Source organism: Stomoxys calcitrans, chromosome 3 (assembly GCF_963082655.1).
Source record: "Stomoxys calcitrans chromosome 3, idStoCalc2.1, whole genome shotgun sequence".
Taxonomy (NCBI): Eukaryota; Metazoa; Arthropoda; class Insecta; order Diptera; family Muscidae; genus Stomoxys; species Stomoxys calcitrans.
The window spans coordinates 69,529,037-69,601,125 of NC_081554.1; the positions used below are offsets into that span (position 1 = coordinate 69,529,037).

The following is a 72,089-nucleotide window of genomic DNA, read 5'->3' on the forward strand; positions in this document are numbered from 1 at the left end:
TATGTAATGTCTGAATTGTTGGCAAATTTTTATTCTCGTATTGATACATCAAGCCAAACATAGTTGTAGAGAACCATATCTTCTACCCACTCCCTACAATTCCCTAAGAGCTGAATAGTCTATTAATTCTTTCAGACCTTATTAAACCTAAAAACATTTATACTTAATTGTCAACTAAAGGAGTTAAAACTAGCTGTTGAGATACCTTAGAAAGTATTTATGTTCTTTATAACGATATGCCTGTCCGTCCGTCCGTTTCCCCGTCCGCCTTCCGTTATACAGCTTAAATCTTCAAAAACAAAGATTCTGGACTGAAATCTGGCTCATATTCACCTTTTTCATCTTTTCCCGGACAGGTCAATATTTCGCAACATGTTTGGATACAAAGGATAGCTGATACGAAGTGTTGCCAAGTTCACACAAGTCATCTGTCAACTTGGATCTGTAAAACTAGCAATGGCGACTATATGATATTTGTTTTATGGACAACTCATTATATTGTTTACAAGCAACCAATGGCATTTGCTTCTAAGTTTATCTAACAGGAAAGTTAATCGTGATGGAGTTCAAGTGAATATTACAAAGTGAACAAAGTGATTTTGTATGCAAATGCAAATTTTGCCCATGAACATTCCACTAAGGAACAGGGGCAAACTTCTCACATATCAATGAGTGCAGTCCGATTCAAGTTTTAAGCTCAATGGTGGAAACTTTGGAGGAAACTTTGGAGAGAGTCATAGGTAAATTGCAAATTTGCAAATTTTGCCCATGAAAATTCGACTAAGGAACAGGGGCAAAACTCTCACATATCAATGAGTGCAGTCCGATTCAAGTTTTAAGGTCAATGGTAAGGGGCCTCCTTTTTTTATAGCTGAGTTCGGACGGCGTGCCGCAGTGCGACACCTCTTTGGAGAGAAGTTTTACATGGCAAAGTACCTCACAAATGTTGCCAGCATTAAGAGGGGAAAACCACCGCTGAAAATTTTTTCTGATGGTCCGCCAGAATTCGAAGCCAGGCGTCCAGCGTCATAGCCGTACATGCTAACCTCTGCGATACGGTGGCTTCATTAAATTTTACAATGATACTGGTAGCGTTGCCAATCACCATAGTGCGCAGTGTGAAGTCCCAGACCAATAATAGTAAGAATCAACATTTCGAAATGCCAATCTGGTAGAGAATATTCCAATTAGTTTTAATATGAAATGTCATATCAAAGTTTGGCACAAAATATCAGAAGGCCAATGTAACACAATCGGGGTAATGTAAATTGATTAAAGTTGCCGTTAAGTGGAGCGGACGTGTTTTCATTACGCTTTTCAAAGAAAAATATCCGTATCACGGAAAAGGTACTACTATTACGAAAAAGTTTTAAAGCCTTATTGGAGACCCAACAGCTGCGGTGGTGGTGTCAGGCCGCAGCATGTTGTCCTCGCTTCCTATAGGTGTGGGTGCCTTGGCACCTGTAGTCGATAGTCATGCTTCAAGCGCACAACTAATCGTCAGACTAATTAATGAGGGAGACGGATAAACCAGAGGGATCCACAGTTCCTCCCCAGCCTTTGAGCAAAGTTGCTGTTTCAAACTCAGATAATCGATGGACGAGGACAGCGGGATGACGGCAGACACGAAGACACAGAAGTATGTATCGGCAGCGCAATCGGGCGAAAGTGCAGAATGTTCGAAGGGATAGAACTGATATTCCAACCACTTCTACGGAAGCTAGAAAGAGAATCAGATCTCCCGAAAAGCATAACACTGCTAAAACACTAAAACAGAAAAGAGCTCCCCGCTTTCAATTGCTCTGGGAAGACCCAGCAATGGAGACAGCAAACAGTGTCCTGTGGAGGTAGACAAAGTCAAAATAGGAGGGAAGGAAGCGCGCACGGTCTCTGAGTCTTCATGGAGGACTGTGACTTTCAAAAGGAGGCCACAGCCATCACGAAAGGGGAAGATGGTCGTTGAGAATGGTAAGGAGCTGATCTCTTCGCCAGAGTGGCAAGGAAGCACAACAGAGATGAGCTGACTTATGCAGTCATCAATATCGACAATGCATCCGGTAGGATTCCACCAGATCATCGATCCCAAATGGAGGATCTGGTTAACGAGCGGATTTTCGAACATGTGCGGAACTCTGTAGAGAGTCCACCCATACAAATGATGAGCTGCGAGTATAGAGGGAACATCTTTACGCTTCGTTTAGAGTCGGCGGAATGTATTGATACCGTCAAACAGCTCGTCAGAGGTCTCCACGCTCCCTGGGAGGGCGCAAAGCTTCGACCTGGTGAGAAAGATGGCCATCCCCCAGCTCACAATGCTGACGGTCTTCATCAAGGGACGGGGCAGTAAATTTGCGACGGAACGCATATTGGGATTCTTGGGCAAGCAAAACCAAGGATTGGGAGGTCTTCCACAGGGAAGAAAACGTGGAAGGAACTCTCCTTGTGGTTGGCATTGATCAAACCTCCGTGACAAGTTTGGCTTAGACTAAAGGCATGGCGCACTACAGGAGCAAGGCTGTCTTTTTCAAGATTGGAAAGACTAGGATAGGCAAAAATCCTCATATTAAGACACCTGCAGTGGCAGATGACTCAATACTGTCCAACAAACAGGTGGCTGACGACAAGACAAACACCGTCTATCTCAATATTGGGAAGACTAGGATAACCAAAGATCCTAATACAGGCAGTGCAGTTGCGAAAGACCCAACACAGCCTAACAAACAGGGACCCGACGACGAACCCATCACCGATTTCAAGATTCGGAAGACTAGGATCCTAACCCTAATATTGAAACATCAGGCAGCGCAGTGACAGGTGTCTCAATGCAGGTGTCTGCCTAGAGCAGACAAGGAGACCAATATTTGCTCCCAAGAAGCCAAATAATGATTTGGAAGACTACGTTAGGCAAAGATTCTGGTATTGAAACATCAGGCAGTACAGGGACGGAAAACTCAATACACCCTAACGATCAGGAACCCGACGATGGTTCCTCTTCGTTAGGAACGCAGCGATAGACGATTACCGACTTTATAAAGATTCGGAAAACTAGGATAGGCAAAGAACCTAATACGAAACATTAGGCAGAGCAGTGACAGGAAAGTCAATGTAGCCTAATGAGCAAGGAGCGCGCGATGAGATCATCACCCATTCCCAAGAAGCGCATTTAAAGATAAACTCCCACCGGAGCGAGACAGCAACACACGCTCTAATGGAGAAAATCAGCAAGGGCAAGATTCATATTGCCTTAATCCAGGAGCCATGGACGACCCGTAACGAAGTTTCTGGACTTAACCATATCAGCTACCAATTATTCTATGCTAACACTGGTACTCGGCCGAAGACCTGGGTTATTTGTCATAAACATTTTAATTATATATTTTCCCCAGAGTTGTCAACGTCGGTTGCAACAGTGGTGAGACAGCGAGACGGTGCAGCATACCTGGCATCACTTCATCTGCCTTTCGTGTCTCCGATACTGCCACCAACGTCGGACATGCAACCGGCTGGTGAGGAAAGCAAAATATACAGGAAACGAGGTTGTTATAGGGTGCGCTGCGAACTCTCACCACATTTCGTGGGGTAGTACCAACACTAATAAGCGGGGTCGAGCCCTGGCAGAGTTCTTGTACACTAACGACCTAATAACACTTAATATTGGTAACACCGCTACCTTTGATAATAGGATTAGGGAGGAGGTATTACATGTGACGATATGTTCGGAAAATCTAATCGGATGAGGTTCAGGATTGGAGGGTGTCTATGCAACACTCTTTCTCTGACCATCGCTAATTAGGTTTAGACTCGCACGGCCGGCGCCGAATCCGATAAGCTTCCGGAATAAGTTGAAAACCAACTGGACAAAATTCGGAAGACTACTCACAAGAAGATTTGGGCAACATAATTTAGATTGTCCAAGCGTAGAGGATATTGACGACAATGTCAACAGAATTACTACTACACTGGTGGGGTATTTCGAAGATAGTTGTCCTTTTCGGGAAAGGCAATCAGCCCAAGAAAAATACTGGATAACTGGTCCGCAGACTTTCTAACAGAGCTCGTCTTAACAAAGCGGACGTATATTGGGATGAGTATTACACGGCTCTTGGAATACAATAAGATTACCAGAACGGCAAAACGTACCTCCTGAAATCTTTACTGCGAACAGGTCAATAGCGTTAACGACGCCGCCAAGATAAAAAATTGTCTCTCTAAAACCCATGTCCAAACTGAAACTTTAGTAGACACGGAGATAACGGAAGACAAGTTATCAAGAAAACCAATTTTCAACAGGATACAACGGGACTCATGGAGAAACCGAAATCTTAGAATAATGATATTTATCGAAGAATTTATGCTGAAGGATCCTGGAGGAGCTTCAAACCATTTAAGTCACCCGAATATGATGGAATATTTCCGGCGTTACTACAAAAGGAGGCCGTCTATTGGCCCCACCTGGCCAATATTTTCACAGCGTGTCTAGGAATTGAATATACTTTGAAAGCCTGGCAGGAGGCAAGGGTGGTGTTTATACCCAAGCCCGGCAAGGAAAGTTAGGCGACACCAAAGGCCTACAGGTCTATAAGCCTTTCGTCCTTTCTACTCAAAACCATGGAACGTATTTTGGACACCATGATAAAGAGTAGGACATCCAGCGAACTGCTCAAATATAAGTAGTATGCCTATGTCAAGGGAAAGTCGGTGGAGGTCTTTAATTGTTCCGCGAGCGGAATTTGACACTTAAGTTTTTTCATACCAAAATACGTTTTTTATCTGCACTTGTGGTCTTATTATACTAATTTCATCATTCTGTTTGTATATATATATTCTTGATCGTTGTAACATTTTAAGTCGAACTAGGCATGTCCGTCCGTCTGTCGTCAACTGTGCGAAGTATGGTCCAAATCGTTCCATAACATGGTACAACCTGGCTCCCGATTTTGCTTCTTGAGCCCCGAATCGGACTATAACTTGATATAGCTACTCCTCCTTCTCCGACTTCAGACCGGCACACTGACCCAATACCCGGTCCTTAGAGGCTGGATAAACCATATGCTAAGGAACAGTTGGATAAATTGTGTGTCCCATGGCATAAATATAAGGGAAAAAGTTGCACAGGGCACTCCACACGGGGGCATTTTATCGCCACTCCTATAGGTGACCTCCATAAATGACCTATTGCGGATGCTGACTGAGGAGGAATTTAAACTAGTTTGCTACGCAGACGATGGTATAATACTTCTAAGAGGTAAGGATCCAAACGAGCTATGCAGAAGGGCCGAAAGGGTCTTGCATATGGCATATGACTGGATTAGACCCAGAGAAGATTGAAATATACCTGTTTACGAGGAAGATGAAGGTGGGCCAATTAAACGCACCACGTTTGCTCAATAAGAAGATTTCGGTATCTTACAAGGTCAAATAGTTAGGTGTGATCTTGGACAGGAAACTGAATTGGAAGTGTCACATTCAGGAGCGTACTGAGAAGTTTCAAAGATGTTAGACGCGCCGTAGGCTCGAAATGGGGTCTGAATACGAGGATGGTCCACTGGCTCTACAGGAGCGTGATTAGACTAATACTTATTTACGCCTCAGTAGTTTGGTGGTCTGATTTGGAGAAAAAGTGCAACATAAGGACCAAACAACAGGTTAGAGAACATGTTGTCTTGGCATAGGCGGTGCGATGAGGACCACGTCCACTAGGGCTCTGGAGACTATTCTAGATATCCGACCCATTGACATACAGATTAAGTGTGAGGCAGGCACTGCAGCTACAGACGATTTGGCGGTGAAGGACAAAGGACTGCCGTCAATAAACCCGAAGCCTTTTGGGTCGACGTAGTCCCGAGTTAAGGGAGTGGGCGACTAATGCGCATGAAACCCTGTGGAACAGCGAAACAGCCAGTTGGACGGCGAAAATCCTATGGGGGGATACAGATCGTGAGAAGACGAGGCTATTTCTAAGAGTAAGTAAGAAGGAGGTCAGTAAAGCGCTCGGCATTACAACGAAATACATCGGACTACGAGTTCGATTATGTAAAATCAGTGCGGCAAGTGATAGCATTTGTAGGGCATGCGGGGAAGATGATCAGACGTTAGAGCATTTCTTTTGTAATTTCCCGGGTTTCGCCTCTAACAGATATCGGCACTTAGGTGGAGACACAATATCAGACATGAACCAACTTAGGGAAGTGGTATTGAAAACAATTAAGGATTTTGTAAATACCGCTGAATTCCCAATTTGGACTTTCTTTTTCGAGGTTACTTTTTATACCCTCCACTATAAGGTGGGGGGTATACTAATTTCGTCATTCTGTTTGTAACTACTCGAAATATTCATCTGAGACCCCATAAAGTATATATATTCTTCATCGTCGCGACATTTTATGTCGATCTAGCCATGTCCGTCCGTCTGGCCATGTCCGTGTCGAAAGCACGCTAACTTCCGAAGGAGTAAAGCTAGCCGCTTGAAATTTTGCACAAATACTTCTTATTAGTGTAGGTCGGTTGGGATTGTAAATGGGCCATATCGGTCCATGTTTTGATATAGCTGCCATATAAACCGGTCTTGGGTCTTGACTTCTTGAGCCTCTAGCGTGCGCAATTCTTATCCGATCAGAATGAAATTTTGCACGACGTGTTTTGTTATGATATCCAACAACTGTGCAAAGTATGGATCAAATCGGTCCATAACCTGATATAGCTGGCATATAAACCGGTCTTGGGTCTTGACTTCTTGAGCCTCTAGAGAGAATTGCGCAATCTATCCGATTGAAATGAAATTTTGCACGACGTGTTTTGTTATTATATCCAACAACTGTGCCAAGTATGGTTCAAATCGGTCCATAACCTGATATAGCTGCCATATAAACCGATCTTGGGTCTTGACTTCTTGAGCCTCTAGAGTGCGCAATTCTTATCCGGTCAGAATGAAATTTTGCACGACGTGTTTTCTTATGATATCCAACAACTGTGCCAAGTATGGATCAAATCGGTCCATAACCTGATATAGCTGCCATATAAACCGATCTTTGGTCTTGACTTCTTGAGCCTCTAGAGTGCGCAATTCTTATCCGATTGAAATGAAATTTTGCACGACGTGTTTTGTTATTATATCCAACAACTGTGCCAAGTATGGTTCAAATCGGTCCATAACCTGATATAGCTGCCATATAAACCTTGGGTCTTGACTTCTTGAGCCTCTAGAGGGCGCAATTCTTATCCGATTGGAATGAAATTTCGCACGACGTGTTTTGTTATGATACCCAACAACTGTGCCAAGTATGGTTTAAATCGGTCCATAAGCTGATATAGCTCCCATATAACCCGATCTGGGGTCTTGACTTCTTGAGCCTCTAGAGGGCACAATTCTTATCCGATTTGAATGAATTTTTGCACGAAGTATTTCGTTATGATATCCAATAACTGGTTCAAATCGGTCCATAACCTGATATAGCTTTCATATAAACAGATCTGGGGATTTGACTTCTTGAGCTTCTAGAGGGCGCAATTCCTATCCGATTTGGCTGAAATTTTGCATGACGTATTTTATTTTTACTTTCAACAACTGTGTCAAATAAGGTTAAAATCGGTTCATAACCTTATATAGCTGCCATATAAACCGATCTGGGATCTTGACTTCTTGACCCCTAGATATATATATAATTTAATTGTGGTACGAACTGGACCATATCTTGATATCGTTTTAATAGCAGAGCAACTCTTTTCTTATATCCTTTTTTGCCTAAGAAAAGAAATCGACAAATGCGATCCATGGTGGAGGGTATATAAGATTCGGCCAGGCCGAACTTAGCACGCTTTTACTTTTTTGTATTTAGAGCGCACAACAAGCCGATAACTGGCTTAGGTGAATCTCCACAGTGGCATGGGGCGGATCAACCAAACCTAACCTACCTTGATTGCAAAAAGCGACAGACAGACAGCACAAGGGTTACCTTGCACATTTTTAGGGACATTGGCTTCACTACCTCGAATTCAGCACTACTTACTTTCTTCGTTATTGAACACAAAATGTTAAAAAGAGAATGGCCTTTAATTGGATGTATGACACGGGCAAATAGCTTTAGCCATTTCAGAGATATGGGTCGCTGAAGTCCCCAAAGTCGCCAAATACCCAAAAAATTAAGAATTTAAAAATTTTGAGGCCCCAGCAACATGTGTTAACATCTTCCAATTGTGCTTAAACAAAACAAAAAATCGACCTGGACTTTCCTTTGAGATAAAACCAGACTTATTTGACCTATATAGGGACTATATCTACTATTAGTCCTACATGAGTAGTTTTTGAGCCATAGCTATGTCTTTTTATGGTTTGCAGTTTCTTTTGCCATTTCCTTTTTTTTATTACTTTGCACTTTTATGAAAGAAAAATCAAATTACATTCTGTTAAAAACTCTTACCTGTTGCATCTACTTTCGTGCTGCAGACATTTAAGGTCTCACATGACGCCTAATCGTCTTAAGAGTTTAAAACAAATACACACTTCGACTCCCACATTTTTATAAGATAGCAAATAAACAATGACTGCTACCAGCTAATGAAAATAATAGATTCGAAGAAATACATACATCTACAACATGGAAGTAAAATTGCACACACAAACACACACACACACATGTTCAATAACAGAAAGACGTATCGGAAGTTGTTGATTTCCACTTATTTCCAATAGTCCTTTAGAAATTAACACACAAGAAACAACAAACAAGTGGAATCCTTTTTACGACAATTACAAAATGTGAATTTCTTAAAAAGATAAACATTGCAACCTGTACGGAAAAGGTTGAGGATTAAAAATCATGTGACAATTGAATGAAATTTGAGTTATAGACAAATGTTTTCATTTGTTGTAATTTTTGTTTTTTTTTTTTTTTTTTGGCAAAAACTACTTCCGTTCTATAGACTTAAGTTAAAAATAGTTTTTAGCATTACAATTTATGGGCATGAATAGGAAAATTCCCTGAAAACAACTACAAGACACATTTGTTCTGTATTTCACATTAGGTATTTGACAGGTAGAAACTGTAATATTGTATTTGAATATTTTTATAACCACCACTATAGGATGGGGTATACTAATCTAGTCATTCCCTTGTAGGTTAGGGTTAAGTGGCAGTCTCACCATCAGCCATCAGACTCATTTAGACGTTTTCGTCCATTGTGATACAACGAAAGCAGAAGAAGAAAGATGCGTTCTAGTTCCTACCGTTGAACCAATTAGTTCATGCGCTAAATCAGACAGGTTCTCAAAAAAATTAGAACCCCAATAACTGTTCACATCCGCTAAATATGACAGGTTCTCACAGAAATGATAACCTAAAGTGGTACTCTTTCTGACTGCTAGTCCGGGACACACACGCAGTAGGTGTTCTGTAGTCTCTTCTTCTTCGATGTCGTCACAGCTTCCTCAAAAGTCGTTGCTTTAGACAGTGACCTGTCATGATGGACACAATGACTGCGACGTCTGTTCTAGCCAATGACAGCAAAGCAGAAGATCTCTTGGGCCACATAGTTTTGGAATGCTCACAGCCCCCTTTTTTGTGACCATCTATCATTCCTTGTCCTTCGGGCCTGATCCTGAAAACTTAACTTACATGTCGCTAGAGGCATACCCACAGATTCCAGTATCCCTGCAATGAGTAGGATAGTTCCTAGTCTCGCAAGCTCGTTCGCTTTACAATTTCCTATATCGCTGTGATATCTCTGTGGGCCGGCACCCAGAACAAGTGAAATTTGAACCGTTCAGCCATCTCGTTGAGAGATCTGCGACAGTCGAAGGTGATTGTTTAGAAATATGTTCTTTTGTGATTTAATGACTGCTGGGCTGTTTGAGAAGATACATATGCCAATCGTCGTTATGACATTATATTATATCTTAGCCATTCCACCTCTTCTTTGATTGCAAGGATCTCCGCATGATACACAGCGGACTGGTAACAATCTCGATATGACCAGTTCAAGTTTTTCAGAGTACACCCCAAGCCCACATAGTTGTCTTGTTGGAATTCTTTGTTAATTTTGTTTTTAGATATCGTAGTTACAATCAGTTGTACCAGGAATAGTAGTAAAGTTCTTTTTTTATCAAAGAGCGGATCAGGCAGGGTGTAATCCACACTGCCTGGAACATCAGATATTGTATCAAGAAGAACGCAGTATCCAAAGACGCCAAATGACCAAAGAGAGAGAGTCTCACACCAGTGGTCGCACCAATTTGTCTCGCCGCAATAATCAGAAGTATTGGGTGTAGCTTTAAATTGAGTGCATCAGATGATGTCGTCCTCAGTGCGGCTGTGATGACGAAACAAGCCATCCTTTGAATCCGGTTAAGTATTGAGCAGTGGGTGGACTTTTGAAGTGCCGTCCACCAGACCGCAACACCATATAGTATAATAGTTCTGACAACTGCAGTATATATACCCAATGCATGAGACGCGGTCTAAGCCCCCAGCTTTTGCCGGTGGCTCTCTTGCAGGTGTATGGGGCAAGACTTGCCTCTTACAAAATGTTGGTGTTGAAGTTCAATTTCCTGTCCAGCAGAACACCCAGGTATTTTCCGCTTTCTGTAAATGGAACATTCTCTCCACCCAAGGAGACAGGTGCCAGTGTAGGCAACTCATACCTCCTGCTGAAAAGAACTACTTCTGTCTTGCATGGATTTATGCCTAGACTACTTTCGGTAGCCCACTTCTCTGTGGCAAGTAGAGCTTCTAAGTATATCTCTAAGAGTGCTGGGAAAGTTAAGGCAAAATGTCTTGTCGCACTAGAAATACATTGGTCAGGCAACGGAGATTGCGATTTCGAACCAGATCAAAGCTTCATCATCAGTCCACTAAGCCCCAAAAAGATTACATGCTTCACCATTCTCACTAATTATTGAGCTGTGAAAAAGTAGAATCATGCCTCTTTAAAACGAACATTGGATAATTTCAGGGTATCTTCTTCGAGCGTAATTAGAAATGTTCTTTTTGGTAAAGATATTGATTTCTTTTCGAACAGCAAAATTAAATAATCAAAATTAAATAATCAATAATGGAGGGTTCCCAAGTTTGGACTCGGACGAACTAGGTACCGTTTTAGTTATTTCTTTTAGTTTTTGTGCCGACGATCACTACCTCCATATACAAATGTGGCTACAACAACAACTCCTATCACAGTTCTCAGTGACGTCTTCTTAAAGGTTCGAGAGTTTCGAAAATCCCAAAGGCCCCTCTACTATGTTCAGTAGCTCGACAAATAGCATATATACAGTGACTGGCTCGGTCGCCAAAGAATAACACCGGCATGTTTGTCCAACTCTCATTTCCCGGAATACCACCGTGTCCGGGAATCCAAGTCAGCGCTTAGCCTAGATTTTATGCAGGAATTCTTAACATTTTGGCAAGCATCGCCGCTGAGTTCAGTTCTGTATCCGCCTCGCTTCCTTTTGGGTTAGCGGGTACATCTATGGTATCCAGAATGGAACTGAGGCCGTATCGGTTCTCCTTCGTCATACCGAATTCCTTTAGCCTTAGCGTCAACTTGACGGCACACTTTCGAAAATGGACCTTTTTAGACCGCATATTAAGGTTCGCTTCCAAAACTGCCAAAGGTGTGGATCTCAACTTTAAGACGTTCTCGAACTCCCTAGTACAAATCCTTCTACAGCCTTCCGCCATACCAGTGCCCCATATGTCAGCACTGGTCTCATGACATGCTACTCGCCTCTGACGATGATCGATGATATCGATCATGGGTCAGTCAACGGAAGTAGTAACTGCAGCCTTTGAAAGGAATCGAAAGGAAAGAGAGTCAATGAAAATGAGTCTAGCAGTAAACGGAGATAAAACGAAAAGGATGGTATTAACTCCCAAAACGACTTGTATAAACGAGTATATAAAGGAAATGGAGAAAGTTGGAAACCACAACTTTGAGATGGTTAGAAACTATCTACCTCGGCATCGCCGTAACCGAAACGAATGACAAGTTTTGAAATAATGCTGGGAAACAGACGCTACCTTCGATTAAGTAGACAGTGTCTGTACAAGACACTGATACTACCCGTGGTTCCGAAGCATGGATTCTTGTAATAGCAGACGAGACAGTGCTTGGAGTGTTTGAAAGTAAGATTCTTCGTAAAATTTTTGGACCAGTTTGCATTGATGGATGGTGTCGACGGTAATGAGCTGTATGACGACGATAGCATAGTTAAACGCATTAAAATACAACGGTTGGGTTGGCTAGGTCAAAATGTCAAAATTAATGAAGAAACTTCAGCGAAGAAGTCTTTTGAAGGCGATCACGATGGTCCCCGCAAAACGGGTGGAAAGATCAAGTGGTGAGAGACACCTCGAAACTAGGTGTCAAGAGATTAAAGAGGGAGCGCAGATGATCGAGGACAAATGTTTTGTCATAGCCAAATAAACGTAAAACGGTCTCATAACGATGGTGTGAATCCAGTAAATCGTCTTAGGGTTACTAGTTAGGGTTACTGTTAGGTTAGGGTTACTGTTCACTAACAAAAATTCTGCTACTGAAGTAGAATGTGCACAGTGGCTTTAGGCTTTTTTCATCCGTATTAATCTTTTGAAGGCCACCGTAGCGCAGAGGTTAGCATGTCCGCCTATGACCCTGAACGTCTGGGTTCAAATTCTGGCGAGACTATCAGAAAAAATTTCAGCGGTGGTTTTTCCCCTCCTAATGCTGGCACCATTTGTGAGGTACAAAAATTTCGCTGCAAAGAGGTGTCGCACTGCGGCACGCCATATTCGATTCGGCTATAAAAAGAAGGTCCCTAATCATTGAGCTTAAAGCTTGAATCGGACTGCACTCATTGATATGTGAGAAGTTTGCCCCTGTTCCTAAATGGAGTGTTCATGGGCAAACTTTGCAATTTGCAATTAACTTTGCGGGCCAGTTTATAATCGAGGACTAGGACTAGATAGTTCGCTTCTTATGTCAACAGCGGAGTGATCCCGTCCAGATACGGGAGCCTAAACTATATGATCTTGTCCTCCGTTATATATGATCAATTGCTCGTAGCCATATCCACATTATGTTCATGGAGCTTTACTGATGTGGCTCATCGTCGGCAGATAATTGCATCGAATTGCGCATTAGGTATAGATAATATACCTCCTACGACAACCGTCCGTAGAGGGGAGTCCTAAATCCGGCATCCTAGACCCATTCCTCGAAGTCCATCTCAACAGCCTCATCCGTGACTTTGCCATGCTCTCCCTGATCGTCCATAGAAACATGTCGCGCATCGGCAACAAGATGATAACTTGAAATATACATTGACACAGGAAAGTCTACATACGTTTTTCAAAACGAAATTTTTATAGGAAACTTTTTTTTCTGACAAAAGTTTGTTGTTGCTAAAATTGGTTACCATGGTTCCCAGTGCTATAATTAGTTAAAAATTTCAGGGTAAAATTTAAACCTAACTATGTTACTCTCAGTTTAGGTAACTGCTTCTTATGAAAAGGTATGTAGAGATATTTGCGCCACTGTATGTTGGAAGCCTTCATGGCATCCCAGTAAAAACAATTCTTAAAATTGAAAGCACTCACACATCTGTCTGCATACTGTAAGCTCAACCATGAAGCGAGATTTTTTCTGTTGGCAATTGTGCAAAAAAATTGTAGTGCTGAAACTAGTGCAGTTTTGGTGCTCTCGAGTAAGTGAGTACTTGCACTCCTGTATGGAAGCATTGTTGACGAAATTATTGATTTGTTATCACAAGGCAGACCATCTAACGATTTTAAATGAGCATGGGAGTGGTTCATAAAAATAAAAAAATTAAAAAAAGTGGTGATTTCCTACTCTCCATTTTGTGCTTCTACAAGCGCTGAATTGCATACCTAGTGCAAGCGCATTAAAGTAGGATATCGCCTTACAGTTGCACCAGTGAATTGAGTGCATCAGCCTACAAAGCTGCTGAAAAGTCAGCAAGTGTTTTGCTGTGATCCACATACAAATAGTGGCCGATGATAAAAAGTAGTTTTTATGTCTAAATAAACAAACTTACAAAATTTTAATATTCCAAGGACTATTGCCTAAACAACATTTCCACTATTTTACTATGAATGTGTTCGTAATATTGTTATGACATTTCCGGTATGACAGTTCGATCATTATCCTTTTATAGTTTACAGATTACCGCCACTCAGTTAAGAACTGCTGACATATCTCTTCTAATGGCTAGCCGCACCTTCATTAAAAATTCTAATTAATTTCTAAACAAAGATGTGTCTATGTTGTTGGTCTCTAATCCCTTAAACCAGGAACCCCTCGAGTTAATTACCAAATTTTAAACACGCCTGTGCACTGTACCTGTTTGAGAGCATTTCGTCAGTTATCGATGTTTAATGTCCATCCGACAATGGCAAATGCCGCCGAACGACCGAGCGACACCTTATGTAGGGAATTTGTGATCACTTTTAGTTGTCCATTCCTGCTGCCTGTCGTGCTAGTTTGGATGATGATGATAATGGTGGTGGTGGTGGTGGTGTTGCTTGTGATGGTGGTGGCGACGCTCAACTCGGGTGTAGTCGCTTTGGGTGTTATGGTCGTGTCTCTGCAACGGCCTAAACAACAGGAGCGCGGGGTCATTAGACATGGCTCGAGACAAAGGTGAAAATGTAAGAAACAAATACGTCAAAACATGTACTTAGACACATGTCGCTGGCAACACCCCACAAAAAGTGGGAGAGAAAGATCGAACGAACAGCCAACAAACGAGAGAAAACATTCAACAACAGTAGAAAGAAGTCTTGGTCGAATAGACGAAACGAGGCGCAAGCATAAAAGCGTCAACCAAGTCACCAGTGATGGCCAACAAACAGTTACTTAATATGCGAACCCAAGCACCCTCATTCAGTTGGCTGCTTAGTTGTTGCTGTATGCTGATGGAGAGTTCTTGTTGTTGGAGTTGGTGGTGGTGGTGGTGGTAGGGTGTCCGCTTGTTGGCCGTTGTTAAGACAGGCACGAATTTGTGATAAGACATGGTAGCCTAGGCACGATCCTTGACGACATCACTCACCACCCCAACTACCACTTTGGTTTTAAGCTTTGGAAAACGAGGGTAGTCTGTTGAGTTAAGTAAAGAAGTTGAAATGTTAAAGCTGTGGAAAAGTACTGAATTTGCCAAGAAAGGATCAAGGCTTAAGAAGTATACATAGTGAAGAGGAAAAAGTTTTGAATCAATTCTTAAAGGTGGCCTGTACAATACAGCCATAGAGGCCATAAGCACCCATTGCATGGATTGAACAGCAGGTGGATTTTTGAAGCGCCGTCCACCAGACCACAATACTAGATATCATTATACGTCTGACAACTGCAGGCAAATCCCCAACTATTGGGAATAGCCTTCTTTCAGGTACAATATATTGGATGATATGCCTTTTTAATTAATTTTTCCTATTTGTGGCATTTTCTTATTTCAGACCCGGGAAAACAAACTATTTTTTTTTATTTAAATTTTCAAGTCGAATTTTTCCTATTTGTGGCATTTTCTCATCCCCGGCCGACACGGGATAACTATGAGTACCACACAGGCTGGAACTTTGAGCTCCGACTTGTGGGGTCCATCGTTACCATGGAAAGCTTTGCTGAAAACTACCGGAAGCGTCCACAGGCTGCGGATGGTGGAAAGCTCCGTTTTTATGCGGAGTAGCTGGAAATGCGGCCACGGGCAGTCAGCGATTTTCGAGAGGAGAGTCTCAGTGAGGAATCAGGTGGCACTGGCTCTTAATTAAATACTGAGTGCCAATGATCCTCGAGATGACAAGGCGAGTTATTGGCGCTTTCAAATAACCAATGGCCAACATCAGCTTCTGGTCCCAGGTAAGGGGCGGCTGGAGGCTAGCGTCCGATTCTGAAGCAAGCGACTCGCCACAACGAGGGATACGTGTGCAATCCCACAAAACCCATGCCGTTGGGGCGCTGGGCCAGTAACCCGCCCCCGGTAAACTATGAGAAACAAAGGAATAGTAAAAACGGACCCCCCCAACGTTGACGACCCACGCAAACGAAAAAAGGACCATGATTTGCGGATCTGCACCTGGAATGTCCGCAGTCTTTATAGAGAAGGTGCAGTATACGAGCTGGCGAATGTATTAGAGATTAGAGTACAAGGTAGATATTACCACCTTACAGGAAGTGCGATGGACTGGGAATGGCGTCACTACAACACCAAACGGTGACGAACTATACTATAGCTGCTATAACACGAGGCATAAACTCGGCTGTGGATTTGTGGTTAGTCGGAGACTGAAACACCTTGTCTCCAGCTTTACTAAGGTGCATGAAAGGTTAGCCACAATTCGCATAGAAGCCAAATTCTTCAACAGCAGACTTATTTGTGCCCATGCCCCAACGGAAGATAAGGACGAGCATAACAAGGATATTTCACACGAGCGCCTAGAGAATAATTATGACCGCTGCCCCGCCCATGATATTAAAATCGTTCTAGGAGAAATCGTTCAGTCGGAAAGTTTAGCCTCCACGAGATAACGTCCAGTAATGGGTTGAGGCCGCGGCAAAAAACATGGTAGTCAGTAGCACCAGATTTCAACATAAAAATATTCACAAAGCCACATGGCTGTCACCCGATCAAAACGCCAGGAACCAAATTGATCACGTAGTGATAGATGGATGGCATTCATCCATTGTGTTCGATGTGGAGCGAATATAGATTCGGATCATTACACTGTTGCTGAAAAGATTCGCACCCGTTTAAGGATGGCGAGGAAAGGACGACCTGACACTACACGGAAGCTGGGCATTGAAAAGCTGCAAACACAACAGATGGCAGCGGCATAATCCACTCGACTAAGCCAACTGCTTGATGAAATCACTCCTTGTTCAGATGATATAATTGCGCAGTGGCAGACTATTGTCCACTCCATGGAAAATGCCGTGAAATTCGGACTTGGGTACAAGAAGATTCTTCCAAGAAACCCATGGTACGACCAAGAGTGTAGAGATGCTACTGAAGCCAAGAATGCGGCATAAAGAGCAACCCTGCAATCAGTAGCAACGCGCCAGATGAAGGAGAGGTATCGGGAGAAAAGGAGAGAGGAGAAACGTCTATTCCGCAAAAAGAAAAAGGCAATGGAAAGATGTGAGTGTGAGCGAATTGAGGTGTAAAGGAGTCAGAATGAAGTCCGGAAATTCGACCAAAGAATTAAACATCAAACCGATGGCTTTGGTGTGGGCACATCCTCCTGCAGAGACAAAGAAGGAAATATGGTAACTGCCACAGCGTGCTGAGGATATGGATTACTTTGGTGCAGTCACATCCTCCTGCAGAGACAAAAAGGAAATCTGGTAACTGACACAGATAGCATGCTGAGGATATGGAAAGAACATTTTACTTAACTGCTTGTGCCCGGCGTTGGCGACGAAGAGGATACCGCAGAACCAATCCCTGATGATGGTATAGAATGTTTACCACCAGTCAGAATGAGGTCCAAGTAGCAGTGACCCGACTGAAGAACAACAAGGCAGCAGGAGCCGACGGGTTACCTGCTGTACTATTTAAAACCAAAGGCGACACGCTAGTAAGGCGTATGCATCAGCTTACCTGCGCAATTTGGCTAGAAGTAGGCATATCCGATGATTGGAACCTCAGCATACTATGTCCCGTACATAAGCAAGGAGATAAGACGGAATGTGACAACTACAGAGGAATAAGTCTCCTCCCCATCGCATACAAGATACTCTCGAGCGTACTGTGTGAAAGATTAAAACCTAAAGTTAAAGAAATAATTGGGCCCTATCAATGCGGCATGCAGACCTGGTAAATCCACCCTGGATCAGATATTCACACTGCGCAAAATCCCGTAAAAGACCCGAGAAGGACAAATCAACACCAACCATCTCTGTGTTCTCTACAAAGCAGTTTTCGATACCCCTTTACGTTCAAAGGTATTTCAAGCCATGTCTGAGTTTGGTATCCCTGCAAAATTAATAAGAATCTGCAGGATGACACTTGCTGATACGCGTTCCCCAGTAAAAACAGGAAATAATCTTTTCAACCCATTCAATACCAAACGAGGTTTCAGACAAGGAGACATCCTAATATCCTACTGGAGAAGATTATACGAGATGCAGATATGAATAGATATGGCACACTAATCACAAGAGAACACATGCTACTCGCCAATGCCGACGATATCGACATCATACATCGGTTGTTGTAACAGTTTATTGTGTTCTATCTTTCGTCTGCTTCATTCAGTGTCAAAACCCAGGAACTCTGCGACTAAGATGGGGTGCGTCCACAGGGATCTGGGTCTGAGTCGAGCGGGTCTGGCCGGGCAGTTAAACAGGTGACGTGTATCGTGCGGTTCCTGGTTACAATCGGGACATACATGTTGCACGTCGGTATCAATCCTTGCTCTGTAGGAGTTAAGGCGGCTGCATCTGCCGGAACGTAATTGAGCCAGAACTACTCTGGTTTGCCGGGGGAGGTCGATTTCTTCAGGTGCAATGGGTGGCGGTCGTTCTCCAAGGACTACATTGACCCGATAGCGGTTTACCGCATGTGCTACCGTGTCTGCTTGAATGTTGTTTAGACCTGCTTGATATGCCGCTTGATCTAGAGGTTCTCTCTTGTAGCGCTGAACCTCACGCTCTAGATCATGTATATCTACCTAGGCACCGCCATAACCGAAACGAATGACACCAGTTTTGAGATAAAGCAAAGAATAATACTGTCAAACAGATGCTACTTTGGACTACGTAAGCAGTTTAGAAACAAGGCAACCTCTCGACAGACGAAGATTACACTCTACATGACTCTGATACTACCCGTGTTGTTATATGGTTCCGAGGCATGGGTACTTGTGAATACAGCTCAGGCAGTGAGAGAAAAATTCTTCGTAAAATATATGGACCAGTTTGGGTTAATGGAGAATATAAGCGACGCATGACCCACGAGCTGTGTGACGACATTAGCATAGTTACATGCATCAAAATACAACGGGTGTGTTGGCTAGGTGATATTATCAGAATGGATGAAGAATCTCCAGCAAAGAAGTCTTTTGAAGGCAAACATGGTGGTACACGCAAACAGGGAAGACCAAATGCCCGATGGAAAGATCAAGTGGTGGGAGACACCTCGCAACTTGGTGTCAGAGATTTTAGAATAAGTGCAGAAGATCAAGTTTGTCCCTGTCCCTTAGTGGAGTGTTCATGGACAAAATTCGCATTTGCATTTGCAGAAGATCAAAGCACTTGGAACGCTATCCTACGTTCGGCTAGTGAAACTAGTGTTCTGTCATAGCCAGTTAAAGTAAAGGCCACCGTAGCGCAGAGGTTAGCATGTCCGCCTGGGTTCGAATCCTGGCGAGAAAAAATTTTCAACGGTGGTTTTCCCTCCTAATGCTAGCAACATTTGTGAGTTACTTTGCCATGTAAAACTTCTCTACAAAGAGGTGTCGAACTGCGGCACGCCGTTCGGACTTGGCTATAAAAAGGAGGCCTCTCATCATAGAGCTTAAAACATGAATCGGACTGCACTCATTGATATATGAGAAGTGTGCCCCGTTCCTCATTGGAATGTTCATGGGCAAAATTTGTAGTTGCAAGGTATTTTCTCATCTCTCATTTCTTTATGGAAAGTCATTCCTCAAAGAAACGGAGGAACGCAATTTCGAGTTTCTTGGTTATGTTACGTCAAACTCTCAAACCACTCACTCTGCACCAACCTCGTACAGCACCAAGCAACGTCAACATCAGTTACACCAACAGCAATCATTTGATCGTGCGCTTCCAGACAATTAGAAAAAAAGTTAGTGGCGCACGGAAATGGTAGTGGACTTAAACATCAAATAGCACAGCACCATCATCAGGGGGCCGGGCACATAAAAAAAAACCTAAGCCTAAGAAGAGGTGACAAACTCCCTGCCGAAAAGTCAAACTTTACCACAAAAAGAGAAAAAGGAAATTACAAAAAATAAATAACAAAAAAAACACACACCGGCAGGCGTCAGACTTGTGTGCACAGTCCGCAACTATTTGACGCTTCAGTAATTTTGTATGTAAAGTTATGCCAAGCTGTTGGCCATCATCCCCCTCTTGCCATTGCACTGGCCACATTCCATCATTTGTAACCCTTAATATGCATAATTTTGGAATAATTATTGAAGAGACAGCAACAGAAAACAGTAGAGACAAAAATAGCTATGCACCCAACTCGTGCCAGGCACCAGACATAGAATTTCCATTTGAATATGTGGGCTGAAGTTTTCCACTTTGCGTTCCATATCCTGTATCGTATTTGTGTCTCCTGGCCATAGGGGCAGGTTACTGACTCTTCGCCCCCTTAGTCAGGTTGTTTTCGGCAAAAAGGTCAAGAAAAGTGGCATGTGCTGCAAATAGTTTGTGGTGGTTCATGGTCAATGGAGAGGAACAAGTGGCTTTGCTGTGCTTCCCATTGAAAATGTACCTGTGGGGTGGCAGTTGCTTTCCTAATTGTGCTGGTGCACACATGGCTTTTTTAGTTGGAAAAGGATGAGCATTTTCAATTTAAAATATTTTTGAAAGTTGGAGTATAATTTGTTATTTTGTTAACAATTTATGCAAGGTGTATGCACGGGTGCGTGTTTGCCAAGGACAATGCAGACAGGATACAAGTCACGGTACAGCTATTAGGACGGGTGTTTGAAACTAATGTCGTTAATTCTTGCAGAGTGTCATGTGGTGGAATTTTTCAGTGTTTTTTTGGTTTTATTGCTATAGCAACGAACTATTCTTTTTTTAATTTTAATAATATGTTTTAATTTTTAAGAAATTGAACAGTTCATTAAAAAATTTGTATTTTATAAAACTTTAAAAGAGATTACTTCGACGTCAACAACATAAGTATGTGTGTATATTAGACCGTCCCACACTGTAAAGGAGAAATTTGCAAATAGAGAAACGTATACTCTCCATTTTTTTCATTTTGATTCCAATAAGCAAAATGCAAAATACAGGGTGCGCCTGAGAAACTTACTTTGAGATCTTGAAAATGGCATCGGGTAAATAGTGACCCCAATGCGCAAACACTGAGTAAGTCGTTTTTCGTTTAAATTCATGTTCACTCTTTGCTGCATATCAATCCGTATGTCGGCAATGGCGTCGAGAATATTGTTCTTGAGGTGCGCTATAGTCCGTGATCGATCGACATAAACCGCACGGACTCTGATCAGAAGAGCGTGTCGACCATTGGATATCGCCTCTGAGTGAGATGAGGAACTTGATGAAATGTTGCTACAGCAATTACATTGGGTATCATGCAGTGTGTGGTGTGGTTCCATCTTTCTGAAACCACACGTTTTTATACCCTCCACCATAAGATGGGGGGTATACTAATTTCGTCATTCTGATTGTAACTACTCGAAATATTCGTCTGAGACCCCATAAAGTATATATATTCTTGATCGTCGTGAAATTTTATGTCGATCTAGCCATGTCCGTCCGTCTGGCCATGTCCGTGTCGAAAGCACGCTAACTTCCGAAGGAGTAAAGCTAGCCGCTTGAAATTTTGCACAAATACTTCTTATTAGTGTAGGTCGGTTGGTATTGTAAATGGGCCATATCGGTCCATGTTTTGATATAGCTGCCATATAAACCGATCTTGGGTCTTGACTTTGTTATGATATCCAACAACTGTGCCAAGTATGGTTCAAATCGGTCCATAACCTGATATAGCTCCCATATAAACCGATCTTGGGTCTTGACTTCTTGAGCCTCTAGAGGGCGCAATTCCTATCCGATTTGGCTGAAGTTTTGCATGACGTATTTTACTTTTACTTTCAACAACTGTGCCAAATAAGGTTCAAATCGGTGCATAACCTGATATAGCTGCCATATAAACCGATCTGGGATCTTGACTTCTTGAGCCTCTAGAGGTCGCAATTATTATTCGATTTGCCTGAAATTTTGTACGACGGATTCTCTCATGACCATTAACATACGTGTTTATTATGGTCTGAATCGGTCTATAGCCCGATACAGCTCCCATATAAATCGATCTCTCTATTTTACTTCTTGAGCCCACAAAGAGCGCAATTCTTATTCGAATTGGCTGACATTTTACATAGGTATCCAACATAAATATAATTTAATTGTGGTCCAAACCGGACCATATCTTGATATCGCTCTAATAGCAGAGCAAATCTTTTCGTATATCCTTTTTTTTTTGCCTAAGAAGAGATGCCGAGAAAAGAACTCGACAAATGCGATCCATGGCGGAGGGTATATAAGATTCGGCCCGGCCGAACTTAGCACGCTTTTACTTGTTCAAGTTCATTTCCTTGAGTCTTGGAAGAAAAAATTCCCCGACCATGTTCTAGTAACGAGCTGCATTCACGGAAACTGCGTCCGATTCCTTAAAAATACAAACAATAAGGAGCGATTCCGAAGTTCTGAAATCGTCACTCTCTTAAGCTAGTCCAAATCGATTAAATTGTGCGATTTTCGAAGGATGGAAGACTACTATAAAATTTATCAATACCTATACTTCAATACCTTACATATAGAAGGTTAGTAAATTTTCTTCTTAAATATTTTCAATAAATATATACATACATAATTTTTATACCCACCACCATAGGAAGGGGTATACTAATCTAGTCCTTCCGTTTATAACACCTCGAAATATTCATTTACGATCCCATAGAGTGTAAATATTTTGGTTCACCGCGACATAACGATAGCGGTCGTACGAGTAAAGCTAGTCGTCGTTGTAGGTCGTTGGGGATTGCAAATGGGCCATATCGGTTCAAATTTGGATATAGCCCATATATAAACCGATCCCCGGAGTTGACTTTTTTTTTTATTCGGTTTGGCTGAAATTTGGAATAAAGACTTAAGTTACGACTTCCAACAACCATGCCAAGTATGATCTCAAACGGTTTATAAACAGATATAGGCCCCATATAAACCGATCCCCAAAATAGACTTTTTGAGCCCTTAGAAGCCTCAATTTTCATTCGATTTGGATGAATTTGGAAACAAATACTTGAGTTATGACTTCCAACATCCATGCCAGGTCTGATTTAAATCGGTCTATGAATAGATATAGTCCCCATATAAACTGATGCCCGGATTTGACTTTGTCAGCCCTTAGAAGCCTACATTTTCATCAGATTTGACTGACTTACTTAGAAGCCTAAATTTTCATCCAACGCTAAGAAGGAGAAGAGATAGACCCATTGACAAGTATACCAATCGACCCACAATCACTTTCTGTGAGTCCATGTTATCTTGTAATCAAAGTGCAGGTCGTATTTGTTATCCAATCATCACGAAATTTTTGGCCCAAGGATGGACGCTATTGATTTTGGTAAAAATCGGTTTATATTTATATATAGCTACCATGTATATGTATAGCCTGATTTGCACTTAAATGGCCGTAGAAGCTACAATTTTCAACCGATCTGCACAAAATTTAGCACAGATTGTTGTTACTGATTTTAATAGATCTGCAAAATTTTCATCAAAATCGGTTCAGATTAAGATATAGCTCACATACATATGTATCGCCCGATTTTTACTTAAATGGCCGTAGAAGCTACAATTTTCAACCAATCTGCACAAAATTTAGCACAGATTCTGTTGCTGATCTTTATACATCTACAAGATTTCATCAAAATCGGTTCAGATATGGGTAGAGCTCCCATATATATGCATCGGCCGATTTGCACTTAAATGACCGTAGTAACTCCAATTTTCAACCAATCTGCACAAAATTTGGGGTGTAATTTTCTGCAACTGAAGATAACATATCTGCAAGATTTCATCAAAATCGGTTCAGATTCAGATATAGCTCCCATATATATGTATCGCCCGATTTTTACTTATATGGCGGTAGAAGCTACAATTTTCAACCGATCTGCACAAAATTTGGCACGGATTGTTTTGCTACTGATTATAACATATCTGCAAGATTTCATCAAAATCGGTTCAGATCTGGGTATAGCTCCCATATATATGTATCGCCCGATTTGCACTTGAATGACCGTAGTAACTCCAATTTTTAACCGATCTGCACAAAATTTGGCACGGATTGTTTTTCAACTGATGATAACATATCTGCAAGATTTCATAAAAATCGGTTCAGATTATAATATATCTCCCATATATATGTACCGCCCGATGTTTACTTAAATGGCGGTAGAAGCTAAAATTTTCAACCGGAATTTTCTCTTACTGAAGATAACATATCTGCAAAATTTCATCAAAATCGGTTCAGATTTAGATATAGCTCCCATATATATGTATCGCCCGATTTGCACTTTAATGACCATAGTAACTCCAATTTTCAACGAATCTGCACCAAATTTGGTTGGGTTGTTTTGCTACTGATCTTAACATACTTGCAAGATTTCATCAAAATCGGTTCGGATTTGGATTTAGCTCCCATATATATATATATCGCCCGATTTACACTTATAATGCTGTAATAAACACAATTTGTAACCGATCTACACAAAATTTGGCACGGATTGTTTTGTTACTGTTCTTAACATATCTGCGAGATTTCATCAAAATCGGCTCAAATTTGGATGTAGCTCCCATACATATTTAGCCGGATTTTCAATTATATGGCCGTAGTAACAACAATTTTCAAACGATCTGTTTGAAAGTCGGTTGAGATTTAGTTATAGCCCTATATATAGATGCCTCATATACAGCCCTCATATACCTCCTGGTGAAACCATCAGAAAAAAATTCAGCGGTGATTCTCCACTCCTAATGCTGGCAATATTTGTGAGGTACTATGCCATGTAAAACTTCTCTCTAAAGATGTGTCGCCCTGCGGCACGCCGTTCGTACTTGGCTATAAAAATAAGGCCCCTTATCATTGAACTTAAACTTGAATCGGACTGCACTCATTGATATGTGAGAAGTTTGCCCCTGTTCCTTAGTGAAATGCTCATGGGCAAAATTTGCATTTTGCTTCATATACATGTGTATTTATATATTGCCCGAATTTATAATTGTAGGTTAGGTGTAGGGTATTATATAGTCGGCTCCGCCCGACTTTTGCCTTTCCTTACTGGTTTTTTTTGCGGGCCAGGATGGGATGTGACGTGTACTTTTTTCGCCTTATACGCCTTATAACGGTACCAGCTACAAAACCAACACTGTGTCACCTCTGGGGACTAGTTCCACCTCGGAATCGCTTTCGCATTACTTCGAGGAGGACTCCATATCTGTTGATTGATAATCTATATCATCTTTTTGGTGTTAGCGTCCAGATCCACGCATTAATCCTCTACGCCGATGTATCCAGGTCCATCTTCATCCTGCGCAGTACTTGTTCATCGTGTCTTATCACCGCCTCCCAGTTCTTCTTGTCTTCCAGCATCCTCTGGACTATGTCCCAGGCGTAACGTCGCCAATCGCTGTTTCCAGTTCCCCGCGTCTTTCGACCAAGCCCCCGCAGTGGAAGAACGTGCGTTCCACATCGCCTGCTACCTTTAGCGCTTGCTAGAAGAGCATTTAATAATATTGTTTCGTGCTAAACAAAAATTGTATTGGGTTGCCCAAAAAGTAATTGCGGATTTTTCATATAGTCGACGTTGACAAATTTTTTCACAGCTTGTGACTCTGTAATTGCATTCTTTCTTCTGTCAGTTACTTTTAGTTTGCTTTAGAAAAAAAGTGTAAAAAAGTATATTTGATTAAAGTTCATTCTTTTATGTTTAAGTTTTATTAAAAATGCATTTACTTTCTTTTAAAAAATCCGCAATTACTTTTTGGGCAACCCAATATTTTAAATGTTGAAGCTGGATATCCATTGCTCGTCGGCTTTCAATTTTGTTGACCTCATCTGTTTTCAATCCGTGTTGTGAATCACTTTAATCAATCCATTGTCATTTAGTTCAACAGAAATTAAATACAATGGCTATGATTGTTAGCCATCTCTATTATTTCTTTGTTACAATAAATTGTGTAAAATTGGCTTAATAATTTGATAAAATAAACACAGTTATTAACTAAACAAACACAATTTTTGCAACTATTTTACATGGCTTAACATCATATAAATACAAAATGCATGCCACACGATGAAACATACCTATTTCGGGCATACTTCATGGTGGATTATCTAGATAACATTTAGAAACAATGCTAGTGAGTGTTCTTTACTGTTTTCTATTGGGCGCCTATGCATTTGCTGTTGAAGATCTGGAAGAACTTTTCAAGCAAACCAAAATAGTCCCAGATGTGCTGGAAGAAGCTCCAAAAGAGAAATTAATGGTATGTATGTTAGGAATCCTTAACAGGACCATCGCAGTAACAGTGCTACTTTGCAGGTAAAATTGGAAAATGGTCTGGAAGTGGGCGATAATATGGAAGTCAAACCTGCTGATACTTTATCAGCCCCCAACATTGACTGGCCATTAGTCGATGCAGAAAAATTTTACACCGTCTACATGGGATGTCCTGATGCTCCAGATCCCAAAGATCCCCGTTGGAGTGAGTCATTACATTGGTTGGTCGTCAACGTACCAGGCAATCAAATAGACAAGGGTGACGAGTACTGTCCATTTGTGGGACTATTTCCTCCGAAAAATGTTGGCTTCATGCGTTACGTTTATTTGGTTTATGAACAGCCAAATAAAATGAAGTTTGATGAAAAAGTTATTGATGACAATGATGGCATGGCTCACATGCATTTTAAAATAAAGAAATTTGCTGAGAAATATAAACTGGGCACACCGGTGGCTGGTAATATTATACGGGCTCAATGGGATGAAATGGTACCACAGTTGCATACGCAATTGGGCCTGGTGCTTAAAGAGTAGACAACTTCGCATGGGCATACAGCAGAGAAATTAAAATGGTTTGATTTTATAATACCTTCGTATGTATTTTCCTATATTAAAAACTCTAGCTCAAGACCTTAACTTTTATCAATACACAATGTTCTTACTACACAGGCCGAAAAGTAAAAAAAAAAAACATTTATATAAAAATTTCCATTTAATCATGAGTTCTGTAATTCTTATTATGAATGAATAAAAATAGTAAAGCACGCACACACAGCATATCACGTATACCACATGATAATATTCTTGCATAAGGAAATTAAAAAAAATAAGGAGGTTGATCCTAGGACTTTCCTGTCACGCTGCTGGATCACGGCTCGTATTGTTGTGTGCTCTCGAAAGCCATATGCCTATTATTCTGCAATCTTTGTATATTCCATTTTTTTGTTCCGTAGCCGTTGAGTGTAGCGGATGAGTTTTTTTTTTCGCTCTTCAAAGAAAACAAAAATATCCGTATCTCGGAGTAGGTACTACCTAATGCTAATTTTGCCCATGAACATTCCACTAAGGAACAGGGGCAAACTTCTCACCTATCAATGAGTGCAGTCCGATTCAAGTTTAAGCTCAATGATAAGGGGCCTACTTTTTATAGCCGATTCCGAACGGAGAGAAGTTTTACATGGCATAGTACCTCACAAATGTTGCCAGCATTAGGAGGGGAAAACCAACGCTGAAAATTTTTTCTGATGGTCTCGCCAGGATCCGAACCCTGGTGATCAGCGTCATAGGCGGACATGTTAACCTTTGTGCTACGGTGGCCTCCACAGGTACTACCTAGAAGAGAAAATATTAAAGCCTTTTTCAAGTAGGCTAGAAATGGACTCCAAAGACTCAACAGCTGCGATGGTGGCGTCAGACCGTAGGGTGTTGTCCCTCCTCCTATAGGTGTGGGTTCCTTGGCAACTGTAGTCGAGAGTAATGCTTCAAGCGCACAACTAGTCGTCAGACTTATTAATGAGGAAGAGACGGATAAACCAGAGGGATGCACAGTTCCTCCCCAGTCTTTAAGTAAAGGTTGGTGTTTCGGAATCGAATTCAGACAGCGACGGTGTCAATGAAACAATCATCGTAGCCGAATCGAGAGATAAGGGCAGCGGGATGACAGCAGAAGTGAGCGATGATTTACCTAAGCTTACAAGCAAACCGAGAAAGCGATTCGGGATACAGCGAAGGAAACAGAGGAGTATGTACTGGCAACGCAATCGGACGAAAGTGCAGGATGCTCGAAAGGATGGAACTAAAATTCCAAGTACTTCTACGGAAGCTGGAAAGAGAATCAGGTCTCCAGTGCCTTGGCAACTTTAGTCGAGAGTAATGCTTCAAGCGCACAACTAATCGTCAGACTTATTAATGAGGAAGAGACGGATAAACCAAAGGGATGCAGAGTTCTTCCCCAGCCTTTAAGTAAAGTTGCTGTTTCCGACCCGAATTCAGACAGCGACGGTGTCAATGAAACAGTCATCGCAGCCGAATCGAGAGATAAGGGCAGCGGGATGACTGCAGAAGTGAGCGATGGCTTTGCTAAGCTCACAAGCAGACCGAGAAAGCAATCCAGGACACGACGAAGAAGACAGAGGAGTATGTACCGGTAGCGCATTCGGGCGAAAGTGCTGGATGCTGGAAGAGATAGTACTGAAATTCCAAGCACTTTTACGGAAACTGGAAAAAGAATCAGATCTCCCGAAGAGCATAACACTGCTGAAATAATGAAGAAGAAAAAGAGCTCCCCGCTTTGAAGTAAATGCAAATGCAAATTTTGCCCATGAACATTCCACTAGGGAACAGGCGCAAACTTCTCACATATCAATGAGTGCAGTTCGATTCAAATTTAAGCTTAATGATAAGGGGCCTCCTCTCTATTGCCGGCGTGTCGCAGTGCGATACCTCTTTGCAATGTTTTACATGGCATAGTACCTCACAAATATTGCCAGCATTAGGAGGGAAAACCACCGCTCAAAATTTGTTCTGATGGTCTCGCCAGGATTCGAACCCAGGCGTTCAGCGTCATAGGCGGACATGCTAACCTCAGAAAAATTAAGCCAGCCATCCCGCAATACAGAGCCCAGACAGTGTCCTTCGGAGGTAGACAAAGTCGGAACAGGAACGAAGGAAGCGCGCACGGACCCTGAGTCTTCATGGAGGTCTGTGACTTTCAATAGCAGGCCACAGCCATCACAGAAGGGAAGATGGTCGCTGAGAATGGTAAGGAGACGCCCCCTTACCTCCGTCTGCCTGTCGAAAGCACTAACTTTTGAAGGGGTAAAGCTAGCCGCTAGGAATTTGGCACAAATACCTTTTATTAGTGTAGGTCGGTTGGGATTGTAAATGGGCCATATAGGTCCATGTTTTGACATAGCTGCCATATAAACCGATCTTGGGTCTTGACTTCTTAAGCCACTACAGGGCGCAAAATTTTATCCGATTTAGCTGAAATTTTGCATGAGGTGTTTTTTAATGATTTTCAACAACGGTGCTAAGTATTGAAATCGGTATATAACCTGATATAGCTGTCATATAAACCGATCTGGGGTCGTGACTTTTTGAATCTCTATAGGGCGCAATTCTTATCCGATTTAGCTGAAATTTTGCATGACGTGTCGTCATGACTTCCAACAACTGTGCCAAGTATCGGTTCATAACCTGATATAGCTGCCATATAAACCCACCTTGAATCTTGGCTTCTTGAGCCACTAGAGGGCGCAATTCTCATCTGATTTGAACGAAATTTTGCACGAAGTGTTTTGTTATTATTTCCAACAACTTGGCCAAGTATGGTTCAAATCGGTCTATAACCTGATATAGTTGTCATATAAACCGATCTGGGGACTTGACTTCTTGAGCTTCTAGAGGGCACAATTCTTATCCCACTGGAATGACTTCCATGACTTCCAACAAATGTGCTGAAAATGGCTCAAATCGGTCAATGACATGATATTGCTGCCATATAAACCCATCTTGAATCTTGACTTCTTGAGCAATTCTTATCCGATTTGAATGAAATTTTGCACGAAGTATTTTGTTATTATTTCCAACAACTTTTCCAAGTATGGTTCAAATCGGTCCATAACCTAATATAGTTGTCATATAAACCGATCTGGGGACTTGACTTCTTGAGCTTCAAGATGGCGCAATTCCTATCCGATTTGGCATGACGTATTTTATAATAACTTTCAAAAACTGTGCCAAATAAGGTTCAAATCGGTTCATAACCTGATATAGCTGCCATATAAACTGATCTGGGATCTTAGACTTCTTGAGCCTCTAGAGGTCGCAATTATTATCCGATTTGCCTGAAATTTCGTACGATAGATCCTCTCATGACCATCAACATACGTGTTTGTTATGTTCTGAATCGGTCTATAGCCTGATACAGCTCCCATATAAATCGATCTCTCTATTTTACTTCTTGAGCCCCCAAATGGCGCAATTCTTATTCGAATTGGCTGACATTTTACACAGGTCTTCAACATTTAATATTATTGTGGTCCGAACCGGACCATATCTTGATATCGCTCTAATAGCAGAGCAAATCTTTTCTTTTATCCTCTTTTGCCTAAGAAGAGATGCCGGGAAAAGAACTCGACAAATGTGATCCATGGTAGAGGGTATATAAAATTCGGCCCGGCCGAACTTATTACGCTTTTACTTGTTTAATTTTGAAATTATGTTAAGTAAAAAAATATGTTGTTACTATTTAAAAAAATGACGTGCTCGGAGTCAGAGTCGCGAAATCTTCTCGGAGAAATTTTCTCCGCAGCTCTGTTTCCAACAATAGTGCCAAGTTTGATTTAAATTGGTCTATAACCTGGTATAGCTCCTATATGAACCGATTACCCGATTTGACTTCTTGAGCTCTTAGAAGACTCAATTACTATCCGATCTGGTTAAATTTTGCGTATATTGTTCTCTTATGACTTTTAAAAACAGCGCGAAGTATGATCCAAATCTGAGCCTAGCCTAATATGGCTGCCAATTAAATGGATCTCCCGAATTTGCCATACTGAACCCTTCGATGCCGAAATTGTTGTCTGATTTAGATGAAATTTTGCACGTAGTGTTGACTTCCCATATACATGGTAAGTATTGTCCAAAACAGTCTTTAACCTGACGTTGTTTCCATATAAACTGATCTCCCGATTAGTCTATGTCTCTATGGTGGCGGGTTCTCAAGATTCGTCCCAGTCGAACTGAGCACATTTTTACTTGTTACATTATAATTTTTATGACAAAAGTTTGACATGACAAACACAAGGTAGAGCAAACGACCAGCACACTTTCTACCTTCACCCAAACACCTTGCATAAATGCCACAGTAATTTACAAATGAAAAATGCTGTAATATGCAACCAGTACAATTAATATTGCCGCCACAAGCACTTCCACCCAAGCATGCAAACGAGTAACGCATGCCAATAAAATGCACTCGTTACACCTCACTGACCATAAACCACCCAGTGCATTGTGACACATGCCACTTTCTTGACCTTTGGCTAAAATGCAACTTGTCCAACTTGGGGAGGAACAGTCATTTAGTACCTACCTGTATCACAAAAGGATGTGAGACGCCAAGTTTATATGCGTAAGTAACCAATTGTAAGAAACTAACCCCCCTAGAAAAGTACAATACCAATATAAAGCCTTGCAGGAAGTACAATAGATGTTACTAGGTGCTACAACACAAACGGGTGGAGCGTTGTATTATAGCTGATGTGATATAGGTATGATTTGGATTTGTGGTTCAAGGGATACTACAACACCTAGTCTCCAGACTTACTCTGCCGGATGAAAGGCTAGCCACAAATGGAAGCCACCGTAGTGCAGAGGTTAGAGTATCCGCCTATGACGCTGAACGCCTGGGTTCGAATCCTAGCGAGAGCATCAGAAAAATTTTTCAGCGGTGGACATACACTTAAGCCAGTAATCGCCTTATTGTGAGATCTTAATATTAACAATTAAGAGCGTGCTAAGTTCGGACAAGCCGAATCTTATATACCCTCCACCATGGATCGCATTTGTCGACTTCTTTGCGCGGCATCTCTTTTAAGGCAAACAATGAATAATGGATAAGAATTATTATGCTATTGGAGCTATATCAAGTTTTAGTCTAATTCGAACCATAAATGAATGGAATCGTGACGGCCACAATAGAAGTCATTGGGAAATATTTGAGTCCATTCGGATAAGAATTGTGCCCTATAGAGGCTCAAGAAATAAAATCGGGAAATCGGTTTATATGGGAGCTGTATAAGGCTATAGATCGACTCAGACCATACAGACCGCTGAAGGTCATGGGAGAAGCCGTTGTTCACAATTTCAGCCAAATCGGATAAGAATTGCGCCCTCTAGTGAGTCAAGGTCCAAGATCGGTTTATATGACAGCTATATTAGGTTACGGACCGATTCAAACCATACTTAGCGCAATTGTTAAAAGTCATAACAAAACACTTCAAGCAAAATTTCAGGTAAATTGGATGAGAATTGAGCCCCCTAGTGGCTCAAGAAGTCAAGATCCAAGATCGGTTTATATGCTAGCTATATCAGGTTATTGACCGATTTGAACCATACTTATCACACTTGTTGTTCGAGGTAACAAAAAAACACTTCATGCAAATTTTCAGCCAAATCGGATAAAAATTGCGCCCTCTAGAGGCTTAAGAAGTGAAGATCCCAGGTTGGTTTATGTGGCAGCTATATCAGGTTATGCACCATTCGCTAGTGGCTCAAGAAGTCAAGTTCCAAGATCGGTTTATATGGCAGCTATATTAGGTTATGCACCGATTTGAAGGATTACGAAGCACGGAAGTCATTACAAAACATTTTATGCAAAATGTCAGTCAAATGGGAAAAGAATTGCGCCCTCTAGAGGCTTAAGAAGTCTAGATACCAGATCGGTTTATATGGCCGCTATATAAGGTTATGTACCGATTTGAACCATACTTAGCGCAGTTGATAGTAGTCATATTGAAACACTTTGTGCAAAATTTCAGCCTAATCGGGTGAGAATTGCGCCCTCTAATGGCTCAAGAAGTCAAGATCGGTTTATATGGCAGCTACACTGATAGAAAAATGACGGTAATTTGCCAATACCACCTGGTATTATTTTATTCACGTCATTGGCAAAGATTTTTAATACCATTTGGTATTAATTCAATACCAGACAGAGGAGGTTATTAAGAATTGACTGCGTCACATTTGTATCTCGTCATGGCGCCATAAGTGTTTTTGAGCTTTATACTTAAAATATTGACGCCATTATAAAATATTGATATAATATTGATAAATAAATGCGTAAAAACCTGTTCAAATACTCGAAAGCGGTGGAAATGGAAATAGCACAAATTCAGTGGACATTCTACATGGATGGAATAATCAATAACGGATTGGTACTAAAACCAATAACGGTTTGGTGCTAAAACCAATAATAGATTGGTATTAAAACCAATACCATTTCGGAAATAAGACTCGTACCAAATGGTACTATTCATTTTATGTTCTATCCATACCATCTGGTATTGCTTTTCTACCATACGGTATTGCGTTACTATCAACACCATATGGTACTGAAATGAGCACGTTTGGTATCAACTTTTCTCTGGGTGTATATCAGGTTATAGACCGAGTTGAACCATACTTAGCAGAGTTGTTTAAAGTGATAACAAAACATTTCATGCACAATTTCAGCCAAATCAGATGAGAATTGCGCCCTCTGGTGGTTTAAGAAGTCAAGATCCAAGATCGGTTTATATGGCAGCTGTATCAAAACATAGACCGATTTGACCAATTTACAATCCTAATCGACCTACACTGATTAGAAGTATTTTTGCAAAATTTCAAGGGCCTACCTTTACTCCTTCAAAAGTTAGCGTGCTTTCAACAGACGGACGGGCGGACAAGTCTAGATATCGACTTAAAATGTCATGGTGATCAAGATTATATATACTTTATGGGGTTTTAGCCGAATATTTCGAGGTGCGACAAACGAAATTATGATACCCCCAATTTATGATGGAGGGTATAAAAATGAAAGTGTTGCACTTTTTTTGTTTGACTCAAAAATGGCTGAACCGATTTTCATGAAATTTTCACAGATGGAAAAGTTTAGTCATCCGGTGAAAATCGCGAGGGGTCAACCATCCCTCTAATCACAATTTCCAAAAACGCCAGATCTGGGAGATGGGTGCATCAATTTAAGCGAAATTTTGTATGTCCTTTTATGGTAACACAAAAATGGAGTAAAAGTTTGGAGTCAAATAACCTGGGGGACGCCCTACCCCAAAACCCTCCCAAACGGGCATGTTTATCGAATGGAACAACATTCCTATCAAATGAATGGTATTTAAGAGTAGAGAACGAACTTGATATAACAATTCGACCTCAAGTTTCAGGGGCCCCCTAATCCCTCAAAACAGCCCAAAAATGATTGCGGCATTGCGGGTATCAAATAAAAGATAATTGGAAATAGAATACGCAAATTATATACATTATTGGGGTTAAGTCCCAGGGAGGTCAGCTCACCCCAAAAATCAAATCCAAACGGAAATATAGGCCGATCGGGACAATATGGAATTCAAACGAAAGGTACACGAGAGTGGAATGCGAAACCATGCGGGTCGCCCCACCCCAAAATTATTATCCAAATGGACATTAACACCGAACGGGACAAGATGGGACTCAAACTAAAGGTATTTGAGAGTAGAATATGAAAATTTATATAAAAATGTGGGTTAATTCCCGGGGAGTCGGTCTATCCCAAAATTATGCCCCAAATGGACAAGTATACAAAACGGTACAATATGAGATTCAAATGGAAGTTATTTGAGAGTTAAATACGAATATAAATAACTTTCAAATTTAGACCATGTCAAAAGGGGCCCGCAAACACTTATGGGTATAGCGAAGCATACCGGCTCAGATAGTTATGTGTAAATTAAGAAATATGCATTGGAATGTGCTTAAGAATTCCTATGGGCCCTCGGTAGCCGAGCAAGCTTACGCATGGACTGTCAGATCGTAGGTCGTGGGTTCGATTTCCAACAGGAACCTTGGTCTGTCTGACCTAAAATTATCTCAGCGAGACTGTGAAGGACTGACACACTTAGGTTAGGTTAGATTGAAAAGAGGGTGCAGTTATCGGGTTGTTGTGCGCTCTATAAACTATAAAGTAACCTCTAAAAAGTAAATTTTAAGTCAGGAGTTCCCTGCTACTTACAAAATCCTTAATTGTTTTCAATGCCACTCCCCTAAGTTGGTTCATGTCTGATATTGTGTCTCCACCTAAATACCGGCAGCTCTTGTACTCGAAAGCCGGGCAATGACAAAGCAAATGATCCAACGTCTCATCATCTTTCTCGCATGTCCTACACATGCTATTACTTGCCACACCGATTTTACATAAGGGAGCTTGTAGTCCTATGTGTCTCGTTATGATACCAATAGCTATACTGACCTCCAATAATAGTCTCGTCTTCTCACGATCTGGATCCCCCCATAGGATTTTCGCCGTCCTACCGACCGTTTCGCTGTTCCACAATGTTGTATGCGCATTAGTCGCCCACTCCCTTAACTCGGACTGCGTCGACCCGAAAGGCTTCGGGTGAACCAAGTTTATTGACGGCAGTCCTCTGGCCTACACCGCCAAATCATCTGCCGTTATGGCCCGGCACCCAAACGATGCGGGTTCTCCCATCCTCAGAGAAGGCGTTAATCTCCTTCTTATACTGCAAGACTGTTCGTGACCTTACCGTCATGGTTGTTATTGCCCTTATGGCAATTTTACTGTCGGTAAAGATGTTCACACTCGACGTCCTCGCGTTAGCACCACACCACTTCACGCATTCCGTGATCGCCCGGATCTCCGCCTGCAGGACCGTATTATGGTCAGGCAGAATAAAAACAGATGTCAGTCCCTGGGATTTCAATGTAAACCCCCGAAACCACCCTGTCCTCTAGCTTTAATCCATCCGTGTAACATGATCTTCCAGATGGCAATACTAGGGTTCAGTCAATCCAAGACTATGCCGATGGCAGCAGTGCGTCGCATTCGACTTCAACTCACGTATCCGATCGGAAACCTCTCCACTTCCTTCCAGGTTTCCTATCGTCGCCTCGATTATACCGCGATGGTATGAGCTGCTCCCATCCTCAATCCATTCTCCCATCGCCTTAAGTCTCATAGCCGCAGTGACTGCCTCACACTTAATCTGTATGTCAATGGGTCGGATATCTAGAATAGTCTTCAGTGCCCTAGTGAGCGTGGTCCCCATTGCTCCGCCTATGCCAAGACAACATGTTCTCTGAACCTGTTGTATGGTCCTTATGTTGCACTTTTCTCCATAGCAGTCCACCAAACTACTGAGGCGTAAGTAAGTATTGGTCTAATCACGTTCGTGTAGAGCCAGTGGACTATCCTAGGATTCAGGCCCCATTTCGAGCCTACGGCCCGTCTACATAGTGCCAAACATCTGTGAGCCTTCTCAGTACTCTCCTGAATGTGACACTTCCAATTCAGTTTCCTGTCCAAGATCACACCTAAGTATTTGACCTTGCCAGATATCGAAATCGTCTTATTGAGAAACGTCGTGCGTTAAATTGGCCCACCTTCGACTTCCTCGTGAACAGGCATATTTCAGTCTTCTCTGGGTTAACATTGAGACCTTTGGGTCTAGCCCAGTCATATGCCATATGCAAGACCCTTTCGGCCCTTCTGCATAGCTGGTTCCAGTCCTTACCCCTTGGAATCGTCTGCGTAGCAGACTGGTTCAAATCCCTCCTCAGTCAGCATCCGTAATAAGTCATTTATGGAGGTCACACATAGGAGTGGCGGTAAAATGCCCACCTGTGGCGTGCCCCGTGCCACTTTCTCCCTTATATTTATGCCATTGGACACTCAATTTATCCACCTGCTTATCCACTCTCTAAGGACCGGGTCCACCCGGTACTGGTCTAAGGATTGGATTAGTCTATCGGTCCGCACATTGTTAAAAGACCCCTTGATGTTTATGCACAACCTCGTGCAGGGCAGTCTCCACCGACCATCCCTTGACATAGGCATGCTGTTTGTATTTGAGCAGTTCGCTGGATGTCCTACTCTTTATCATGGTGTCCACAATACGTTCCATGGTTTTGAGTAGAAAGGACGTATGGTCTGCAGGCCTTTGGTGTCGCATAACTTGCCTTGCCGGGCTTAGGTATAAACACCACCCTTGCCTCCTACCAGGTTTTCGAAGTATATGAAAGTCCTAGGCACGCTGTGAAAATTTTGGCCAGACGAGGAGTCAGATAGTCTGCCTCTTTCTGTAGTTACGACGGAAATATTCCATCAGGTCTGGGTAACTTAGTGGTTTAAATCTCCTCAAGGATTCCTTCACCATAAATTCCGTTATTATAAACCTTCGATCAACGTCATTATTCCAAGATTCCGGTGTCTCCGTTAGTCCCGTCGTATCCTGTGGAAAATGGGTTTTCATCAAAAGTCTCAACATGTCCACCGTTGTCTCTGCTCTCACTCTCATATCGTCTGAAGTTTCAGTTTGGACATGGGTTTTCGATGCCACAATTATCTAATCTAACCTTACACAACTAACCCTGCGAGAAAGCTTACACCAAAAATTCAGTGTTTACATTCAAAAAAAAACTAGCATTTACTCGCGTTTACAGCATTGGAAAAATATGAGAATGTTGCTGAAATGCACTTGTTTCCACAAAATCTTTTTGGATGGCTAAGTTAGCAGATAAAGTATGTGAGAAAATATTTCCAAAGAAATATTCAACTGCACGCACTATAATAAAATCCCGACTCATATAAAAACACCGACCGTACCATAATCTTGGTAAAATAAAAATATAAAAAAATATTGTGTGGAGCAAAACTATCTGGGTAAGTAATTGAAGAATGCAGGATAAGAGGTGCAGGTTGAACCTGCTACGCACAAAAAGACCTGTGTGCATACAAAAAACACACACACACAGATTGCCATCATGTCAATGGGACGACGACGAAGTGATGCGGGTTCATGCTATATTGTCCATCACACTGTCCGTTCATTTGTCTGGTGAATTCTCGACAAGGATCATTGAGGATTTGCGCTCAGTAAGCAAACAAAAGGAGAGCTGCCTTGAAACAGCATTCATTTATATGCACAATTCAGTCAACAAAATAAGACAATGGCCATAAATACGTGGAGACACACAAAAAACCAACGACGATCTCATCACCATTCTGCCAGACGTGGCGATGGCTAAGCAAAAACTCTGGTGAGGTTTTGCAAGAAAAGGACGATTATCCTGTCATTCACTTGTTGCTCCAGACAACAATTTCTGCATTCGCTCTCATTGTTTGTAGTCGTTCGTGCTCTTGCTGTGTGTGAGCCAAATTTGATATGCCATCAAGGTGAAACGGCAAGGGGTCGTATGATCCCCTCAATGGTTAAGGTACGTACACTCATATAAAAATATTTCAATCAGCGGCAGGTAGTTTTCGTGTTATTCCCTGACGATGGGAATTAAGCGAAACAGGTATGATGCTATGATCAAGCACCTCAAGCAGTGGCGTAGATTGCATGGGCAGACTATTAGCTTTGATTGAGTGAAAATTATAGCTACGCTATTGCTACATAGATGTGATCCTGTTATGTGAGCTACATCATTTCCATTCTTCTTGCCATCTCAATTCGTCCGAAGCAATTCCCTTTATCCTCTTAACAATGGCCTGACTACTTGGATTGGCGATTGTTATGAATGAATTCCCATCGGGCTGATGGAACGGAGCAAAACAAAAACTCCTATTTAAAGCGTGTGAACCTGTTAGGAGGTGCAAATTTCCTTATGCCAAAAAAAAAAAATTCTTCTTAATAATTTCGAAAAGAGAATTTATTGCCCAAAACAACGTTCGAATGTGGTTGAGTGCGGCAGCTTTATGCCGATTCTCAGAAAACCAAACAAATAAATGTTCTCTACAGTATCCAAAAATATTTTAAACGTGTTAAAGAACTTCCAATGGTTTATGCTCAATGTGACCGTTTCTTCGAATGACTTAAGGCTACTTTTTTAATTTTAATATTAATATAAAAAAAGTTAGCTTGATAACGCAATAAAATAGTCCTAAGCCTCTTCGGCGGCTCTAAATGTACTTGTGATGGCAGGAGGATTTGAGGTTGTTCTTTACCAGGAACCATGGGTGTATGGAGGAGTGGTTCTTAAACTAAGAATTCTTGGATAGAAACAACTCAAGGGTACGGGGAATGGGGAACGGGACACAAATCCTGTATTCTTGCAAAGAGTAGAGCAAACTGCAGAACTGCGTAAGTGGTGCCTCGGCTCAATAGTTTCGGCACACGCGTTTCCCGAAGAGGAAGTGCAAAGTATTTTCATATAATGGTCAAGCCACAACTAGGATCAAACACCGAGTGCCATTAAATGATTAATCTAAGGAAGGGTTGCAGAAAATTCTTCGTTGTTCTTTACCAGGAACCATGGCTGTAGGGAGGAGTGGTTCTTAAACTAAGAATTCTTGGATAGAAACAACTCAAGGGTACGATGAATGGGAGACACAAAGCCTGTAGTCTTGCAAAGAGTAAAGCAAACTGCAGAACTGCGTAAGTGGTGCCTCGGCTCAATAGAAGAAAGCCGAATTGTTATAAGTTTCGGCACACGCGCTTCCCGAAGAGAAAGTGGAAACTGCAAAGTACATTCATGTAGTGGTCAAGCCACAACCAGGATCAAACACCGAGCGCCATTACATGGTTAATCTAAGGAAGGGTTGCAGAAAATTCTTCGCTGTTCTTTACCAGGAACCATGGCTGTATGGAGGAGTGGTTCGTGAACTAAGAGTTCTTGGATTTAAACAACTCAAGGGTACGAAGAATGGGAGACACAAAGCCTGAACTCTTGCAAAGAGTAGAGCAAACTGCAGAACTGCATGAGAGGTGTCTTGACTCAATAGAAGAAAGCCGAATTGGAATAAGTTTCGGCACACATTCTGCTTGGCTACACCCGAAGAGGAAGTGGAAACTGTAGTTATGCTAATTTTGCCCATGAACATTCCACTAAGGAACACTAAGGGCAAACTTCTCACATATCAATGAGTGCAGTCCGATTCAAGTTTAAGCTCAATGATAAGCGGCCTCCATTTTATAGCCGAGTCCTAACGGCGTGCCGCAGTGCGACACCTATTTCGAGAGAAGTTTTACATGGCATGCTTAAGTTAGGTTTAAATGGCAGTCTGCCATCAGACTCACTTAGACGTTTTCGTCCATTGTGATACCACAGGAACAGAAGATGGAAGATACCTTCTAGTTCCTACCGTTCAACCATCCAGATCGCTTTAAAAAAACCAATAACTTGCGAATGTTCACATCCGCTAAATCAGACAGGTTCTCAAAGAACTGCTAGTGCGGGACACACATACAGAAGGTGTTCTATAGTCCCTTCTTCTTCGATGTCCTCACAGCTTCTGCAAAAGTCGTTGCTGGCAACCTTTAGTCTGTCAGCATGTTTTCCGATTTTTTTATATTCTCCACCATAGGATGGGGATATACTAACTTCGTCATTCTGTTGTAACACCTCGAAATATGTGTCTGAGAACCCGTATATATTCTTGATCGTCATGAGATTTTAAGTCGATCTAGCCATGTCCATTCGTCCGTCTGTCTGTCGAAAGCACGCCAACTTTCGAAGGAGTAAAGCTAGCCGCTTAAAAGTTTGCACAAATACTTTCTATTAGTGTAGGTCGGTTGGGATTGTAAATGGTTCACATCGGTCCATGTTTTGATAGAGCTGCCATATAAACCGATCTGGGGTCTTGACTTCTTGAGCCTCTAGAGGGCCCAATTCTCGTCCGATTTGACTGAAATTTTGCACGTCGTGTTTTGGTATCACTTCCAATAACTGCGTAAAGTATGGTTCACATCGGCCCATCTTTTAATATAGCTGCCATATAAACCGATGTTGGGTCTTGACTTTTTGAGCCACTAGAGGGCGCCATTATTATCCGATTTGACTAAAATCTTGCACCTAGTGTTTTCGTATCACTTCCAACAACTGTGTTCAGTACGATTCAAATCAGTTCATAATCTGGTATAGCTGTCATATAACTGTCGCCGATATTGGGATCTTGACTTCTTGAGCCTCTAGAGGGCGCAATTCTCATCCGATTTGGCTGAAATTTTGCATGAGGTGTTTTGTTCTGACTTCTAATAACTGTGCTAAGTATGGCGCAAATAGCTACAGAATCTGATATAGCTGCCATATAAACCGATCTAGGATCTTGACTTCTTGAGCCCCTAGAGAGCGCAATTCTCATCCAATTTGGAAGAAATTTTGTACAACGGCTTCTCTCATGACCTTCAACATACGTGTCTAATATGTTCTGAATCGATGAATAGCTTGATAAAGATCGGTGTTCAGCTTCAAAGGTGGACATGCTAACCTCTGCGCTACGGTGGCCTCAAGCCACACCAAGAACTAAACACCGAGCGCCATTAAATGGTTAATCTAAGGAAGGGTTGCAGAAAATTCTTCGTTACGATAAAAGCCACAAGCCGCACGATTGGGACGTAAGGCTGTGCTAAGAACGTTATATGTTCTTCGTACGATTTGAAAAAAGTTGAGGAAAAATCGTGTGTGGAATTCTGCATCTGCGTGGAGAATATATTTGAGGCGTCTAAGCTACGGAAGATCAAATGGACAATATCTAGTGAGCAAACACTAGAAATGATCCTGTATGCACATTACCCAAGAACATTTCCAAAGGAAAACGTGACGACAAAAGAGAAAGACAAGTGCTACCAGCAAGTGACTTGAGGACCTTGTTCCTACTTTTGACTTTATCGCAAATTGCTCTGGCATGTGGGGAGAATGTGTAAGAGCTGTCAAATGTGACGTTAACTATTTTGGAACACTTTATGGTCGGAATCATTTCTCCATCGACCATCACATTCAGCTCAGTATTCACATCACGCGTATTTGTAGTGAACAATGTGGCTGAAGATTTGGTGGCAGATATCTTCAAATTTCTTTTAGCGAAATATGAGGCAAGTTCGTTGAGATAGACGTTCAACCTATCGCAGATGTCAACAATGAGTGGGGGCCTGTTGCCATGATCGTACAATCGTCCGCACATGATACGATCTCTATGCCGTCTGGAGGGGGTGGAATTGAGGACAGGTAGAGGTTAAACAGTGCCGAAGATATCACCCCACCATGGGAAACTTCCTGTTTCACTCTATGGTGCATCGAATTGCTATCCCCAAATTCCACAAATGACTGGCGGAGGGAAGTGTTGGCGATGTCCTCAAATAGTTTGGCATGGCTGACGGTGTCAAATGCCTTCGATAGATCCAGTGTCACGAGGACCGTCCTATCACATGACCTGGGCTGATTGAAGCCACGGCAAATGTGTGCGGTGATGGCATGCAAAGCAGTTGTTGTGCTATGCTGTCTTCCAAATCCATGCTGATGCACGGCGAATGGAAATTCTCCTACGAGGCTCGGGAGGAATAATGCATCAAGTGTCTTTGCTACTGGTGAGAGAAGGGAGATCGGTCTGTACGACTCCCCTAAACTCGGGTCCTTTTAAGGTTTCAGTGGCGGCATCACCCTGCCCATATTCCAGACATCGGGAACTATAAGAGTGTTCAAAGACAGGTTGAGGATAATAGCAAGGTACTCAGGTCCAGGTTAATCCAGATTCTTTAAAATCACTGCAGAGATTCAGTCGGGGCCCAACGCCTTGGATAATTTGGCGCCACGAATGACATTCGTAACTTCGTCCACGGTAAATTGTAATGGCTGTCCATCGGCTCGGAGACCACGAATACGGCAAATGGCTCTCCTCCTTGCCCTGTCTTTCTTGGGATGCACAATAAATTAACGGTTGAACAACCTGGCGCATCTCTTCGGATCAGTCACGGTTATTTTGCAGTGAACAATGTGGACCTGTCGTCCCGTCTACCGGGGTTCGAGAATGACTTAACCGTAGACCACAGTTTGGCTACACCGGTGCCTAAGTTACATTGCTCCAAGTGTTCCAGCCGAGTCCGATCGGCGTGCCGCAGTGTGACACCTCTTTGGAGAGAAGTTTTACATGGCATAGTACCTCACAAATGTTTCCAGCATTAGGAGGGGATAACCACTGCTGAAAATTTTTCTGATATTCCTGCAAGGATTCGAACCTCTGCGCAACGGTGGCCTCGAATATTCGTTGATTACCCTGTTTATTTCCAGATTCAGCTCGCTGATTGTGGGGTTAGTGGGGTCCATACAACGAATCCCATCACGCTCGTCTGCGAGTACCACTGCTTGCGCCGGTATATTGGGCAGCACTTGGGGAATTCGACCGGTTGGTATAAAGCGAGCGGCTGATGCGTTAATGATGTCTCGGAATTTCCTCTCTTCAAAGAGCACATTCGAGGGGGGTAGCAGTTCACTGAAGCGGCGATTGGTGAGCTCTCTAAAGTCAGCCCAATCGGCCTTCTTCTGTTGATAAACTTCCGGCGCTCAGAGGCTAAGAAGTCGGGTGTTCGGTCGATGGTGAGAATTATGGGGAGGTGGTCTGACCCCAAAGAGATGACAACTTGCCAAGACATGTCACTTAGGAGATCAGGGGATGCAGTGGAAATGCCCGGCGAGCTGCTGCACCTCCTCGTAATCTTAGTGGGGGTATCCTCATTCAGCCACAAATTCCGCTTATGTCCGTTGATTGCAAATTTTGCCCATGAAGATTCCACTAAAGAACAGGGGCAAACTTCTCACCTATCAATGAGTGCAGTCCGATTCAAGTTTCAGCTCATTTATAGGGGGCTCCTTTTTATAGCCGAGTCCGAACGGCGTGCCGCAGTGCTACACCTCTTTGGAGAGGAGTTTTACATGTCATAGTACCTCACAAATGTTGCCAGCATTAGGATGGGAAAGACACCGCAAAATTTTTTTTTTCTGATGGTCTCGCTTAGATTCGAACTCAGCCGTTCAGCATCATAGGCGGACATGCTAACCTCTGCGCTACGGTGGCCTCCAATGTTCGTTGACTACCCTGTTTATTTCCAGATTCAGCTCGCTGATTCTGGGGTTAGTGGGGTCCATACATCCTCATGGAGTCTTCAATCAGTTCTGCCAAAGCTATGCCACGCTGGTCAGTTACCTAGGGGAGAGTGCCATGAAGTGTGATGCGCATTAAAATCCCCCAGAACCAGACGATTATGGCCAGATAGTAACCCACTTATGTCGGGGTTGTAAACCTGGCCATTAATCGGGACACAGCTACCAACCGGCGGTATGTACACGTTGTATAGCTCTATCTCGGCAGTACTGGACCTGACTGCTATCCCCATGCACTTCATGTAGGGGTCACTAGCGCCACGTGCAGGCGAGATGGGTCTATATTGCACGGAATGGTGTATAACGAAGGCCAATCCCCCACCTCCATTCCTTGAGCGATCCTTACGTAGCACATTGCATCCGTGACAACTGTGCAAACTCCAGGTGTTGGTCAGCTCGGTCTTCCGGATCGATTCGACCAATGTATTCTTTCGACTCATAAAATCCACAATCTCATCGATCTTGCCACAGTGGCCGTTGCAGTTTAGCTGCAAAGAAGATACACTTCCCGGTACTGGTCTGGCAATATTGGGACTGGGATGCTGCAGTTGCGTATATTGCCGCAAGGGAGAGGTCGGGGGGGTCACATAGTCCGACGACGAGGACGCAGAAGGCAACGACGACGGTTGTGACCCATTGCTGGCTATGTTCGCACAGCACCTTGCAACATACTCAGTATGACTATACTCCCGTAGTAAATTGAGGCCAGAGCAAGATCGGAAATGTACCAACTCCATGCACCGGTTACACCTCACCGACACCGACCGATGATGGAGGTGGTTCTGGCAAACCGAACAGAACCAGGGTCCGGGGTTCTTTTCAATCACGGCACGGATCAGAAGCGTGCGGAGAAGGTATTCCGGGATGTGCCTCTCCCAAGACGAAAAAAGGGACGAACACGTACACTGAGGCGACAGCCCTTGCCGATGAAGGGTTCCATCGGGTCAATCCGGTGGGTACAACCTGCTGCCATGGTATTGTGGTTGAATTGATGCTATGGTGTTGTGGTGTAGGACATTTTAATTTGAATGTCGGTTTAGGTGCGCCGTATGGCACCAGTACCTAAACTAAACATGTATTTTTACTTCTTTTAATACAAACATACTTATTGTGTTTTACACATAATTTCCATCAGAATTTCTTTTTTTCATACGGGTTTGTGTCTTAAGTCTTTTGTATTGAACAGTGATATAATCCATTACAAATAAATTTAGGTTCTATATGAACAGTTATTTGTTTAGTTTATTTTTTATATGCATACTTATTTTGTTTTCTAATTTCTCCACCACTTTGATTACAGGTGGCCCTCATTGTTTTCATTGGCTAAAAATAATTCGCAATATAAATAGAGGTATAATGAAAATAAAAACACAATTAATTGTTTCGCTTTTGCTAAACGCTGGATTTCGGTCATTGTAGAAATAAATATTTACTTTTTGCTTAGCGCAACAATAACAGACAATGGTGAAAGCATAATCCTATTAGAAATCAAACAATGCAATGTCAGGGCACCAGATTTCTTTATATGATGAATGATTTGAAAATTTATTTTAAAAAAAAGTGTTTTGGCTCCCCATCGAAGTTTGCTGGGTTTTTGGTTTTATCAAACGTCATGATCAACATCATCATCGTCATTGGAGTGTGCACATGGTAAAATTGCCAGTATGGTTGAAAGTAGCGGCTGGTAGTTTTAGCATTATCATCTTCATTACCATCAACACTTGCCCTAAAGTCATAATGCGGGTGCTAAATTTAGTTTGAAAGTGAAACCTTAAAGAAGATGTTAATGAAATTAGTTTTTATTTTTCCTACTACTCTTTTGGCTTGGCCAAGAGTTTTGCTCTGAGGTAAAGTAAAAGTAAAGTGATTTCATGTTGGTTACATATTTTAATTAATTCTTGAACATTTTTAGTGAAATGGTAAGAACATTAATACGAAATGGGGATGAAGAAAACCAAAATATTAAAGAAATAAAGAAAAAGAGAAGAGATACTCCCAAGTTTTTACATGGCAAAGCACCTCACAAATGTCGCCAGCATTAGGAGGGGATGACCACCGCTGAAAAATTTCCTGATGTTCCTGTCAGGATTCGAACCCAGGCGTTCAGCATCATAGGCGGACATGCTAACCTCTGCACTACGGTGGCTTCGGGAATAATACGCGGCACTTATTAAAGCCGTCGTATGAACCTCAACTAATGATCTGTATGACGACGACGGTATATCTTTTGTACACTACGAGCAAATCTAGATTTGCGACGAGATTTCGAAAATTTCGTGTTTTGCAACGAAGTTTCCTATACATTTTCAGTGTGAGCAAATCTACATATTTGTGGAGATTTGCAGCAAATCTCCTTCGAAATTCAAATGCAACACTGAGTTTGTATTAATTCCCGGTTTTTTCCGCAGCACTTTGGACAGCACTTTTTTTCAACAACTGACAATTTCTAATTGCAATTATAAAATTGTGTAGTTATATTTAAATAAATCGTTTCACCATTTTAAATGATTACCACAACATATATGATGAACGCAATAAAAAGGTTGATCACAATAAGAAACATACCTGTTGCCAAATATAAATCACATGAATCGTAGTTTAAACGAGGTTTTGAGTTTATCTCAAATCAAGTGAATTTGGGCTCTAGTGTTAACGTGGTTTTAGCATAGTTAAACGTATCAAAATACATAGGATGCGTTGGTTAGGTCATGTTGTCAGAATGAACGAAAAAGCTCCAGCGAAGAAAACTTTTAAAGGCGATTACCGGTGTATAAGCAAAACGGGACGACCAAAAGCCCGATGAAAAGATCAAGTAGTGAAAAACACCTTGAAACTCTGAAACATGGTGTCAGGGATTTAAGAAGGAGCGCAGAAGATTAAGGAGCTTGGAAACAGGATTGCGGAGTCGAGTTGAGCAACTTTGGCTGCAGCCGGAGCCGAGACTTCGGAAACAGTAGAAAGAGATCCCTCAACAAAAAAATTTTAATTCCAAATCTTTTTTAGAATAAGAAAATGCAATGTTGATATTTTTACATTAGACTGATGTATTCAATGTTGTTTTTAGTTCAAGCTCGAAGTCGTTTTGTTTTTTTACTGAAATTATTTATTGATATTTCGAAATCGTGTTTTGAAAATGAATTCCATTGAAATGAAACATAGAAAATAAAAAAACAGGAAAGAAAGGCTAAAGTCGGGCGGAGCCGACTATATAATACCCTACACCTACCCTACAATTATAAATTCGGGCAATATATATATGTTTATGAGAACTTTATCTAAATGTTGAACGACATTTCTTCGAACAGATCGTTCGAAAATTTTTGTTACTACGCCACATAAGTGCAAATCCAATCTGGACCGATATTGATGAAATCTAACGGATATGTTAAGATCGGTAACAAAACAATCCGTGCCAAACTTTGTGGAGATCGGTTGAAAATTGTAGTTACTACTGCCTTTTAAGTGCAAATCGGGTGATACATATATATGGGAGCTCTATCTAAATCTGAACCGATATTGATGAAATCTTGCGAAAATGTTAAGATCAGTAACAAAACAATCCGTGCCAAGTTTTGTGCAGATCGATGAAAATTGAGGTAACTACGGCCATTTTAGAGAAAATCGGGCGATACATATATATGGGAGCTATATCCAAATCTGAACACATTTTGATAAAATCTTTTGTGCAGATTGATTTAACCTTGTGGTTACTACACCATTTCAGTGCAAATCGGGCGATGCATATATATGGGAGCTATATCTAAATCTGAACCAATTTTTACCAAAATTGCGTTCGTCTTTGGGCCGAAAAAGTGGCATGTGCGAAATTTCGTGACGATTGGAGATCAAATACGACCTGTACCTTGATTTCTTACATGGACTCACAGACAGACATGGCTAAATCCAATCAGAAAGTGATTCTGAGTCGATGGGTAACTTATCTATGGGTCTATCCCCTATATATAAAAATAAAAGCAAGCAAATGTGTGCTATGTTAGGGCTGGCCAAATCTTTTATACCCTCCACCATGGTTCGCATTTGTTAAGTTCTTAGCCCGATATCTCTTTATGGGCCAATAAAAGATAATGGATAAGAATTGCTTTGCTATTGGAGCTATACCAAGTTATATACCTATTGAGGCCATACTTAGTTTGGCTGTTGGAGACTTAAGTAATAGTCATTGTGCAAAATCGGGATAGCTGTTTACATGAGAGCTATAGCAGGTTATGAACCGATTCAAACCATATTTGGCAAGTATGTTGGGGTCGTAGAAAAAGGCGTTGAACAAAATCTCAGCCAAATCGGATATGAATTGCTCCCTTTAGGCGCTCAAAAGTTATAATCAGAAGATCGGTTTTTATGGGAGCTATATCAGGTTAAGGAGCGATTCAGACCATATTTGACAAGTATGTTGAAAATCAAAGAAAAAGTCGTTGTACAAAACTTCAACCAAATCGGATAGGAATTACGCCCCTTAGGCGCCCAAAATTATAATCAGAAGATCGGTTTATATGGAATCTCTATTAGGTTACGAACCGATTTGGATTATACTTAGCACAGTTGTTGCAAGTCAAAACAAAACACTTCAGCTAAAACGGATAAGAATTGCGCCGTCTAAAGGCTCAAGAAGTCAAGATCCAATATCGTTTTATATGGCACCTTTATCAGGTTATGTACCAATTTGCGCCATACTTAGCACAGTTATTGGAAGTCAAAACAAAACACCTCATGCAAAATTTTAGCCAAATCGAATGAGAATTGCGCCCTTTAGCGGCTCAAGTAGTTAAGATCCAAGGTAGGTTTATATGGCAGCTATACCAGGTTATGAACCGATTTGAACCATACTTGGCACAGTTGTTCTAAGTGATACCAAAACACCACGTGCAATATTACAGCCAAATCGGATGAGATTGCGCCGTCTAAAAGCTGAAGAAGTCAAGATCTAAGATCGGTTTATATGGCAGCTATATCAGGTTATGAATCGATTTGAACCATACTTAGTACAGTTGTTGGAAGGGATACCAAAACACAACGTCTAATTGGACGAGAATTGTGCCCTCTAGAAGTCAAGAGCCAAGATCGGTTTATATGGCAGCTATATCAAAACATGGACTGTTTTAGCCCATTTACAACCCCAACCAACCTTCACTAATAAAAAGTATTTGTGCAAAATTGCAAGTGCCTAGCTTTACTCCTTCCATAGTAAGCGAGCTTTCGACAGACATTCGTTCGAACGTTTTGGTAAGATAGCCATCTGTTGAACGGACAGTCGAATATAGACTGACTTAAAGTGTGCAGACGATTCGAATATAAATTAAAACAAAAATGTATTTATTTAATTTGTTTTAAACGCATACCCTCCATTTATTTCCTTTTGATCCCGATAACCAAATTACGAAATATTATGGTGATCGGTTAACGATAACCCGTGCCGCCACGACGTCCAAAGTTGTATTTAAGGAATCTAGTTGAATATTTTAGGTCCTAGCATGAAATTTCGTAAACTTAGTACACACTTACATACAATTTATATAAAAATCCAAACTTTACCTTGCACCACCACTGGGGCTGTGATAAAATGTGTAGTTTAAATCAAAAGTATCACCGGATTCGGATTAGAAAGGTCCGTCTGTCGAATCTTTCTGATAATTCGATCTCCCGATGAAGGGTCTGAAATCCATAAAAGCTGTACTTTTTATCCGATTTTGCTGAAATTTGAAACAGCGAGTTGTTTAAAGCCCCTCGACATCCGCCCCAAATATGGTTCAGATCGGACTATATTTTGAGATAGCTGCCATAGCTGAGATAGCTGTTGCTTAAGAGTCGGAAGCTCATAACAGCTTTATCTATTACCCGATTTCGTTGAAATTTGAAACAGAAGAAGAATCAGAAGAAATTTCTTAGTCGAACTACACATTTCCAGTTATTACAAACAAAAAGGCGAGATTTGCATACCTCTATTCTATGGTGTGCGTTTTTAAGTGTTCCGAGTCGATTCCGTGGTCGGAGTCGAGCACTTTTTTCCGCAGTGGGAGTCGTCGGAGTTAACTCAAAATTGCTAGACTCCGAAGTCGTGCTAGGAACGCTATTCTAAGTTCGCCTAGTGTGAAAATGTTCTGTCGTTGCCAATTAAAGCAAAGTACTTATTAGCTAAGAAACTGGTGTTAAATACGACTATCCGAAGTTACACCGTGTGTAGGTCAGAGCCCACTTTTAGGTTGAAGGAGGGAACAAAATTGGCCTGGGCTATTCAGAACCGTTCCTTTAGACCCAACATCTCCTATGTCAGCCGGAAGAAACGAACTTGTGTACAAAATCTTACAAAAGGTGTAAATAAATCCCAAAGATTTCTGCATTTCGTAATGGATGTGGGCTATTGGTAAATTTTGTATATGGACCAAAGCAATGACCATAGGAAACTTTCCTGCCGAAATTAGAGAAACAGAAGACTTTCTTTCCACTGAGTTTTTCAAACAAATCTTATTAAAACTCCCCAACACAAGTTTGTTGTATTACAACAACTTTTTACAGGTTGACTTACGTTTGAGAGTTTGAAGTGAAATTTTGGATAATTTTCCTGTCTTACGAGTTTTTTATTATTTACATTGCAGGCAATCAGAAAAGAAAGATTAATGACATGACCGGCATTTTGGTAATATTGTAGCAATAACTAAACTGATTTGAAATTTATTTTTGTGTTGAACTTTCCTACCAATAAGAAGGGTAATATACTACAAACAAAAGAGCGTTAAGTGCAGTCGAACCGAATCTTATGCATCCTTTACCATGGATCGCATGGGATAAGTTTGTTGAACGACTTTCCAAATATAGTATCTCTATCAAGTTATGGACCGATGTGTGCCAAACTTTTCATTTCTGTTAAAAGTGATAACAAGTAAAAGTGTGCTAAGTTCGGTCGGGCCGAATGTTGAGAACCCACCACAATGGGTTCTGCAAAAAATTTTTACAAAATAAATTTAGTTGAAGGGCATAGTTCATATCAAACATACCAAACTTCTGTCAATCCAGCAAAAATTTAAACTTCTAGGAACCGAACAAGGCTGGTCGAGAGACCGCTTTACAAGGGAGCTATATCAGGTTCAGTGTCCTACCAAAACTGTTCAAAACCTACCAAACGTTTTACTAGCCAAAAATGCTTTATAGGTTTTTATACTCATCACCGAAGAGTTCGCCATTTTGCCATTCCATTTGCAACACATTAAGATATACATTTTCAACGCTACAAAGTACTAGATCGTCGTTATATAGACGATCTAGAGATGTCCGTCCGTTGTTGTTGTTTTAGCAGTTTGTTGTGTTCTACCTTTCGTCTGCTTGATTCTGTTGAGTGTCAAGATCCAGGATTTCTGCGATTAAGAAGAGGTTCGCCCAGAGGGATCTGGGTCTGAGTCGATTGGGTCTGGCTGAGCAGTTAAACAGGTGACGTGTACTGTGTGGTCCCTGGTTACAATCGGGAGATACATCTTGGATGTCGGCAACAATCCTTGCTCTGTAGGAGTTGAGGCGGCTGCATCTGTCGGAGCGTAATTGAGCCAGAACTACTCTGATTTGCCGGGGGAGGTCAATTTCTTCAGGTGCAATGGGAGGCGGTCTTTCTCCAAGGACTGCATTCATCCGGTAGCCGTTTACCACATCTGCTACCGTGTCTGCTTGAATGTTGTCTAGATCCGCTTGATGTGCCGCTTCATCTAGAGGTCCACCTTTGTAGCGCTGAAAATTACGCTCTGGATCATGGAGATCTACCTTAAGGCTTCTGGTTGGATATCCAAAGGGTATTGCTTGTATTGTAGTTATGTCTCCGCACTGGTAGAATCTTTGTCTCCACTGTGTGGCACAAAGCTGACGAGACCACACTGACCATGCATAACTTACCACTGATCGGCCAATTGCTTTGAATGTGGTCAATAAGGTTTCTTTGTCTGCACCCAAGTGCTGCCGGCTAGTGACATGAGGGCCTTGTTTCTACTTTTGTCTTACTCGCAATTTGCTGTGGCATGTGAGGAGAATGTGTAAGAGCTGTCAAGTGTGACGCCAAATATTTTGGGTCACATCATGGTCAGAATCATTTCTCCATCGACCATCACAGTCAGCTCGGCACTCTCTTCACGCGAATTTGTAGTGAACAATGTGGCTGAAGATTTGGTGGCAGATATCTTCAGATTTCTTGCAGGGAAATATGAGGCAAGTTCGTTGAGGTAAACGTTCTACCTATCACAAATGTCCACAATGGGTGGAGGCCTGATGCCATGATCGTACAATCGTCCGCATATGATAAGATCTCCATGCCGTCTGGAGGGGATGTCCGTCGTCTGTTTGTTGAAATCACTCTACAGCCTTAAGTTCAAAGATGGCCTATATCGTAATATAGCATCTTTAATACCGAACTCCCGATAAGAAATCTCGATTTCATTTCGAAGACGCATTTATGCTCCGATTTCAATAAACAACCGTGCCGAGTTTGGTTAATAGATCTCCCGATTTAAGTGTTAAACCAAGAAATTCGAGAAATTTCGCCGTTACAGTGAGTTGCCTGGACCCATCAAAAACTGCGTATGAACCAGATCTACAATATTTGTATGCAGCTGTCACATATCCTGTGTTCAGGTTGAATGCATTCAACAAAAAAGCCGCATTTCTTAACCAAAATTTACGAAATTGGAAGAGATCCCTTAGCACTCGTACCAGTTCCAGTCAATAGCAGAATTCGCCCATTTTCTTGAAATTTGAATCAGTGAGACCCCTTGTAACAGTATAATGGCCGTTGACATTCACGGCTTTATTCTACACCCTTATCGAATGTACAGAAACGACAAAAAGTGAATAAAGTTTGAGTTATCCCGGCTCAAGAAGTCAAATCGGAAGATCGCTTTATATGGGAGCTATATTAGGTTCATGACCGATTTGGACCGTACTTGGTACAGTTGCTGAAAGACACAACAGAACACTACATGCAAAATTTCAGCTAAATCGGGCAAAAATTGAGGCCTGTAAGGGCTCAAGAAGTCAAATAGGAAGATCGCTTTATATGGGAGCTATATCAGGTTATAGGCCGACTCAGACCGTATTTGGTACAGTTGTTGAAAGTCACAACAGAACACTACATGCAAAATTTCAGCCAAATGGGGTAAAAATTCCGGCCTGTAAAGGCTCAAGAAGTCAAATCGGGAGATTGGTTTATATGGGAGCTATATCAGATTCTTTACCGATTTGGACCGTACGGAACACCGCATGCAAAATTTCAGCCAAATCGGACAAAAATTGCGGCTTTCAGCGGCTCAAGAAGTCAATTCGTGAGATCGGTTTATATGGGAGATGTATCTAAATCTGAACCGATATGACCCATTTGCAATCCCCAACGACCTACATCAATATTAAGTTTCTGTCTAAAATTTCAAGCGGCTAGCTTTACGCTTTGGACCGCTGTCGTGATTTCGACCGACGGACGAACGGACATGGCTAGACCGACTCAGAGCGTAGAGACGATCAAGAATTCATGGGGTCTTACGACGAATATTTCGAGGTGTTACAAACGGAATGATTTGATTAATATACCCCCATTCTATGGTGATGGGGTTGAAAACCACGTTCAAAATTTCAGCCATATCGAATAATAATTGCGCCCTCTAAAAGCTCAAAGAGTCAAATCGGGCAATCGGTATATATGGAAGCTTTATAAAGTTATGGACTGATTTAGATGCTACTAACCGTGTATTTTGGAAGTTGAAAAAAAAACTCGGCAGGCAAAATCTGCGCCCTCTAGAACCTCAAGAAGTCAAATCGGGCGATCGGTATATATGGAAGCTTTATAAAGTTATGAACTGATTTAGATGATACTAAGGTATTTAGGTATTTTGGAAGTTGAAAAAAACTCTGCTGGCAAAATTTTAGCCAAATCGAATAATAATTGCGCCCTCTAGAGGATCAAGAAGCTAAATCGGGCGATCGGTTTTTATGGCTGCTATATAAGGAAATGGACCGATTTAGACACTGCTTGAAACGTTTTTTTGTCACAACAGAATATCATCAGCAACATGTTAGCCAAATCGGATAGAAACGGCGCCCTCTATAGGCTCAAGAAGTCACAACTAGAGGTCAGTTTATAGGGAAGATATATCAAAATATGAGCCGATTTGGCCCATTTACAATCCCAACCGATCTACATATATAAGAAGTATTTCTGTGAAATACGAAGAAGTATTTCAAGCGATTTACTCATTTCAAAGATTGGTAGCTTTCGACAGACAGATCACACGGACATGGCTAAATCGGCTTAGAACGTCAAGACAATCAAGAATTTATACAATTTGTTGGCCCCCAGATCAATATTTCGATGATTTACAAACGGTATGATGAAGTTAGTATACCCCCATTCAATGGAAGTGGGTAAAAAATGTATGACAAGTTTTTTAGTGGCCAAATACATTCCTATGTTACCCATAAGCTGGAAACAAAAAGTTTCACTTGTTACTTTTGTAATGGATTTATGATATCACCTTTAAAATGCTCCCTCCTTGATTTTATGTTGCATACTTCTTCCCTCCAGTGACTTTCTATTTGTATCTATTGTTGATATTAATATATGCCAATATGGAGTAGACCAAAAGTGCCACCTAAAATGAAAAATTGATGCACTTTTGATATCTGCAAACCACTCCAACAAAATAGACAAATAAACAGACGTCAGTCGTACAGGAGGGTATGATATCCCTGAAACGCGTAACTATTGAACGACCACCCACCCACACTGTATGTGGGGATAAGTTTGGCTTGAATGTTTATTTGCTGCTTTTCCTGAATTGGTTTAAGAAGTAATAAAAATTCATGAATTCGATTGGACTGAAGAAGTTTAACTGCCCACAACAGTAAAGTTGGTTTCGTTTGCTGTTTGTTTGTTTAAAGCTTTTGCAAAAATATCGTCTTCCATGTTTTCTTACACCCTATTCCACGCAAAATTGTCTACAGGATTTGGTCGGTGGTTTGTGATTTAAAATTGTCTTTTTATATAAACAGATCCGTAATTCCGATGTTTGTACTTTTAAAACATTTTCAAATTTAAGCTTCTTATATATAAAAATCAATTTGTGTGTTTCTTATAGATTCAAAAACGGTGCATAATGATCCCGTGGTGAAAATAGGGTACTACATTTTTTGATATTTAAAGGGGGGGCGGACCCTCCCCCTTTCCCTAATTTTCAGAAACGCCAGATCTCGGTAATGGGTGATGCGATTTAAGCGAAATTTTATGTGCTTTCTTAAAGTAACCTAAAAATAAAAATTTGGTATCCAAATTTCGGATGGGGTACCTAGGGGGGCCGACCCACCCCCCAAAACCTACCAAATATATATATAGACCAATCATGACAATATGGGACTCAAATGAAAGGTATTTAAGAGTAGAAAAAGTATCTGATATCCATTTGTCGAACCAAGTGTTTGGGGGAATACCTCCATCCCCAAAATACCCCTAAATCGGATATATTTACCGACCTTGGCAATATGGGACTTAAATGAGAGGTATTTGCGATTGGAATACAGATTTGGTATCCAAATGTGGGACCAAGTTTCTGAGGGTGCACCACCACCGACCCTGGCGATATGGGACTCAAATGAGAGGTATTTGCGAGTAGAATACGAATTTGGTTACCAAATGTGGGACCAAGTTTCTGAGGGTGCACCAATTCGGCAAAACACCCCTCAAACAGGACTTGTTTACTGACCATGGGAATATGGGGCTTAAATAAAAGGTATTTAAGTGTAGAATACGAACCTAAAATCCAAATGTTGGACCAAGTGTATGGGGGACCGCCCCTTCTAAAAACAACCCCCAAAGAAGACAAATTTACTACAATAGCAATATGGGGGTGAAATGAGAGGTCTTTGGGAGTAAAGTACGAATCTGATATTGATATATTCGAGAAAAAATGTGTATGGGGCCACCCCACCGCCATAACACCACCCATATAGGACGTATTTGCTGACCATTCCAATAGGGTGCTGTAATAAGAAGTATTTTAGAGTAGAACACGAATCTGATATACGTTTTCAGGGCCAAGTCACCAAAACACCTCCCAAAACGTTCATGTTTGCCGGCTATAAAAAAATGGGGCTTAAATGAAAGGTATTTGGGAGTAGACCATGAGCTTGATAGTAATATTCGGGACCAACTGTCTAGGTGACGTCCCACCAACATAACAACCCCGAAATAGAACAGTGGACTGTGAAGACAGTGGAGCTCGATATTCATAGTTTTTAGGGCCCATACCCCAAACCGGACAAATTTGCTGTAATAAGGGGTTTAAATGAATGATATTTGAGATTAGAAAACGAATTTGATATCCAATTTTGAGGCCAATGGCAATATGGGGTTCAAATAAATGATATATGGATATGTGAGAATAGAGCACGTTGCTGATATATTTTCAGGGCTTAGTGTTTGGGGGAGCACCCCACTCCCCAAAACACCCCTAAATCGGGCATATTTACCGACCATGGCAATGAGGGGCTTAAATGAAAGGTATTGGTGGGTAGAGCAAGAATTTATACCCACTTTCGGGACCAATTTTCTGGGAGTCTACCCCTTTGCAAATACCCCACAAACAGCAATTTTTTACTGACCTTGGCAATATGGGGTATTGGCGGGTAGAGCAAGAATTTATACCCATTTTCGGGACTGATTTTTTTGGGAAAAGGGGTAGACCACTTTTCCCAAAATACCCGACAAACAGCAATTTGTTACAGACCATCGCAATATGGGGCTCAAATATAAGTATTTGATATTCCTCAAAACACCACCCAAAGGGTAAACATTTTTCAACCATGCCAATATGTGGCTTAAATGAAAGGTATTTGAGATTAGAAAACAAATTTGATAACCAATTTTGGTTCCATGGGTTTGGGGGACGCCTCCTGCTGTAAACTCCCCCTAAGCCAATGACAATATGGGGTTTAAATAAATGGTATTTGAGGGAAGAGCACGATGCTGATATTTTTTCAGGGCCAAGTATCTCGAGGACCACCTCAACCCCGAAAACACCCCTAAATCAGACATCATGAGAATATCGGGCAAAAATAAAGTATTTTAAGAATAGAGTACATCTTACATCCAAACTTAAATTCGTAGACCAATAAAGTTCCTTAATTGTCGAAAATACTCAAAGAAAAATGTTGTTTCATATAAAGTAAAAGAAGGTGCAGCGGAGCGGGCCCGGGTCCGCTAGTTAGATATAAGGAACCACTTTGATCACATCTGAATAAAACTAGACTTTACACAAGAATATCCTATTTGGAAATCTTCAGAAAAGTATGGATCGATGAACTTGTCGACATCGACATAGCTAGGCGTGTAAAATCTGAATTGTTATATAAGCAAGGCCATGTTGAGGAATTGAGAGGAGTTGACAAAAGATTTATCACATTTACTAACTTATATCTATTTTACTTTACTTAAAGCAACTATTTTTGACTCATATAATAATTATAAATAGCTCATTACTCATTCGACTCGCTCCTACTTGTAACATTGCCTTTGGTATGCAATGCCTAAGGGTTCTTCTTGTGAAAAACCAGTGTCAATTGCACATATCATACAATAGTTTGTTTTTAGTAGCAGCAAATCCATTCATATATAGTAAGGGAGTTCCACAAAGTTTTGTTTATTTTCGCTTATAACTCTTCTCATGTGCCAGTGATCGAATGGGCGGTTGAGTGAATTATTACAAATTCAATGGAAGTTGAGCAAACAAAACTCACAGGAAAAGACATTGTATAAATATTATCATATGGTAATTTTCATCTGCCAACGAGCAATTACAAATTCCTCCTCGTTGGCCTAGACGAAGAGCAGCGCCACACAAAGTACGAGTAGTACTTGGTTGCATCGAGGAAGCAGCACAACAACAGCGAAAAAAAAGAGATATTGTCTATGGTGAAGATTGCAACAAGTGACCCGTGTTCGTTGGTGGCATCGACTACAGCGTTTTCCACCTTATGCTGCTATGAAAATACACAGCAGATCTCCCTATCCTATCCTATCCCCTAACCCTTATCCAATAAAATGGAATGCACCATTGCAAAGAACGACTTTGCCAGGAGCATCGTGAAATGGTGGACAGAAGTTAAATGTCGATATTTCAAAGATAAGTGCACTTCCTTCTCCTCCATGCACAACTGCATAAGGGGGAACACACATCTTTTACCATTTAGCCATATATGCGTTGGTTTTATTTATAGCCACAGCTAGATTATAAAATCGTATGCTAACTTCTTTAGCAAAAACCATGACAAATCCAATGGAGTAATAGTGCACTTTCGCATTTACTTCAACTGAAGCCAAGTTTGTTGACTACGGCCCCAAAGAAGTGATAGTGATGGGGCACAAACATACCGATGGCGGCTAACAAACTGCAATTCGTATCTATAGGTCAATTCACCAAAAAGCAAATACACATTGCCTCTGTGATCAGGCATTGGTGATGGCCACGTATGTTTGTTTCCATGTTCCTTGAACGCCTCCACTTTGGTGGCACGTACCCAATTCGCATAGCAGAAGTTAACAAATTTGGCCAACAAACATGGGGGGGGGGGGGTTAACTATCGCTTTTTTCTTGACTCATTTGTGATACAGAAGCATCTTTTTGTGGCAGAAACCTGTTATCCAATTGATATGATTGTTTAATGCATTAAAGCCCCAAAATGATGAAGGAGGAACAGGCAAAGTCAAGAAAAGCGAACCTGACAGAAGAGGGCAAATCCTCATTGCTATGTGCACTACGTGCAGAAACGAATACGGATGACGATGACGTTAGCTGCTATATAGATTATAAGTTTCTACAGTTTTTAGTGAATTTTGTGGCAGCTACTGTTTTTCGCTTTTTCTCAGCTGAAATGCTATTGTCTTACAATTTGTTTTTACTGGCGGTACTATTCATTTTTATATACAAAGTAGCTTCGCAAAACGCTTTAAGGTTCAACTTGTTCAAAACGAAGAATTCGGTATGATAATGCATGGACCTTTTAAGGTGTTTTTTTATAGGATGGTCATTAATTGTCCCAAATATCGAAAATGTTTATCAAATTTAGAAATATTAACAGTTGTCATGTTCACGTTCTTCTCCCTAGATGACCATTTGTTTTGCCAAAGGCTCTATGGGAGAATAATTTTCAATCGAATAACAAACTAGCATGAATGATTATTGAAATTATTGAACAATAGCGAAGGATAAGATGATATCCTAAAATAAATATTTTCTATCAATCTTATGAGTCTTTTTTTTCCATCGGATTGTCTGGATGTATTCAGCATAATATTTCTAAACACAGACTAGAAGTCGGAGTATTTTCAAATTCTTTAGATTGCATGCGTAGCCCGCCCATACCGAAGGGTGAGTTCGCCCATCCCGAAAGGTGAGTTCGCTGGGAAGCCAGGTCGGCCCATTGTGACACTATAGTAAGAACAAGAAGAAAAGGAACTAGTCACAAGTAAAAAGGCATTAAGTTCGGCCGGACTTTATCCACCACCGTGGTTGCCCAAAAAGTAATTGCGGTTTTTTCATATAGCCGGCGTTGACAAATTTTTTCGCCGGCTTGTGACTCTGTAATTGCATTCTTTCTTCTGTCAGTTATCAGCTGTTACTTATAGCTTGCTTTAGAAAAAAAGTGAGCGAAATTTTGTTTACATTTGTTTGTTTGGCGTCAATTTTAATATGGAGTCCACAAAGAAGCATTTTCGTCATATTTAACTTTATTATTTCCGTAAAGGAAAAAACGCGGAGCAGGTTGCTAAAAAGTTACGAGATTTGTATGGTGATAAAGCCTTAAAAGGAAGACAGTGTCAAAATTGGTTTCGCAAATTCCGTTCTGGAGATTTTTCACTTAAAGATGAGCCACGTTCAGGTCGGCCAAATGAAGTTGATGACCAAATTAAAGCATTAATCGAATTGGATCGGCATGTAACTGAGCGTGAGATATGAGAGAAGTTAAATATACCAAAATCAACCGTTCATTATCACATAAAAAGTCTTGGACTGGTGAAAAAGCTTGATATTTGGGTACCACATGTATTGAAAGAAATTCATTTAACAAACCGAATCAACGCTTGTGAGATGCACCTTAAACGCAATGAATTCGATCCGTTCTTAAAACGAATCATAACTGGAGATGAAAAATGGATTGTTTACAACAACGTTAGTCGAAAACGATCATGGTCCAAGCATGGTGAACCAGCTCAAACCACTTCAAAGGCTGATATCCACCAAAAGAAGGTTATGCTGTCTGTTGGTGGGATTAGAAGGGTGTGGTATATTTTGAGCTGCTTCCAAGAAACCAAACGATTAATTCGGATGTTTACTGTCAACAATTGGACAAATTGAATACAGCTATCAAGGAGAAGCGACCAGAATTGGTCAATCGTAAAGGTGTCATATTCCACCAGGACAACGCTAGACCGCACACATCTTTGGTCACTCGCCAAAAACTGAGTGAGCTTGGCTGGGAACTTTTGATGCATCCACCATATAGCCCTGACCTTGCACCATCAGACTACCATTTATTTCGATCTTTGCAGAACTCCTTAAATGGTAAAACTTTCGGCAATGATGATGCTATAAAATCGCACTTGGTTCAGTTTTTTTCAGATAAAGGCCAGAAGTTCTATGAGCGTGGAATACTAAATTTGCTAGGAAGATGGCAAAAGGTTATCGAACAAAATGGCAATTATATATTTGATTAAAGTTCATTTAAGGTTTCATTAAAAATGCATTTACTTTCTTTTAAAAAATCCGCAATTACTTTTTGGGCAACCCAATATTTACCATATTTCGTGATAATACCGTGAAAAATGCATGATTTATAAACCCATAGCAGCTATATCTAAATAAAGTCAGATCCTCACAACTCAATGTACCACATGCATCGAATAAAGAATGCACCTTTAATGGGTCTTAGATCTTAAACCGGGAGATAGTTATATCCAAATATAGTCCAATCTGAACCATATTGAACATGAATGTCGAGGAACCTAACACAATCCACTATGATAAATTTCAGAGAATAATGCAAACTTGCCAATGAACATTCCATCAAGCATCAGGGTAAACTTCTCACATATCAATGAGTGCTGGCCGATTCAAGTTTAAGCTCAATGATAAGGGGACTCCTTTTTATAGCCGAGTCCGAATGGTGTGCCGAAGTGCTACACCTCTTTCGGCTCTATGCTGCTGTACCATTTTTTCCAATGATATATTGGGTTGCCCAAAAAGTAATTGCGGATTTTTTAAAAGAAAGTAAATGCATTTTTAATAAAACTTGCACTTTTTTTCTAAAGCTAGCTAAAAGTTACAGCTGATAACTGACTGAAGAAAGAATGCAATTACAGAGTCATAAGCTGTGAAAAAAATTGTCAACGCCGACTATATGAAAAATCCGCAATTACTTTTTGGGCAACCCAATAGTATCTCACATATTTCACCAGTATTAGGAAGGGAAAACGACCGCTTAAACCACAGACAAACAAACGGCAAAGACATATGGATCAGCAATGTTCAACCCATTACGGTAGCGTTTATGCCAAGTCACACGCATTCAGTGTTACCGTTTTGGGCTTTTTCTAGCAAATTTGCTAGGTTTGGGAACGAGCACTACTCAGATGAATGACATGTGAAGCCAAAGCAAGCAGAGGAATTCCACAACAGACAAACAAACGGCAAAGACACATAGATCAGCAATGTCCAACCCTTTACGGTAGAGTTTAAGCCAAGTCACACGCATTCAGTGTTGCCGTTTTGAGCTTTTTCTAGCAAATTTGCTCGGATTGCGAATGAGCACTACTCAGATGAGTGCCATGTGAAGCCAAAGCAAGCAGAGGAATCCCGCAACAGACAAACAAACGGCAAAGACACATAGATCAGCAATGTCCAACCCTTTACGGTAGCGTTTATGGCAAGTCCCACGCATTCAGTGTTGCCGTTTTGGGCTTTTTCTAGCAAATTTGTTCGGATTGCGAATGAGCACTACTCAGATGATTGACATGTGAAGCCAAAGCAACAGAGCAATGCCACAACAGACAAACAAACGGCAAAGACACATAGATCAGCAATGTCCAACCCTTTACGGTAGCGTTTATGCCAAGTCACACGCATTCAGTGTTGCCGTTTTGAGCTTTTTCTACCAAAATTTGCTCGGATGGATTTGTACATTTTAGGATTTGGTCGGATGGAAGGCCCAAATAGAATTTGGTAAATTTTCAATGTGATCTACAATTTTTTTCTATTAGTAGCATAGCCTAAAAATTTTTTAATTAAGAAAAAAAAATTTTTCAAAACTTTTGTCTTTTGGAAATTGTTATCAAAATTTTGTCGTTTTAGAGAAAATGTCAAAATTTTGTCTTTAGAGCAAGTTTTTATGAAATTTTAAATTGTGGTCGGCTAGTTGAACATTTTTTTTTTTTTTTTTGAATATTTTGGTCGGAAATTACTATTCTCTTTGATTCAGTCGTTGTTGAGACAGCTACGAATGAACTGTGCACGGCTATACACATCGTCTTTCAGGTTTTTTATTTTTTCATTTATTATCTGTTTTGCCGTTTTTGGTAGGTTCCTGCCAAAATTGGTAGGTTTTTATTCTCTTGGTAGGTTGGTAGGCTGTCCTTAATTTTTGGTAGGTTTTTCCAACATATAAATATAAAGTTAATTTCTGAAGAAATCGACGGGGATAACTTAAAATTTATTCACTTCTTGTTGTTTCTGTGTATTCGTTAGGTGTGCAGAATAAAACCGAGGATGTCGATGGGCAATATACTGTTACACGGGGTCTAACTGCTTCAAAATTCAAAAAGGGCGTAAGATCTGATATTGACTGTATCTGGTACGACTGCTAAGGGATCTCTTCCAAATTTCGTAAATTCTGGGTATGAAATGGGTTTTTTTTTTCTTCAAGACATTCAATCGGAAAACATGGCTATGTGGCAGCTGCATACAAATATGGTCAGATCTGGTACATACTCAGATGTTGAGGGGTCCATGCAGCATATTGTAACGGCGAAAATGGGAAAGTCCATTTCTCGGTTCAAACACTTAAACCGGGAGATTGATTTGACCAAACTTGGCACTGTTGTTCAGGGAAATCGGTGCAAAAATACGACTTTTAAAATCAAGATTTCTTTTCGGGCGATCGGTATTAAGGGTGCTATATTAAGATATAGGCCATCTGTGATTGCCCCGCCTCCGCACTGGTCAAAACCTCTACTATGTTCAATAGTTCGATGTGCAACACTTGCCACAGGCCTGTAGAGCTCTTGAAGTATATTGAAAACAGATAAAACGAAGTGACAGGAATTCTGTGTCGATATTAGCATCGGAAATGTCCCAAAGTTTTATCGTCCAACATCATGATGTGCATAACCTGAGATTTGCCGCACAAACTTTCACACCCTTCACTGTAAGTTGATGATCGTTCTATTAGGAAAACATCAAAGAGGTGGCGAGTTGGGAGTGTGTCCATAGATACCGAACTACCAGGACACTCGAGCTTATCGCCGACAGGAAGAGGACGATGGAAATGTTAGGCATTGATAAAAGTTCAATAAATTCTATTACGTATGGCCTATCGCGCACTATGTGATAGGCCATATGGCAGCGCATATGGGAATCCAGCATAGTGATTACTGCAGAAGCTGTCTTGACGATGATGAGACGATCGAGCAATTGTTCTGCTAATTTCCGGGTCGACGGGGGAACATGTTTTTCCCACTTAGTAACCACGAATGACGCGACGAAAGCCAATGCATACGGAGCTGATGGGCTTTTATTTCTCACACAGCTACGACAGTTCATAGTTTACGGCTGTTTCCAGTGACGCCGCAGATTTATAGGGCCGGAAATCGCTTAGAAAGGACTCCAAAGACAAAAGAACTGTTAAATCTATGTGTCCCGTACTTGGCACTAAAGTAGGATCGGCTAATAGATATCATTATTCTAAACTTCGTAATCACAAAGCATTATTTGTGCAGCTAGTAGTGTCCTTAGAACTAACAGACAGGCAGACGGACAGATAGACACATGAATGGACACATGAACTTATCTCGACTGTTTTAAATATTAAATAAAAATTGGTGGCACAAAAATGCAATTCGTAGCATTAACTATGAAATGCATCATCATATTTATACTTTCAATTCGTACAATATTTGTGTAGGCTCCTAAAGTCAGGATTTTCCCATATTTTTCCCCTATAGTCGGGAGTCTGTCCCCGGCAACATCTGGCAAGCCTAGTTGTTTATCATGTGGTACTCTTCCCTTATCTATCTGTGCTTTTCAAACGCTTTATTCTAAAAAAAGTCATGAGCTCACTTCTGTAACTTTTTGAACATTTTCATGGGTTCACGACGACATCGAATTTCATTGAAAAATTGCTCTATTCTAGATACACCTCGCATGTTTATGAAGTTATTGGAATATTTCTTATTAACTTTACTTACCATACCGCATCCTCAAACTGCCATATCATTATTCAGGTAGGTGTGGTCCCTCTATCAACTATTTCAGAGCACTTGCTTTGAGATGCAATTGTTGTTGCCGTTATTTTCTTCACATTGATCATGCACTAGCAACAACAACTATGACTATGGCAATGATGATAATGATGTCCATCATCATCATCAGCAATACGCCCACTTGGATTAATCCAAAGTTGAGGCAGCTTCTGTTTTCTTAATCCTGTCGTGAGTTAAATGCATGTTGAAGGCATTTTGTTTGAGCTTTGTTGGTTGCATTTAATTTTTTTGTTTTTTTGTTTCGCTTCACATCGGCTATAATAAAATGAATGATGATTTCCGCGTTAAATCTTTGGCCACAACTGATTTTAGTTCTTCTCAAAAGGCTTTTTTGTTCCCTTTCGATTGTATGATTCAGTCTGATTGTGTTTCAGTGCTACGGCTATTGCCTTCATCTCTCCGGAGTGTAGTGGCTACTGGTTTTGAGTGGTTTCGTTTGCATGGCAAGAGGGCGTGTAGAGTTTAGGCATAATGTCTATTACCAATATGAAACATTTGAATAGAGTTAAGACAAATGGTAAACTTAGGCAGATTGCTGTTAAAATCAATGGTTATAACTTGACAGTTTTATTGCTACTGTGTAATAGAGATGATGCGAAAGCAACCCATTAAAAAATAACAATAGAAGAAATTGCCAACTTGTTATGAACAAATGTGAGCGGGGAGTTGTAGGATGGATGTGAAGTGGTTTTTCCATAATGATTAGGATAGGTCTGCAAACAAAAAAAATAAATATAGGGATTTTATTGGCTATCATTTAATGCATATCACTATGTTATGTAAAATTATACTCAAATCAGAGAAAATGTTACCATCCCAGGAGCTTTTGTCAACTCTGAAGATGAGCTCAAATGAGAGCTAGTTAAAATTTTCAAAAGATTTGGAATTAAAAACTTTATATAGTGTATGTACTTTAGAATGTTAATGAATAACAAAGTAATGTGTCCTTTAGTCATTTAGGATAAAAAATTTGCATAAATTCGTTTGGTTTGCTCGCCAAGGCTTAAACGCCAACCTATGACTAAAGAAATTGTCCTTACGTATTTTTTCTTGGAGCTTGGAGAATAAATTTTTGTTCTACTCGTTCTAGTATACAGTCTATAGGATAGGGGGTGTACAAATAGTGTCATTCCGTTTGTAACACCTCGAAATATTGATCTGAGACCCTATAAATAATATTTACTCTTGATCGCCTTGAAATTCTGAATCGATCTAGCCATGTTGTTCTTATTGTATTGTAGCAATATGTCTGCTTGGTTCTGTTTAATATCCAGAAGCAGGAACTCTGTGACTAAGGTGGGTTGTGTCCAGATGGATCTGGGTCTGAGTGGAGTGGGTCTAGCTGGGCAATTGAACAGGTGTTATGTGTCTCGTGGTTTCAGGTCACAATCGGACCAGGACACATGTTCTGCACGTTGGCATTAATCCTTGCTCTGTAGGAATTGAGGCGGCTGCATCTGCCGGATCGTAATCGAGCCAGAACTACGTGGTCAATATCCTCTTAATATGCGCTTGATCTAGACGTTCTTTCTTGCAGCGCTAAACCTCTCGTTCTAGATAATGCAGAATCACCTTGACCCAGCCAAGTCCATTTTCACTTCCGGATTTCTACATCGATAGGGGAAGTGTTTGTTGGCCAGAAAATTCGAAGTATTTTTCGCAGGCAGCGATTTATAAAAACTTGGATTTTCAGGTAGTCGCTTGTGTCAAACTCCAAACTGTACAGCCATATAATAAAATAGATTTCAAACTACTGATAAAGATTCTAATTTTTGTATTTTATTTGGTATATTAGACGAAAGGCGCTTCTAGCCTTGCGTATGTCTGCTACCGATCCTATGTCTTTTGTTATTTTGCTGCCAAGATGGGAAAAGTTGTCAATGTCTTCAATGGCATGATCGTTTATAGTGAGCGGTGCCAAATTTGATGTTCATATCCTCATCAATTTTCAGGACGAGGCCCGTAGGATAACGAATGATAGATGGTCACCAAGAGGAGACTCATTCCAAAACTATGTGGCCTAATCTGGACTTGAAGAGGTCTACCGCTACCGACTAGAACAGACGTCTCAATTATTGAGTCCGTCATGACAGGTCAATGTCTCATCGGAAAATATGCTGACAGACTGAAGATTGCCAGTAATGACTTTCGCAGAAGCTGTGAGGACATCGAAGAACAAGAGACTATAGAGCACCTTCTTTGTGTGTGTTTTTCGCACTAGCAATCAGAAGGAGTTCCACTTTAGGTTCTCATTTCTTTGAGAACCTGTCTGATTTAGGATGGTTCAACGGTAGGAGTTAGAAAGCATCTTGCTTCTTCTGTTCCTGTGATATCACAATGGACGAAAACGTCTAAGAGAGTCTGATAGCAGACTGCCACTCAAACTTAAATTAACCTCCTCATTAATTTGGCCTTTTTATGTTTATCTTCAGCCCTATTTGGCAGCATTCTCATTCACCCGTACAGTGCGGAAAGAGGCATATGGCATCCGCGTAGTTGATGTCTCCAAGAAAGTAGTTTAAGTCCCCGCGTATGCCATAGGGTGCCTCAGCATTAGTTGCTTCTAATACGGAGTCTAATAAAATTAAAAATAATGTCAGCGATAGGATGAAACCCTGCTTCGCTCCTTTGTCGATCCCGAAAGGTCGGCTCTCTTTTCCTTTTAAACGGACTGAAACTTCAGCATTACTATACAGCTTTCTAATTAGTGTCACGATTTTTCAGTGATACTCTTATTCAACAGCGTGCTCCACATCAAAGTTCTGTGTCAACCGCACACTCGAAGTCGATGAATAAGAGATATAGATGTGTATTAAGTTCCGCAGACTGTTTAATGATTATGCGCAGGTAGTTAATGTGGTCGACACAAGAACTTCCTGGCCGAAAACCTGCCCATTCCTTCCTCAAAATGCCGTCAAGTACAGACGAAATACGCTGCAGAAAGAGACTTGGCATAACTTTATTTATGGCTTTTAGCAATGTAATCCTCCTCTAGCTCTTATACTTGGTAAGGTCACCCCTCTTTGGGATTGAGTCCATAATCCCTTTCTTTCATTTCGCGGGGACAATATATGGGGTGTGCCCTACACCGCAACAGTTCAGCAGGGTCGGCTGTTTTGCTATTTTTGAGTGAGACCAGAACGGCTTCAATTTCTTCGCTGGTGGGTGGGGCTGTAGATATATCCCTGCGTGGGTTTCGGCGCATAGGGGTATTAGGGGGGTCGGAGCTTGAATCCTCGGTTGCTGGTCCTTCGGAGCTGAATAAACCACGCCACCGCTCTAATTGCTGTCCAGGTGTTGTTAATTCCGCCCATCTCTTATTATTGCCGTACGCCTTATATTAATGAAATACAAGAGGAGCATTTGTAAGAGCTGTCAAATGTGGCGCCACATCGGAATTGTCACTCCATCGACCATGACATTGAGCTCACCACTCACCTCATGCGTGTATGTTGTGAACAATGTGGTTGAGAATTTTGTGGCAGATACCTTCTCTTGCATTTCTTGCAGCGAAACAAACGGCAAGTTCGTTGAAGTAAACGTTCAACCTATCGCAGATGTCACCAATGGGATCCTGATGCCATAATCGTTCAATCATCTGCATGTGGAGGACGTAAAGGTTAAACAATGCTGGAGATATCACCCAGCCTTGAGGAACTACGGTGCTTCGACTTCTTATCCCTAAATTCCACAAATGACTGGCGACCACACAGATAATTCGCGCCCCAGCGTTTCAGGCCTGGCTGGAGGGATGTGTTGGTTATACCCTCAAATAGTTCGCCGTGCCTGATTGCGTCGAATGCCTTCGATAGGTCTAGTGCCACGAGGAACGTTCTATCACATGGCCTGGGCTAATTGAAGACACGGAAAATGTGTGTGGTGATGGCATGCAAAGCAGTTGTTGTGATGTATAGTCTTTGAAATCCTTGCTGATGTTCGGCGAATGGAAATTCTTCAACGAGGCTCGGGAGGAGTAGTCCCTCAATCGTCTTTTCTACTGGTGAGAGAAAGGAGATCTGTCTGTACGACTCCGCTCGGGTCTTCAATAGCGGGATCGCTCTGCCCATCTTCCAGTAATTGGTTACTACACGAGTGTTCAGAGACAGATTGAGGACAGTTGTAAGGTACTCGACTCCGGAAAAATGAAGATACTTCAGCATCAGTGTAGTGATTCCGTCGAGGCCCAACGCCTTGGACTTGGCGCCACGGATGACATTTGTAACTTCGTCCACGGTCAATTGTGATGGCTGACCATCGGCTCGGAGACTACGGACGAATGGCTCTCCTCCTTGCCTGGACAGTCTCAGATGCTCAATAAATTGATGGTTGAACTACCTGGCGAATCTCTTCGGGTATGTTACAGTTACGTCGCCAAAAGTGACTGAAGTCCTGTCATTCCTTCATTCGGGATTCGAGAGTGAATTAACAGTGTACCACTGCATGCCTGCCTACCTACCCTATTTATTTCCAGGTTTAGCTCGCTGATTCTGGGGTTAGTGGTAACAGAACACCTTGTGCAAATTTTTAACCAAATTGGACAAAAATTGCGGCTTCCATTGGCTCAAGGAGCTATATGAGGTTATATACTGATTTGAAGCGTATTAGGCACAGTTGTTAGAAGTCATAGCAGAACACTACATGATAAATTTCAGCCAAATCGGACAAAAATTGCGGCTTCCAAGGACTCAAGAAGTCAAATCGGCAGATAGGTTTATAACAGAACACCTTGTGCAAATTTTTCGTCAAATTGGATAAAAATTGCGGCTTCCAGAGGCTCAAGAGGACAAAAGAGTTTTTAAAATCTGACCGCAAATGAAGATTTGGCAGCACGAACAAAATTTTCGAAATACAGAGGTGCCCAAATTTAGGGGCCTGCCAAAAGGCGCCCGGACAACCCAGGGCCTTGAAATTTTGCACCTACTCGCTTACACCGTAGCTCTAACCATTTCAAATTTCAAATACCCGTTATCACTCGGCATATTTTTACTATTTTTTTCTATTTTCTCCCGCTGGTCGTTACCTAGGGGAGAATGCCATGAAACGTGATACGCATTAAAGTCTCCTAGAGCCTGACGATTATGGCCACACAGTAGCCCAATTATGTACGAATGCCCATTAACTGGGTCACAGCTACCAATCGGCGGTATGAACACGTTGTATAGCTCTATATCGGCAGTACCGAGTAATACCCCCATACACTCTATGTAGAGATGACTAGAAACAGACTAGTAACAGACGTAGACGGCTTTACTACACTGAATGGTGTATCATGAGGTTAATGCCACACCTCCACTCCGTATGCGATCCTTGCGTAGCACATTGTATACGTGACAACTGTGCAGGCTGCAGGTGTTGGTCGGCTTTGTCTCCTAGATCCCTACAACCAATACGTCCTTCCGACCCATAAAATCTACTATTTTGTCGGTCTTGCCCGGAGACCATTGCAATTCAATTGCAAGAAAGATACACCTCCGGGCATTGCTATTGCGTAAATTGGCACACGGTAGAAGTCGGAGAAAGATCAGAAATGCACCCACTCCATGCACCAGTTGCATCTCACCGACACCGACCGAAAATGGAGGCTGTTCTGGAAAACCGAACAGAACCAGAGTTCGGGGTTCTTTCAATCCCAGCACGAACAAGAAGCGTTCGGAGAGGGTATTCCGGGATGTGAATCGCCCATGACGAAGTAAGGACGAACACGTACATTGTGGCGGCAGCGCCTGGCCGATGAAGGGTTCCATTAGATTAATCTGGTACACCGAACCGGCTGCCATATGATTGTCCGTCCGTCTGATGAAATCATGATGGCGTTCGAACGAATGAAGATATTAGCTTAAAATTATTGCATATTGCACAAATACTTCTTATCGATGTAACTCGTTAGTGACTGCCAAGAGGCTATATCGATGCAGATGTGGACATAGCCCCATATAAACCGATCCCCAGTTTTGACTTCTTGAGCCCCTAGAGGCTTCAATTTTCATCTGATTTTGGTGAAGTTTGGCACAAGGACTTTTGTTATGACGACTTGCAAAATTCGTACCGAGTATGATCCAAATCGGTCCATAATGTGATATAGCCCCAAACCAATAACCAATCCTCGGATTTAACTTCTTGGGCCTCTAGAAGCCTTGGGCTCCTAGCATTTTCATACGATTTGAATGAAAGTTGGCATAAAAACTTATGTTATGACTTTCAACAAAATATGATCTTAAAAGGTCAATAAAACTGTTATACACCTAATGTAAACAGAAATTTCCCGAATTTGACTTCTAGAGCCCCTATAATCACCTTCTAATAGCCCCCATATAAACCGATCCCCGAGTTTGTTTTCTTGAACCCCTAGAAATGTCATTTGCCTAATGTTTTGGCTGAAACTTTGCGCAGAAACGCAGAGTGTTCTGACTTCTTATATCCGTGCGCCATATAAACTCCTACAAGCGTCAGTCAACACCCAATTTGATTGATTATAAAATAATTCAAACATAAAATGACTTAATAAGGATACATTTTTAGCGGAATCCATGGTGGTGGGTTCCCAAGATTGGGATCGGCCGAACTTAGAACGCATTTAATTGTTATAGGATAGAATATGCATCCAGATTTACTAATGTTCGTGTTGGCTGTTAGTCTCGTAAGAGAAAAATATCACAGGAAAAGGTCAAAACCCAACCAATGTTCCACTTGGTCAAAATATGTTGAACTTTATTTTTATAAAACTCGCTTTCGATTTGTTTGCTTTATTTTTGTTTTGTACAAATTCAGTTTGAGAAGTGCTGTAACGATGATTTTTTTAATTTTAAGTTGTAAATGAATTCATGACATTTTACTCTCACTCCAATGAGTCGTATATACGAAATTACCTACAATAAACCCCAATTCTGTACTCAACCCAACAATTCTAAGAAACACTTACTGCATGACTCTTAAAACTACAAGTCAAAGTTATCGTGAATGATTGATATATCAATTCATCATAAGCACCTGCTGATGAAGCTTAGAAAAAATTAGACAATCACTTGACTTTAACGTCACATCAAACAAAAAACAGAAATATATTTAATTCTAAGAGTTCTAAGGAATTCTCCATAATGACATAATAAGAAACACATAGAAGATAAAGTACAAATAACATAAACATTCAAGCTTATGGTTGAATAGCTGGAATATTTTCCATAAAAAAATCATTACGAAAAATCTTGAAAAAAAAAAATCCTAAATTGATTTTGTTCTTTCGAGTCCAAATGCTTTATGACTTCAACATCCAGCATGGACAAGAACAAGAAAAAAGAATTGTTGACATTTTATGTCATTTATGATTTCATTACGTATTGTGAAAAAGCCGACAACCATTTAATAACATGACAGAATTTCAGACATGCTCTTCAGTGGCCTGAAAAGATTTCATAACAGTGAAAAATGTTGTTTTTATGAACAAAAAAACTCAAGAGCAATCTTAGCCAAAAAAAAAGAAACGATCATCGTAATCGCCAGACAGATGACCAAAGCCAACAGACAGATCTACTGACGAATCCACACAGAGCGTTTTTTAACAAGCAGCCAAACAATGTAATGAAAATGTTAAATATGAGTTCACA

The 72,089-nt window shown here is 41.2% G+C and overlaps 1 protein-coding gene across 1 annotated transcript; it reads left to right on the forward strand.

The window, feature by feature from the left end:
- The first annotated feature begins 26,082 nt into the window (after positions 1–26,082).
- LOC106087776 (putative odorant-binding protein A5) lies at positions 26,083–27,059 on the forward strand. Its single transcript, XM_013252944.2, has 2 exons — positions 26,083–26,259; positions 26,316–27,059. Exons 1-2 carry the CDS (start codon positions 26,128–26,130, stop codon positions 26,805–26,807), a joined length of 624 nt encoding a protein of 207 aa, XP_013108398.1. The 5' UTR covers positions 26,083–26,127; the 3' UTR covers positions 26,808–27,059.
- The last annotated feature ends 45,030 nt before the right edge of the window (positions 27,060–72,089 follow it).

What these genes read in the sequence shown, in the direction of transcription:
- LOC106087776 (XM_013252944.2), top strand. Translation starts at nt 26,128, where the DNA reads ATGCTAGTGAGTGTTCTTTACTGTTTTCTATTGGGCGCCTATGCATTT. An exon ending in CTCCAAAAGAGAAATTAATG is followed by an intron (nt 26,260 to 26,315) that starts GTATGTATGTTA and finishes GCTACTTTGCAG; the next exon opens with GTAAAATTGGAAAATGGTCT.